The sequence below is a fragment of the Typha latifolia genome, chromosome 15 (assembly GCF_019914945.1).
Source record: "Typha latifolia isolate L0001 chromosome 15, TyphaL0001v2, whole genome shotgun sequence".
NCBI lineage: Eukaryota > Viridiplantae > Streptophyta > Magnoliopsida > Poales > Typhaceae > Typha > Typha latifolia.
The window spans coordinates 6,601,586-6,671,771 of record NC_133100.1 but is presented as its reverse complement, the minus strand read 5'-3'; the positions used below and the strand labels follow the sequence as shown (position 1 = coordinate 6,671,771).

Genomic DNA, 70,186 nt, shown 5'->3' with positions numbered 1-70,186 from the left:
AAAAAAGCTGAACATCGGGGGGGTAAACTGTAAACTTGTTAAACAAAAAAGACAGGGGTCAAATAGGTAAAAATTCCTTTCTTTTAGGTATCGTTCTGAGAAAGAAGGAAGGGCTGATTTCCAAATTCTGAAAATGTAGGGTTCAAAGTAGAAACATGGCATATAGTTATTAGATCTAAATATTTCCAAAATGAAGACCCCAAGAATCCCACCACCCAACCACCTCGGGCGAATAAAAATATAATTATCTATTACCACAAAAGGCATCCGATCCATCCATCTATTTATATAAAAACTAGTCAGATTCTTTATATCTCTCTCTCTCTCTCTCTCTCTCTCTCTCTTCTAAGTCATGAACCAGTCTCACCGGCCGGCCGCGGCCGGGGCCCTAGGGCGGAACGGGTCGGCGCCGGGATCCTTCCTCACGAGCCTCTCCGACTCCGTAATCGGCGCCGAGCTACACCCCGCCGCCGGGACGGAGTGGCTCGCGGGGCGGTTCTTCTCTTGCCAGTCTCCGCCGGTGACTGCGGAGTCGAGCTGCAAGGCCTCCGGCACCGCCGCGACCCTGGCGCACCAGAGATCGTACGGATCGGGCGAGATCTCGATCGGAGATCAGACGGCGGCGGAGAATTCCAAGGGCGGAGGAGGAAGCCCGCTGGTCCGGCATAGTAGCTTGCCCGCCGGATTCTTCTCCCACCCCATGGTCGATAACGGTGAGTTCCTCCTATTTACTCTCTCTCTCTCTCTCTCTCTTCTTTTTGTCTTTTTGCACTTTGCCCCCTCAGTTTTATCGAATTTTCGAATTCGGTAAAAAGAATTCCCTTATTGATGAAACCGCCAATGGGGCGAAAACTATGGCTGGCGGCGGTTTTCCTATTCGGGCAGAGGGACAGGGAGGCGCGCTTGGAAGCCACGCGACATCCAAAAGTTCGAGAGAATGGTTGACTGCAACTCGGTGCTTATCTAACTACTGGATCTGCACTTAATGACGAAAATGCCCTCGACCCAGTCGTCAAGGATTCTCTACAAGTATAGGCTGCAGGAATTTGCTGCATTTTGGTGAGCCTAAACTAAATATGATTAGGAGGGTCGGTCCATTTTTTGTCCAAACCCTAGCCTCATCTCATCTCGTAATAAGCTCTTAGGGTTTTTTTTATAAAATATATGCTATTGGACTATTTTATAATTGCCATCTGGTCAAAATATTTTGTAGAACATTTCTAAGATGCGGTTGTTAATAAATCTAGCAAATGTATTTATTTTATTCACTTTAATTTTTGTTAATAAACCCTGAAATCTGTTATGGGCTGGTAATAATCCTCCAAGATAATTTTGATATTTTAAATAATTTTATTATATAAAGACTTCGACGGCCATTATGCATGAGAGTCTCATATATTTAATAAATAGAAAAAAAAATAATCATTTTCCAATTAGCATTTTGTTTTTAAATATATTATAATTAGACATCTTCTTTTTCTGTAATTTTCACACAACACGGTATAGTTATTTTTTCTAATTACTATTATTCCCACCAAAGAGTAATTTAGGTATTTAAAAGAAATATAATATCTTGGCTGATATCCTTAAGGGGGGGAAATAATTATGAAGGGTTGGGTTACAAATATCTGAGATGCTAAAAATATAGGGTGTAATTTGAAAGTTTCCTTTTGATATATAATATATATATATATATATATATATATAGTTTTGGATGGGTCCCAGTGGAGGGATACGGGGCCCAGATGAGGTGTCTAATTAAAGGCTTAAGGTGACTAGGTGCATTCGAATGCACTTATTTTCTTTGCCGTCATTCAACCACTCTAAACATTTTAAAAGCGTTTTGGATTCTTTTGAGCGTCGCTTTGTGCGAGTGGCCAGCGATGCATGATATATTGGGATTGGTATTCGTATATATATAATATATATTATTGGCCTTCTAGTGCCATTAAACTTGTGGTATTGATCATATATTAGTGTTCAAATTTAGAGTTAAATATACATCTAATCCCTCTGTATAATTTTTATTTTTTTAACCAAATCAGTTCTTGTATTTATGACTAAAGTGAAATAGATAAAGAGCATCTCTAAATTACCAAAATGGCATTGTTATATTTTTGATAGACAAACTATTTAGAAGGAAGAGTAATTTTAATATTTTAATAATTTGTTAGATTTGTCGTATTTTATACGAAGGGGGGTATTTTTGTCAATTTGTTGTGATAAAAATTCTAAGTTGTAAGTATAAAAAATTGTATACGAGGTAAAATTATTTTAGATATAAATATAGAGAGGTAAAATTTATTTGACCCTAAAAATTTAATATACAGAGTACTTAATCCAACGGTTTTAACGTTCTAGAAAAGGTGGTGAGTTGGCGTGGTATTTAGCTCTCGTTAGCTCTATTTATCAATTCAAAAGAATATAATTGGACGTATTAAAGTAGCAAAGTAGGAGTCTTATCTAAGTTTTATCTGATATTAAGTGATTTAAGTTTGAAAAATAACTGGGTCTAAGAGTTTTGAGTACTTCTTTCCTACTATGGTTCTCTTGCTAGTGTTGAAAGAGAATGATATACATTGTTGAGTCATCTATTGAAGAATCTAAGCTTTTGAATCAACTAACTATGATTCTTGAGGTTATAGATTCAAATTTCGTTAACTTGCTTTTATTCCCTACTACTTTCTAGAGTCCTTATCTTGTCCCTACGTGAGAAGGCGAGCATAAATACTTTTGGGTCAACTAGTTATCTAAAATCAAAGACTTCTTTAATCATGCATGGCGTTGTAGCTTTGAGATGGAGTTATGAATGCTATCCTCGTCCAACAAGGAAGATAAATAAGGAGTGGTTTTGATGCACTGTGTGACAGGTTTTTCAGTTACAAGGGACGGCGGGAGCTATTCCCGGCAAGGACCTGATGGTGTTCATCCAATGGCAAACAACAGAAGGTTGAAATCCCAGCTGAGCTTCTCAAGGCAGAGCACACTCTCGCAAATCTCCGAGATCGGTATCCCGGACATGGGGGAGAGTGTTGGTGGCAACCACCACTCGGATATTTCAGGTGGATTTTCCATCGGATCATGGGACGATTCGAATTCGATAATCTTCTCCCCGCCGTCGAGTAAACGGGCGAAAGACAATGCAGACATCATAGCTAGTCTGAGCAACCTTGAGTCACAGGTAATCTAAATCTCTTTGCTTCATATTTCAGTTTGGAAAATTGAGCATACACTGTTGATAATTGCTGGCCTTCTAATGTTTTGCTTTTGGTTATCTTCAGTTTAGTCTGCCAAAGACGTCGTTGGAGATGGCATCAGTAGAGAATTTCCTTCAGATTCAGCAAGATCAGGTCCCGTTCAAAATCCGAGCAAAGCGTGGATGTGCCACACACCCCAGGAGCATCGCCGAGAGGGTATGCCTTATAACTGATCCACAGAGCATCAGTTTACATTTACATCTAAAACTCTAATGCTATTTCTTTTTCTTTTTTTCTTTGATAGGAGAGAAGAACAAGAATTAGCGAGAAGCTAAGAAAGCTTCAAGAACTAGTGCCAAACATGGACAAGGTAATGTGGTGGTAGCATATGTTTACTGAATTATTAAGTGGTATCAGTTTCAGATTTGGGTACATAATTCAAGATAGTGCTTAATATCCAAACTTATTCTTGCAGATATAAGGTTTTACAGCTAATTTGTTTTGTCTTCTAACAGCAAACAAACACGTCTGACATGTTGGATTTCGCCGTTCAGCATATCAAGGGGCTGCAGAGCCAGCTGCAGGTGGGTATCATCAGGCTCAGGCTTTCTGGTTAAAATTTATACCTTGAATCTTCTATGCTGCTAGACATATTAATTCGTCAAAATTTCTGAGTTTGTATTAATAATTGTCCTTTTTTTACTTAATTGTGTAAAAATATGCACATTTTAGTCTGGAGGTGTCTTAGAGGAACTGAATTCTGCAAAACATCCCTCTGAAATACTTCGTTGGCTATCCTTCGATCCAAAGAGGATACAATCTATTCTATCTCTAAATTGATACCGAAAAAAGTTTCACAATATTCTTATATTTCAGAATTTTACTTTCCTCTGCAGATTCTTAATCAAGAACAAGATAACTGCACCTGCAGCAGAAAGCGAGACAAGAACTGAGCAAACGAAAAATCTTGTTGTAGTGTATATCGTACCGACTCGATTGTTCACAATAGAAAACAGACGCAGGTATTGCCATATGTATAAGATGATAGCAGTTTGAGATACTTTTCATCTCCTTTGGTCTTTGGCAGCACAAGCAGGCAATAATCAAATAAGGCAGAGAGCAGGTTTTCTAATTTCTTGAAAATTCTGGTTTCTTATAATTATATGCAACTACTACTGAAAGGCTTTTCGAGAATGGAAATTATCTGCCATGCAAAAACAATTGAGTGGTTCCAGGGAGAGTTGCTTCTGATCTTTATAACTACATCAAAGTCTATGCTTTTCCTAGTTCTTTCTTCTTTTCCTTTCTATATCCACTCAAATGCTGAGAAAGATCAATGAATCTTTTTTGTTTTCTATAGAGATAAAGGATCTAATGCAGTAACCATTGACATTTTTGAGTCTGGCAAATTTAAACTCTATAGAGAAGATGCAAGATGAGAACAAGTAGTGAGTCTTAAAATAGTACTAGAAGCCAATCTAGCTGAACTATCACACTTCTAGGCAATATTTGCAAGTTTTTGACATTCCAGGGGGAGGAAAACATAATAGTGTTATGAATTCATGGGATTGTTTTCTTTTTAATATTATTTTATCATGGAATTATCTTGCACTTCATTCTTTATCTTTTAGATATAGCAGCAGGTAACTAATGAGCAGACTTAATTTATACTACCTTCTTGCCGTTTACAATGGTCGGTCCTACCGTCTCATAACAGAGGTCATGCATTCAATTTTCTACTCGCCTTCTCTTATAAACGTTGAGGTTAATATTTAGTAAAGTTTCTATTAAAGCCCTATATGTGCGTGATTTGAGCTTATTGTAATTAGTTTTTTTTTTAAAGATTAGTCTAATTGTTCAACTTATATATATTAAAAATGACTAACTTTTTTAATTATTTTATAGGCATATCAGCCATTTTTTCATATACTTATAAAAAAAAATTGGACCCCATATTTATATTTTTTTTATCCCAGCAAATGAAAAAAAAAATTATATCAACACATAATCAAGAGTTAAAAAAAGCCTTCTATAAGTACAGTTATGATCCTTTATCCTTCCACACAAGACATTCTAGCTATATACAACATTATATAAGACATGTTAGAACATTAATTAATATCCTAGATTTTCTTAGTTAACATTTTGATAGTCAAATGGTCATTTCCACTATCATCATAGCTTCTTCCATTTTGCTTAGATACAGTAAAAAACACAGTTTTGAAGACGTAAACGATGAAATTTGGCTAAAAATTATTAAGATTAGAACTCATTCAATTCCGAGTCACATAATACCCTCATTTACTAGTTAAACTTAGATTCAAACACCAATTTTACCATCTGACTCCTAATTATCCTCAATTGGGACCATTCTCGCTGTCAGCAATCTCCACCGTCGTCAAGGTCATAGCTTGAGTTTTATAGTTCGATTAGAATATATCCGAGATTCAAATTCATCTGCCATGGAGGTATAACAGTTGCTAGACAAATCAAACATGATATATATTTTTTATTATTAGTAAGGTTTGTGGAAAAAAAAAAAAAATCTTATGATTCAACTCTAATCTCTAGAGGACACAAGACATGAAAAAAGAATACTATTCATCACATAAACAACAACTCAGTAGTAGCTTCTCCTCAGCAGCTTATACCAGAGAAGACCAAATTGTGGCGTCAAAACCATGCTCCTTTTCCTGTACCATTCCCTCTTTTTTTATCTCCAAACCCAATTAACCAAGTGCTAGTTATAATTGGCGCATCAGAGCAATGTCAGTATCATTTCATGGGCCGACCTTATCGAGATTCTCGGAGACCGTCTTCATCCTCGGCCGTTGATCGGGATCGGCTTCGGTACACGATAGCGCTATGTGGAATGCGGCGATCACCTCCTTCTTTGCGTGCACCTCCCGGACGAGCACCGGATCGAGCATCTCTGATATCGGACGGGTGTCCTCGAATCCCTTCCTGACCCACCTTACGAGTTCCGGCACATAATCGATGGACGATGAGGATGCTATTGCCGACGACGAGGGCGATGCAAGCTCAGGTTGCTTCCCTGTGAGCAGCTCTAGAAGTACAATGCCAAAGGAGTAGACATCCCATTTTTGAATTGGGCGGGAACCAGGAATACGGGCCTCGGGGGCCCGGTAGTTGTTGGGCCGATCAATTGGGCCGGACTTTGTGGATGGAAGAGCGCTTCCGATGAAGCCGCCGCTGCCTCCTTCGAAGGACGAGGAGATGTCATCGGTGCCGGCAATGGCCATGAGGCGGTTGAGGCCGAAGTCGCAGATGTAAGGGTTGTAGTCGGCGTCGAGGAGGATGTTCGACGGCTTGACGTCCCCGTGGGCGAACTTACGCGGGCTGGACTCGTGGATATGGGTCAGCCCACGCGCCACCCCTTTGGCGATCCGGAGCCGGGTTGACCAGGACAGTCCTGGTTGACCCGATCTACCTGTCCAATGGATCAAAATATACGCTTAATATACGATACCCATGCCCATAGCAGCTCTCCAATACCAATTATATCAACAACAAAAAAAAACTATGAAAAAATTGGTGAATTTAAAATATAAAATTTAGAAGGATATAAATACAAAAAAAATTAATCCAATAGAATTAAAACAACATTTGACTGCCCTACGTGGGGGAAAAAGCTATCTATCCTACAAAACAAAGAAAAAGGGCACAAGTGGGAGACTGCCATCCATCGCTCTTTGTCCCCCCCGGCCAATGATTACGTACCATGGCATGCCAATTGTCCCTACTTAATAGTGTTCTTATTTGTCATTGCCCAGGACAAAAATAAAAAGAGAAAGCTAAAAAAGTATTATTTTGAGGCCCCTCGCTCTTTAATCTTTGCATGGCCTCAACTTTTCTACTTTCCAAAGCCACAAAAAGATGGAAGTTTGCCTCAACTATATCCAACCAAGCAACAGGCCTCAGATCATTAAATGCTTCTTTTGTTTCCAGAGGAAATTTCAAATAACCCCTAATATTTTCATCATTTTCTAATTAACACTATCGTCTATGATAACTTAAGTATGATTAATTGTGTACTGGTTAAGTTAACTGTAATGCCATTGAAATATTTCCAACCTTTACTCGTTTTAACCCTTATTCCACCTTAGCCATGGTACCAAATTAAATCAATTTTTCCTACATCTAATCATCCTAGCCTATCTCACCAGAGAGTAATTTGAATATTTTAGAAAATTACTTAGTTGATACCTTACAAGATCCTCAAAGACCTTGCTTCAAAAATAAAAAGATGAATATGTAGGGTGTTATTTGAAAATTTTCTAACAACTTTTAAAGGGACTTGGTTTCATAAAAGTTCATCATCCAGGACAATTCCATATGACCTACATAAGGAGTTGCTCTATGCTTCGATCACAAACAAGTGGCCCCTTCTTCTCCTGTTCAAGACTCGGAAAGATCTCTCTTTTGCTTTCTATCTTTTCTCTTCCATTTTGAACATTCTTTCAAAAAGTTGGAAGAAAGCTGCCTCTGAGTCCTACTTTGTAGACAAAATTTTAGCAGCTTTATTCCAAAATTGTTCCCAAATCTTGGCCCAATTAACTACCAGCCTAGGAAGATACCACACATACACAGACAGATAGTTATGTTGCATATTTATCCTTATAAAACCCCTTCTTTCCCAAATCTTCTGTGTCTATTTCTCAATTTTCACTTGATTTTGGGAAACTTTTGTATAAAAAGGATGGCTTTTATATGGGAATTTGGGACATTTGCATAATTGCAACTAATTTTTTTTTAAATATTATAATCACTATTATATTATTTATAAATATTTTAGACTCTAAACTTCGAGACAGAATATTATTTTAGTGATTTACATGTTTTTTTTTATGGAATATTTAGTTAAGAACTAACCATAAAGAATAAAAGATTTTAACAGAAATTATAAATAAAAATACACTATAATTATAATATGTTAAAGTTTTTAGTGGTAATAATGTTAAAAAAAAACCCTAATTTTTTATTATTTGGAATAATAAATTAAAATTTTGGAGGAGGGAAGGAAAAGAGAGTGACCTCGAAGCGCGGTGGCGAGGTTACCATTGGAGACGAAGTCGGTGATGAGCAACTTCTCGTCCGGCGCCCAGTAGTACGCCCTCGTCCTCACCACATTCGGATGTCTCAACTTCCCTATGGCCTCCACCTCCGCTTTAAACTCCTTATACCTCCCTCCTCCTCCTCCTCCTCTTCCTCCGCCGCCGATCCTCCTCACCGCCACCGCCGTCCCGTTCCCCACCACAACCTTGTAAACGATCCCCTTCCCCCCTTTCCCCAGCACGTAGGCCGAAGCCCTCAGCAATTCATCCAGCTCCATCTCAAACCCTTTCTCCAAACCCACCAATCTCCCCTCCTTCCCTTCTTCCTCTTCTCCGCCTTCGTCTTCTAACTCCTCATCCTCGTCGTCGTCGTCGTTCCCCTCCGATCCGCTGCAACACCACGCGCACCAACCTCGTCCGCCGCCGCCGCCGCCGCCGCCCAGCTTCTGGTTTCCCGTGCAGCTGCATCCGGTACTCTCTCGGTCCCTAACTTTCCAGTAGATGTAGATTACGATTACCCCGATCAGAGCGACGCCGGCGGCGTCCGCGATCGAGATGAGGATGATTAGATTCGTTTTTAGTCCTTTCTTCTCCGGCGAGGCTTCTGACGGAGAGAGGAGGGACGCGGGTGGTGGGGATCTTGTGGACGGGGAACGATCTTGGCAGGGGATCTGGAGCGGGAAGCCGCAGAGCCCCGGGTTGTTGAGGAAGGCGGTGGGGCCCTGGCTGGCTAGGGTTCCGACCTGCGGGATCTCGCCGGAGAGGGCGTTGTAGCGGAGGTCGAGGGTGACGGTGGAGGGCAGGGAGCCGAGGCTGGGTGGGATTTCGCCGGAGAAGCGGTTGCGGGAGAGGTTTAGGGTGCCGGCGAGGGAGGAGAGGGAGCCGAGGTCGGGCGGGAGGGATCCGTTGAATTGGTTGGAGGAGAGGTCGAGCTGCACGAGATCCACCATCTCCGGCCAGATCCCGGCGGGGATCTCGCCGGAGAGGCGGTTCTGGGAGAGCAACATGCGCTGGAGCTGGCGGCAGTTGCGGAGGTCGGCGGGGACGCGGCCGGAAAGGGAGTTCTTGGAGAGGTCGAGGTTTTGGAGGCGGGGGAGGTCGCAGAGCGCGGCGGGGAGGGGCCCAGTGAGGTTGTTGTCGTAAAGGAAGAGGGAGTGGAGAGAGGAGGCGTTGGATAACGCTACCGGGATCGTCCCCGCGAGGCGGTTGCCATGGAGGTTGAGGCGGCGGAGGAAGAGGAGCGTCCCGAGCTCCGAGGGGATGTACCCGGACAAATTCTTCCCGGCGACGGCAACCCCGACGACGCGGGGGAAGTCGAAGCCGGACACGTTGGCGCACGTCACGCCCGGCCAATGGCACGGGTCGGCGGCGCCTCCGTCCTCCGCCCACTCGGATAGATACGCCGAGGGGTCGTCAGAGACGGCCGACTTGAACGCGAGGAGGGCGAGGCCATCGGGCGAGAGCGCGAGAATGGCATGAGGTAGGAGGAGTTGGAGAAGGAGAAGCAAGCAACAACAACAACAATGGCGGAGGAGCCTCCTCATCTATAATTCTCCAACGCTTAGTAGCAGCAGTGAAGTGAGGATGGACTCTGCAGTCTGGAGGAGAGAGAGGTTAGCTAGTGAAGTATTTAAGATAGACATAGCATGGCTTTGTCATAAACTCATTATCATAGTTTTGAGCTGGACTTTTTGGTTGGTTGAGATTGCTAAGGTACAATTGAGAGGTGGCGACGTCTAATTTTACTTTTGTTAGGGCTTCTTTTGCAATTAATCTGCCAGCTGAGCTCCCATCAGTTCTTTGTTGTGTTGTTATAAATGCGTCATATTTATAACAATGTGACTCTTAGTATGAGTAAAAGTGCAATATATAAATATACAGGATGATGACAATTATTACTAAAAAAAATTAAATCAGTTACAAATCTACCGCATTGGTTGTAACTACACTATAAAAAATCGAAAGCATTTTTCATATTTTAAATATATATTCTCTATATTTCATTTATTAAGAATGCTCTTCTTCTCTCTCCCTAATAAAAATATCAACTTAAAAGTTACTTTTGTGAAAAGATAGAGTAGTTTCATAATAGTTATACGGCGATGGTTATTTGCAAATATATCAATAAAACGGAGGAATCAATTTGGGGGAGATTTTCTGTCATATGTCTAAAATGTAGGTGGTCGTTTGCAAAAAGCCCTAATCTTTTTTTACTAGTGGGGGAAGTGGGATTTGGTCATGAGGGGCCCAGTACCACCACCATGGATGTAAAAGGATTATAGGCGTGGGAAGTAAGAGAGTAGGAGGGAAGCAAAATGGTATTATTATTATAAGCGAAATCATGGGGGGATGTTGGATTGTTGAGCCAAAGAGCAATTATAACGTGGGGGTTGGTTGGTTGTGGTACTATAATTAAGAAAGAGGAAGAGAAGGAAAGTGTGTGTCATCGATCTCATTGGATTGGGGCCTGGATGTATTTATTAATTCATGGGATTGAGAACAATGTACATGTATACTGGGGAGGAGTACCAGCTAGCTTTGAAGTATATATCAAGGAAGAAGGGGAGATGATAGTGTAGTAGGGTATGTGTGGGAGTGGGCCGGAGAGCTTACACTCACTCATTTGACGTGATCTCGTACCAATCTCCTGGTGAGAGGCATGCATCCATGCCAGTGGATTTTATGAGCCTGGAAGGAAGGAGTAAGAGGGAGGGAGTCTTGGATTAGAAGGTGGTAAAAGGCAACACCTACAATGCCCATTCCAAGCCACCGTGATTATGAACATTTTATCAGCTAACGTAGAATCTCAAACTGGAGGCAAGCATAGAGTTTATGTTTTTGTTTCTATTTTTAAAATATTATTAGTTGTCTTTTTGAAGGAATACTCAGTTAGAATATTCCAAGATAATGTTAGATTGCTATTAAACTAGTTTATACAATTTATACAAGGGAATAATAATAATAATATTTTTTACTCCAAGTTCAATTGTAACCATTAGTATGTTGATTTAACTAAATGGAATGGTATGTTTAAAACATCTCAACGATTTTCATCTGTAGTCATGATACTTTAAAAAATGTAGTAAAATGTTTTGAGTGACAATTATATTAAAATGTCATACATAATATTTTATTAGAGTTTGCAACATAAGTGAGTGGTAAAAAGTACTATGTGGCTCGACTCTCCAAGATGCAAGACCTAAATGAGTTCTAGGATTCTTGGTATAAACTGTTTAGAAATCCTAGGCAACCGTTGTGATTGCCATTGTCGTACAACGTTGCTTGTCCTTAGCTAGGTTTCACATATTAGAGGAATAATATTGTGGATCCATGCTGATCTCTGGACGTTTTATTAATTGGTAAAGCTTAGTCATAGTACATGGTTGTTACATACTGCAGCAACTTTCTTCTTTTCGATCTGGATGTATCTGAGGAGGCTGCAGTATGCAGCATCTGAGAAGGACGGTTTACTCTCGTCCATCCTTGTCTGTGGTTAAATTCCTCTCTCCAATAATTTGTCTTGAAATGGACATTAAACTAGTATTGACTGCACAGTGACAGTAGATATGACTTCCTTCTATTCGCTTCGAAAGAGGACTTAAATGTGACGTATGGGATTTCTTACTATAATTCTTTGTTTATGTTATTTCATCTAGAAAATTTTACACATTAGTGGCATTTTTTGGAAAAAAAATATTTAAAGCTATTAGACAACAATAATTTTTATTATTTAATATAGGGTTGAAAATTTTTGATAGACTTAATTTAAATGAGTAGATATTTTTATATTAGATTATGAGTCCGTAGACTAATTATAGACTAAACAAATAGTACAGCTAGGTCAATTTATCACCTCCGAGGAATAGACTAGGAGGAGTTTAAATCATGCAAACATAACATTTCTACGAATTTTTTTATTAAATATTAGTTTCAACGTCCATGAGAAAATTAATACTATACTATGACCTCTGTTATTGGCCGGCAGAGCTTAAGTACTGAGCTGATCTTTATACTATGATGCTAGTTGTTCAAGTATTAATTATGGGCCGAATAAACTAGTAGCTAGTTGTTCCAGTAATCCTCCTTCCCATTAAGCTTCAGTTTAGCTCCGTGTTGGGGAAGTCGTTTCGCCGTACGGTTTATTTCTCTTGTTCTTCTTTCATGGTAAAAGTTGTTCGAGTACTCTTTTTCTTTTTTGCTCTATTTCTGCAGAAAGTTTCCCAGGTTGCAACGCACTGTTGCTATGCAAACCATATTATATATGATTGCTGCCTTTTGGAATTATTTGGAAACTTTTTGCTTTTTTTTTTATGAAATGCCTATAAAACCTGTTAATATAATAAGTGTTTTGTAAATAAATGACTGATTTTTTTTTATAGAATAATTACATCTAGACGCAACGAAATATTGCTCATTTTTTATGGAATTATTTGTTTTTCATAGCATTTGATCTCCTTATGTAAAACTTTCAAGCTTATTAAAAAGGCTTATGTTATATAAGAGTTTTTGAGTTCAACTCCCAATGACATTGGTATTTAATGGGGCACTATTAAATTTTTTTACCTCTGAAAAAATACTATATGAAACTTTCGGAATGTTCTTTCTGTTGGTTGTTATATTTAATTTTTTGCATCAAAAAACATATCATATGATGGTTATGTGATCAATTTAGACATTGCAAGGGCTATTTTACTTTTATTTTATAAGAAAAAGAGAGAAAAAGTGCAGGTAAACATATGCATTCCAAAGGCTTTTGTACCTTTATCTAATATTATGTGACGTTCATGTGATCATTTACTATTTTTCTTTAATATTGTTAGAAGGTGAAAGATATTAGATAATTGAGGAGGTCAAGAGTGTTATAATATATGAAAATGGGCAATAGGTCAATGAATCAAAGCGATAGTTGATTTGGAAACATATCCGTTGGCAATTGGGTGGGGTTAAAAATGGTGGAAAGGTAGACTTCTTGCTCCATTTCGCTTTAGATTAAGATAGTGTGGTTGGGTTTGACAATACACTTTAGTTAGCTCTTGATTTTGTCAATGGCATAATGCTCAGATGGATAAAGTGACTCATTGTGCTAGTTTCTTTCGGAATTTGAATTCTGGCGGTATTGATTTAATTAGGACATTATTTAATTTCTACTTCTTTAGCAAAATAAAATAGCTCTTAATTTTTATCCTGTCCATAAAAGACACAGAATCAATTGTTGAATAGAAGTGGAAGAGCTGAGTGGAATTGATCTCTTATCGAGCACTGAAAAAAGAAAATGCCTAGAAAGAATTGAGGCCAAAAGAGCTTGTCCAACTTTAAAATTAAAAAATAAAATAAAATAACGAGTGCCGGAAAAGAAAAGGGCTTGTGATTTTTCTGTATCATTTATTCAGCATCATTTATTGCTTGCACTTTTTGTCTGTCCCCTCTGCAAAGGTTTCCTATTTTATGTACTGCCATTTTATCCCAGTTAAATGTCACTATTTTCTCCTTTTCATTTATAATTTCTTTTATGGATAATAAATTTGTAGCCTGATTGTAGACTAGAGAATGAGCCACTTCTCCTAAGAAGTTGGTTGATGGACAATTGGTCCAAATCATCTGCATATAATATCAAAAAATAATAATATATATATATATATATATATATATATATATATATATATATAATATTTAACTCTAATATCTACAAGGGGAATTAAATCAATAACCTCTGTCACATGATGGTAGGGCAACCATTGAGCTAAGGTGATCACCTCCTTCTATTTATATTTAATCTAATTAGTCTTTTTTTATGAGAGAACTTTTATAAGTCAAACCATGTTCAAACCAAACACTAAAGACTATTTCAGTCAAGTGGAGTGGCACTATTTCCCTAAGCCTACCATCATTTTTTAGAGAGTTTCACAACTTGCACCCTACATTTTTTCTATTTTTTATTAACAACCTATCTTTGAGTATTTATAATTTGACTATTTTTTTTTCCTCTATAACTTTTATATAATACCCTAGGTTAATTTAACCTAGCTATATCCATATAGAAGAGTATCAATAAAGAAATATTCTATTAAAATTTACTATATAATTTATAAAATAATTAGATTGGGATTTTAATTTGGTGGATTAGGATTTAGGTTTTGGGGGGAGATGATTTAAATTTAGTAAAATGAGGTTTAGTTTTGAGGAAGAGAATTTAGATTTAGTGAGGTAGGATTTAATTGGGGAAGAAGATTAGATTAGTAGGGTAGGATTTAGTTTTAGACAATATGATTTTGTAAAGGTGGACCCAACTTCTAATTTAATGAGGGTTCACTTAGTATGTTAGCGTACTAAACCATTAATCTCATTTAGTTAAACCACCAACTAATTTTTTTATAATAATTACTTGTGCTTAGAGTCAACCCTATAATCTCTTTGATCACAGGAGAGAGACCTTCTAATTTTACTAAAGGTATGTATCTCTTTGAAACTCATAGGATCAGTTTCTCTCCGTGCCCTGCCGTAGGAATTTCTTGTACCCAAAATATTTGACAACCAATCTCGGAACTATATTTTTTACTCGACTTCTCGAGCCCAAAAGTGAGAGAAAATATATTAGAACATAAATACTAAACTATCATATTTTCTAACTGTTTAAGCTTTTAAACTAGCGGATGAGTAATCCCTTAAAAATTCAATCTATCAAATGGAGGAGGAGGATTTATCAAGTAAGAGAAAAGGAAACTTACGCAGAAAGGGAAGTGATCTGATGATGATGTTGATAGATGGCATTAGCACCAGTGCTGTAGTTATAGTTAATGCCTTAAATGGGATAGCCAAAGTTCGTTGTCGTTGGTGAGATCCTATAAGCTAAGCTATTGGAGCTATATCACTTCCGTATCTGCCAACAACTTCAAAGTGCCCTTTGACGTCTCTAATCCGTCACTCTTTAAAGACTTTCAACTCTCATGCGATTTAAAGAATAATTTTAAAAAAAGAAAAAGAAAAAGAAACGCCCACCGTGGGGCTCGAACCCACGACCACAAGGTTAAGAGCCTTGCGCTCTACCAACTGAGCTAGACGGGCTTATACTGGGAGATGAACACTATACGAGAGAACCCTGCATGTACATCTCTGCATTCATTAGGCAAAAGGCAAAATGCCAGTGGTCCTGATAGACTTTTAACACAAAAGCAAAGAAAAAGGAAGAGGTTACAGTTCCACAACAATTTACATTGCTAGTGTGAAAGTGGAATACATTCTAGCAGTGATTCCTAGAGCTATTCTTGTGCTTCCATATGGAACTCAGTGCCCTTCCGAGCTTCCTGGATCGAGATTTACTCAGTGACTTAATCTCTGGCAAACACACCCCTCCTTTGCTAGTCTCTACTTGATGGACTTCATGAAGCTGCACCTCTACTTGATGAGCTTCGTGGAGCTGAATTGGCGTCGACGATAAATCACGTTGGCGCTGCTCTCTAAACAGCTTTAGTAGCTTCTGTGCCTTTTCCTTGGCCCTCTGAGTTCCGTTGGCAGAGAGCAAGACCAGACCTGGTATTACCCCTTCCTGTAGGACCAATTGACTGCAATCGTCGTCATCGTTGCATAGGATCAAGAGGCATGACACGGACTGCTCTTGCTCAGTCGGCTCGCCAGTATCCAAGATCGCCGCGATTGAACCAACTAGGCCTGGGGTGGAAACCATCTTGTTCTTTCCTGATGGATTTGAGGCCAAACATATGAAGATTGCAAGGGCCTTATCGGCCCATGTAATGCCTGCTGTGAGTAGGGGATGAAGGCTGTCGACAATGCCGGAGGATACAAGGAATGGGATATTAGAGGCATGGGTGGAGAGGTTGTAGAGTGTATACAATGCATCGAGCTGGAAGGTTCTGCTTTGAGAGTCTTTGTTTTGAAGTGACCGGATAAGGAAAGGAACGGCCTGACTTGAGCCAATGATAGGCCTAGCCTCGTCAAGGCAGGATAGATTGAGGTAGAGAGCAGTGGCTGCCTCACATGTCTCACTGTTTACGATCATCTTCTCAAGCAACGGTATAACTCCAGCAGAGAGTAGCATTCCTTTGTTTCTGAAACCCAGAAAAGAGATCAAATACAGTTATTAGAACTAGATGAACTGAAAGGTAGTAATAGATCATACAAGTAGAGCTTACTAGTATAAGCAACAAGAGAAGGAAAATGCAGCTATGAGCCAATGACAACTAATTTGGTATTTCAGATAGAGCCCTTTCAACAGTAATCTTCATTAAGATATTATGATGATTAACCAGATAGAAAAGGTGACAAAAATGATCTATAGCAATAGGGCATGATATGTTGAGCAAACAAATTCATTAATGACCAAAAGTATTAAAGAAGTTGTGAGAAAGGACGGCCCAAGTACCTGTTATTGTTGACAGCGAGATTAAAGAGAGCCATTGCTCCCACCTCTTGAGCTTTCTCATCTCTTTCACAGACAGCTGTCCTTAAATATCGGACAATTGCCTCAGCAAAGCCATTGGCACCCATGTAGATCCTTGCCTCCTCATCATCCTTCAAGTGAAACCTTATCTGCTCCACGGCTTTATGGTGCTTATGCATACTCCCACTCTCATTCAGCACAGCCAGCCAGTGTTCATATTTAACAAACTCATCCACTTCATAGCCTTGACAGGAGCCATTTTCCAAAGTAGCTCTATTATCCAACTTGAGTTCCTCTATTATACCACTCTCCTCGAAAGAAACCACCTTCACACTCTCACTCTGGCAAGACTTGTTGCTTCCCATGGATCTGGAATCTGTGGCCTCACACTCCGAGAAAGCCAGCCTCCAGTAGTTGAGGTCTAAAGATTCTGGTGGGCCATCCGGAATGGGGATACCATTCCGTTCACACCAACTGGTGATCAAGCCTTTCACACAATAATTTGGGGTCAAAGAGAGATGGGAGAGCTGTTGCTGGGTTTTGGGGCAAGTTCTATGCCCATCACTAAACCACTTTTCGATGCAGACACGCTCGTATGTCTGCCCAGATGAGATTATGACAGGATCAAACATGAGATGCAAAGAGATTGGGCACCTAAACTCCTCAGGTGGTATTGAAATGTTTGCTGATAGCAACTCATTTTGCTTAAAACTGAAACAACTAAACTTAGATAACTGCCTCTCAAATCCATGGTTGTGTCCATTGACATCCTCAAAAGAACCAAGGACAGTAGGTGAACAAGGAGAAGATCCTTGGGAATCAGTATCTGATGCCTCACTTCTGAAAATTTTGGAATATTTTCTCATGAGATGCAACAAATAAGCAACAATGGACTCCTTCCTCTTGTCTTCCTCAGAACGAGCTCTTTCAATCAGCTTTTTAAGAGCCCTTCTCTCAGTGAGAGCTGCTCTGGATGATGTAATGCCCAGCTTTGAGGCAGCTTGGTGGAGAACTTCTAGTTCCACATTGTCATTTGAACTACTGTTAATTTTCCTCTCCTTTTGAAGCAGTTGAATCACTTCATCACCAACTTCCTTTTCTAACTGATCCAACCGAAACACAGTTTCCTCAAGCTCATTAACAATCTCCAAAATCTACAAGAATGAAGAAATCATAACAACAAAATGTATGAGCAAGAGAGATCTAAAAAGTCTTACATTGAAAAAGAACCCAAGCAGTTCAAACATGATAACAGATTTGTTAAGAATCCCATCTAATATTCAAAATATTCAGGTATTGAGCTACTGAAGCATATTCTCTTAGGAAATATGTCAAGTAACAGCTAAGAGACCACAGCAATCATGAGGAAAGGAGAAAAATATGTAAACTACGCGACCATCTCGGTTCAGCAAAGGAGCAGACAGAAAGGAGGAGAATCAATCAATTGAATGATTACTGCATTTCTTAGTATTAGAGGGTGAAAATTTTAACTAATATTTTATCCACTTTTTATGTTAACAGGATAAACACAAAAGGTTGGTTTCAATTATTGGTACATCAATGGAAGCAAAAGTCGTAAATTCTGCACAACCAAGAGGAACATTAACTTATGATCAATTAAAAGTTCTCTTCATGAGTCAGGGTTGGAATAGTTTGATGCCTAAAAGAGCAAAGAAAAAGAATTGTTTTTGTAGAAATGTAACAGAGGATTTGTCAAGCCCAATAGGAGATTCTGCAGCTTCAGTTAAACAACTTATACAGAGTTCCCATACAATAATCATCAGTTTACATCATTACTAAAGATATTCATCGCACAAATGTTTTTTATACTTTGACTTCATTGTTTGAACTAGACAATGAATGCAAGTCTAGATTAACTCAATGTATTAAGTTATCTACAGATTATAAACCTGTAGTAATGATCTACACATCAATCCCAACAAACATAATCCAGCTCTCCTACAACTAAATCATCACCTTCAACTGACATTATCCAACTTGACATAACTGTAAATAGTTGAGTACTAGATAATCTACTGATATATACAATCTTACTGAATCATCAATACTGCTCCTAAATTGTACAGTCTTCCTGAAGCCATTTATACCAACTATTTTGGGTTGGCTAGATGAATCCTATTCTTCTCTCTTTAGTGCTGAGCTGATAGAAATAAGTGATATTGCATTTCAAGAATAAGCTCCTGATGCTAAACAAAAATGTGAAAGTTCATCTATTTTCACCAAGAACTGGATAGCACACATCAGGAAGTCATGCTTTAACGTGAACTATCCAAAATAATGCAGTAATCATGTGACAGCTAAAGGAAATGGTCATAGTGCAAGTAAAGGAGGTAACAGCATCATTCTCATTGCACCAAGTTCTGAATGAAAAACTTACCTCCAAAAGATGGAGTTTCCTAAGGATAACCCTAGATGAACCACAGTTTTCTTCTATTAATGATGGTATATCATGTTGAAAATACAACAGTGCAAAAGGAAAAGTGTGTGATTGGACTGATGTGGATATTACTACACAAGCATAAGAGTACATCAGTAAATATGGAAAAATTGTCATACATTACAGCATTTTCCAAACTAACTTAATATTTATTAAGTACCTGATGACCAATAGTTGCCGGAACTATGTCTTCAACACGGCGAAGACTATTCAGAAGAGCAGATCTTGCCTTTTCAAATTTTGTAAGAACAGAATATCCAGTTATAGCCTGCGATATTATAAATCAATGAACACTCAGAGAATCAGAATCATCATGAGCCTCTGGAAGACTGGAATTCAGTAACATACAAACAAATGTAACTAAATCATGCTTTTTCCATGTTGTGCTTATTACATATATAAGAGTGCACAATTCATCCATTTCATGCAGAAATTTTTTCCAAGATAATATAGGTTGCCAAATAGAAAATTGTATAAGTTGAGAGCCTATCTTATCATCAAGCTTCATGCTAAAAAAAATTAATTCCTTTTGTTGCCAAAGAATGACAACTAACACTTAATAACTCCAGATTCCATAAAGTCCCAAAGAAGAAATTATCCAACACACAAATAATAATTACAAAACTAGTTCTGTACTATATGTTATTGAAAAAAGCCAGTTCAAAAAACTTTTTTGCAGTTCAAGTAACTCATTAAAATGGAATGCAAGAACTCCTAAGGGCTTGGAATCTCTTCTGAATGTCTTAAAAGATATGGTAAACTAAGACTGCCTGTATATCATAGGATTTGCCTATCTTTTGGTAGCACAGAAGTCATACATGTACGCAAATCTGGAATCCATATCTTAATTAAGTTAAATGACTGAACCGTCAATTGATTAAATCCATCAACGAAGTATTCTCACCAAGTAAAGCTTGCTACATTCAGAGCAATGCTGAAGCAGATTCTTTGACTTTTCAAGAGCTACGTGCAGTGAACACAATGCCTGAATGCCAGGCTTACTTCCAGGTCTTGCAGCTTCTAAAACAGGAAATACACCTAAAACCTTATAAACAATTGAAGATAATTGCTTACACATCCCTCTATGCAACTGCACCAGGAAAAAAAGAAAATTATTTCTCTCAGTCATTAAATAAACACAGACAAAAAAAATCATAGTTCAACTTAATTCTGCTGAATGTACCAATTCAACAAAACAGCAAGTAAAATCAAAAGACCTTTCTATCCTACCTTTTGGAGAATTACAATAATTAGCAGCATGAACAGAAATGGTGTAAAACTAGTTACTTAATCATTATAAATTATTGTGCCACACTAAAAATTAACGAGTTGCTTACCTCTTCATAAATTACATAGTAACATTAAAGTAAAAAAATAAACCAAATAAATACGATTAAGAATAAGAAAATCAATGCAGCATTTCATTGAATAAAGAACTGGATTGGCATGAAGACCTTCGCATCTCTAGCTGCAAACAGATTGTCCTCTACCTCCGCAGCATCCATGGCCTCCCTTATCTAAACCTCATCTGATAAGAATAAAATTATCAGTGTAAGATAAAAAAATAATTCCCAAATTAGATGTTCCAACAAAAGCAAAACTTTCCATGAGAAATGATAATAGATGATATAAGAAGGCCTTATACATCACCTAATTGCAATAAATTGCAATGAGGTTAACTAACATCAAGGATAACTAACCCTGTTTGTTTCTATAACTGAATCAAAAACCACTTTGCTTATTTAGTTAGAAGAAAACGTACCACAAATACCGATATATATTCCATTATTACTCTTGAGAAATCAAAACTTAACCAAATCCACGAAAAAAAATGATAACTAAATTATGAAAAAATAAAATAAAGAGTAAATACATACATATTTTATTTTGATGTCTAGAAATATAATTTTGATTTAAATAATCAATATTTTCGAACATTGTTTTGATCCAAAACACATAAAATGCAAATTAATGTGCAAAAAAAAAAACAATTAACATTTGAGTTTAAAATAAATCCACACTGGTTTCGATCCGAAACCTACCAAAAAAGCGGATATTCTTCCCACGGCGGTTTCATCCGCGGGAAAGGAACCGGATCGGGGGAGTTCGCTCTCTCCACAACCGTAACCATCGCGATCTCATCCCCTCCTCCACTGCTAAATTAGGGTTTTTGAATCCGAAAAATAGGAGGAGGCCGAGCTATTTCTCCGCAGCTTATGAGAGAGAGAGAGAGAGAGAGACGAGTGAGATCGAAGGGTACGAAACCAGGATTCTCGGGATATTATATAGCAGATAAATAAAATAACAATTTAGAATAATTCCTTTTTGGCAATTTACTTAAAACACCCCATACTGTAACTTTATTATAGTTCACACCCTACTATGTGAATACTCCTTATTTGATCTGAAAATTAGAATCCCCTTTCAATCTTTACTTCATTATTAAAAAATTATCCCATGATATTATGATCATTTTATATCTCCAGTTAATTTAATTGCATGATAATAAAACAAAATATATGTTGTTTCTAATAATTTTTTTATATTAAATTAGGAGGGTGGGTACAGTGTGAAGTCCTCTCCCTTCTGGCGGGAGATCTAGGCCGTCCATTTGCCTACGGTTTCCTCTATCCAACGGCGTTCACCGTCATAGAACCTTTGTCGGATTTCGGACCATCCAGTGGGCCGTACGTAAGGATTTCCTGACACGTGTACTTAAGGATGGGAGGAATGATCCTAATCCGCCTGATTTCTATCGGACGGTTGGCAACCTTCTTGCCGACCTCGTTGCGCCATTATGGGTTCCGACGAAGGGTAATATCCTAACTGACGTCAGTGACGTGACCGTCTAGCATAAATATATTAAATTGAGGATTTTACAAAAGAAACCCTATATTTTTCCAGGAAATTTTCTAGAAAGCTCCCTACATTATAAATTTTGTTTCGTTCAAACCCTTGACCTTTACAAAAAAATTCCAATTAACACCCTATCATCATTGAATAAGGTATCCTATGTTATTATTCTCAAAACTAATTATTTCTATATTCATATTATGTAATAAATATATGATAATTATATTTGATGTAATATAAAAGTAAAATATGATAAAAAAATCTTTTGTCTTTTATGAAATTGTGATAAATATTTTTTTATTTGATTCAAAGTAGATTTATGAGAGAAGTATCAAGAGTAAATTGATAATTAATTTAATATGTGTTATAAAATATAATTTTAATGAATAGTATTTATATTATATAATATAATTATTATGATGTTTAGTTATTATTCTGAAATAAAAAATTAATTTTAAAATAAAAAGAATCAAAATAAGGAATTATGTTTAGAATAAAAAGAATCAAAATAAAATTGCATAATTACCATCGAATTTTTTTTAAAATATTATAATGACCGCCACATTCTTCAAAAGACCATTTTAATTATCAAATCATTATGCTTTTTAAAAAAATTTGGTTAGTTATATGTAATTAATCATAGGTAAAAATTAACTTATATTAAGAAAATATTATACTATCATTATATAAAGTTTACAAAATTCAAATTTTATCTAATAAAAAATATTGAGTATTATGATAAAAAGTCTTATTTTTGTAAGGTTACATATCTTACCTCTAAATAACAAGAAAGAGGCAATTTTATGAGAGTCTATAGATTAAAGTAATAATTATGGTATTTTAAACAATATAGTGGCAATTATAATAATTTATAATTATATAAAAAATCCTAAGTTAATATCTATATGATTGGGTGCTAATGATAATAACTAAAATACTTTTTGCAATATATTGTCATACACTTTTTATTTGAGTCTTAACACAAAATATTAAACAAATTTTATCCATATTTTTTTATTATAAAATCTTAAGATAATATAAAATACAGAGATTAAGACAATTTTGATGGATTTAAAAATTTTGACTTAATTTAAACCAATAAATTTCTTCTTAATCTAATTAGAAAGATAGGCTTAATTTGATAGCATATTAACTCACTCGTTACTCTTAAAGCTTAAATTGATATAAAACGACAGCTACATTCAATATCATCATATTAATCCTAATGCAATTAACATCTAAATGTTATAATAATTCATACGCATATAGTTTTCCTCTCATTAATTAACAAGTAAGAATGGTAACCTTTATCCATAATTTATGATACTTATATGCAAGTCGGCAAGCTTAGTTGGCAATAATGTAAGATATTCCACGTCAGCTTTTGGATCGTATCATATGTATCTATGGTAAATTTTATACAACCGAGGATTGATTACATAATAATCCTAGGCTAGAGGTAATTAGCCCATTTTCCAAGAATCCAATAAAGATGGCATCTTTATAAATTTAAAATTGCCATTAATCTAGGCCTCATTTGGTTTGGCCTAATGATTAAGCAGGATTAAGATTTTTTTTATGATTATGTTACATGTCTTAATCTATGAATTGGTTGTCTACCATCTAATAATTTAAGTTTAATGTCAAATTATTAACTAACAATTATGAAATTTAAAAAAAAAACCTAAGAGAGAGAAAGAAAATGGCACCATAACAATAAAACATTAGTACTATTATGTCAAAAATAATAATAATATAATTATTTTAATATTATATATTTATATATATATATTATTGCAAACTTGATCAAGCTTGATCTACGAATTAAGCTTGGATCGCTTTGGGCTTCAAAATTAGCCGATCAGCTTGAATTAAAATTATTTTAATTTAAATATTTTTTTATAATTATGCTTAAAAATAATTTTAATTCAAACTCGATCAAGCTCGGCTTAATTACACAAAATGTTGACCTAGTTTGAATAATCAAGTTGACTAAATGAGGTAAATCTTGAATTAAGAAACCCAAATTTAGATCAACTCAAAAACCCTCTGATTAGGTTAATTCACTTCCAAATTGCCTAGGTTTAATTTACCAATGCTGAATATAAATCCAAACCTGATCCATAGGACTTGAATATTATTAATATGTTTGATATCCAAACTTAATACATAATTAGCCCATATCATGCTATGGAGCATCAGTTTCCAAAATACAATGAACATGGCATCTTTTTTCTCGTTTAAATAAAATTGGCATTATTCTATGCCTAATATAGTTCACAAGTAGTGATTAAATGCTAATTAACAACCAATTGCTTTAATTTGTTTGTATTCCTTGCTGCAAGTATTCTCAAGAGAGACAGTACCAACAAAGATAGGCTACAAAGGACATCAATGATTAACTATGTGGAGTATATTAATATTAGGAAAGCAGTTGGTTTACCATAGTGGTCAAGTGGGAAGACTTTAAGATTATGTTACATGTCATAGTATATTGAGAAATTCTTTTAATATGGGTCAATATCATGTGTCACTGATATTAGTATAATATACATTTTGATCTATTATTTAATAGTTTAGTCGATCGTTATCTAACAAAATATCAGAGCTAATATTTTTAGAGACCATAGTGTTCCCTATTTTCCGTCAACATGACGTTATTAGGCACAGCATAAAATGAGACATCTTAAAGAGTTACGATATTTATATTGTTCGTCTATTATCTATCACTTAATTAGCCTATGGGTTTTGATTAATATAAAAAGGGGAGAGAAAATTTTGGCTAATTAAGCAAGTTGTTTGAGTAGATGAAGTTAGGTTAATTCATCTCAAATCTGCCTAGGTTTCATCTTATCCACAGGAGTTGAATATGATTAATAAGTTTGATTTCCAAAGAGGAAATCTCACCAAGTTTGCTTAAATTATGGATCAAGCCAGGTTGTTTGTTGTAAACTTAGTAAACCTAGCACTCAATACAAGGATAGCAACCTTTTGAAATGAATTCTATTGGATGACACAACCATGTGAATTCTATTATCAAACAAATCCACTTGCTATGTGGATCTCCAATCATAAATACCATGCACATTAATTCATAATAGATGATCTCTTAATTGGAGAGTTCTTGACATTTATTGTCACACATGTTGTTCCACTATATCACTTTAGATGGAACTTTTAGTGTTCTTAATTAACTTATATATATATATATTCTGTTACAATATAGATGGAAGTTTTTGAGTAATAAATAAACCCAAATAATTTTTGTATAAATGACTTTAAATCTAGTATTACAATGATAAGTTACACATAATGTGCTGGTTTGCCCGAGTGGTTAAGGGGGAAGACTTAAGATCTTCTGCACATAAGTGCGCATGGGTTCGAACCCCATAGCCAGCACTAATTCCTAAATAGTTTATTTTTAATTTTAGCACCTTAGTTCTTACTATTCATAATTATGTTACTTAGCCCTTTTAGCAAGATTTATGAACATTATTTTTTAATTTCTAAACATTTTCTACAGCACTAATTCTAAATAGTTTACTTTTAATTTTAGCACCTTAGTTCTTATTATTCATAATTATGTTACTTAGTCCTTTTAGCAAGATTTATGAACATTATTTTTTTAATTTCTAAACAATTTCTACTGCATGGAGGAGTTCTTGATCTCTTTTCTAAATTATAATGTTGATTTCACCCTAATTAACTAGTATTATGGATGAATATAAATTTATCCCCATGATCTTGGTGTAAAATTGACTAATTTGCAATTGTTAAGTTTTCTCCCTGAAATTAATGGTGCTTATCCTTTTATGCTAAATTAATTTGGAGTTAAGGACATTTTCAACCCCTATATTTTGCAGGAAAATTAGTAACTAATTTATCCCTCTGAACTTTGTTTGAGATTATTCTTAGAAATTGATACCAATTTAATAAAATTTACCTTTTCACCTTGGACTTTTTTTTTATGACTGAGATGTTTTTGGTTCATGCATAAGAGTTACTTAATCATGAATAAAATTTCTCTTAAATATATTTTATAAACTAATATTTATTTTATAAATTATACGACAAATATCATAGGTAGAGAGTTGTGATTCTTCCTTGGAGGCTAGGTTAATGCATAATGATAATTGGTATATCTTAGAGGATTCTTATTTAATTTAGCTCGATTATGAGTAAAATTATTCACTAAAATTTAGTCTGAACAATATTTTGGAAGATATAAAACATTCTAAAGCTACTGTTAATAATTTTATTCTTAATCACATGTTTAGAGAAGCTAATTTTGCTGCAAGCCGTTAGCAAATAATACTAGATTAATCTCCTCTCTCTTTTCCTGAGATGGCTCTAAGTATGCTTGAATTTACATCCATGTTGTTGACAAAAATGAGTTTTTCAGCCACAAAATTATAAGTTTTAGGTGCTGTTTGATTCATGCATAAGGGATGCTTATTTATTTGTGACTCTCTTAAGTACATTTTATAACTAAACACTAATTTATGTATATTTTAGTCAAATAATTTATAAAGTAAGTCACGAAATAAATTATGCACAAAATCTTATAACAGGTAAAATGTATGATAAAGTTATGCACGTTTTCTAAGCACTATATTTAGTACAATTAACATACTTATTTATAATTAGTAATTAAACTCAAATTTTTGCATAAATTTATTTAAGATAATCATTACGTTTTATAACCAAATAAAACAATAAAAGGTGAGTAAAGTTATAAATATACATAATTTATATTCAAAAAGTGTGCATAAAATTATTCTTAAAAATCTTTATTTGATTGACGATCTTAGTTCGGTGAGTGAAGTGATCACTGACTTCTCGTAGAGTTAATGGCATGGCTTGAGAACTTGTGGTATTCGCCAATTGAACCTTTGCAACGAGAAGCCTCTCTAGTGGTGGATCATGGCAGAGGGACTTGTTCGATTCTCCGGGCCATCTTAATAAGCTCACCGTCCGAGAGAATGAAAAAGACATTTGATCCAAGAAGAGATAGATACGAAGATGCCCATCCAACTGTTCATTAATGCTAACTACTAGAGATGTGGATGAGATGTATTCTTTAATGCAGTCATAAATGAATACCCAATTCCATTCTATGTACTAAAGGCTACGAGAGGTTGCCAAGAATTCATCTACCTGCGGCAAAAGCACGTACTCTCAGTAGGCAACACGAGGACGTTCGAGTGAGGTTTAATACTACTTGTCAAGAGGTGACTTTCCTTGGGATGAGAACAATGCCGATTTAGTTTATCTCCCTGCTAGTATTGATAGTGTTGAAGAAGTGCCACAAAGGTGGTAATGACATTCTTTAATTCTGGCGAAAAGATATCGAAGAATATATTTGGCATGCATTCAAACCCTGGAGCTTTGATGCTAGCAGAAGTTGGTCATTAAGTAAGAGCCAAGAGATGGCCAGTCATGCATGCTCCTTCTGAGCATCCATCCTCTCTCTGAATCCAGTCAATCATCATCCTTCTTAGCAGTTGACTGAAATGTGCAAGATTTTCTTCCTCCAAAGAGGTTGGGATGAGGAGTGCTAACCTATGAATTTGGTGAGAGAGAGAGAGAGATAATATTTACTATTATTATACAAGAGTACGGAAGAATATTAATTAATCCAAACCAAACTATGTTGAGTGCTGAAAAAAATAAACTTAAATACTTAAATATGCTATAATACTTGTTGAAAAATATAAAATGCTCTATGAGATGGAATCTATCGCGCGATATAAATAACAATATGCAAAAAATAAAGCGTGAAAAAAGACAACCATAAACACAACTTTTTTACGTCGAAACACTCCAAATTGGGTAAATAACCACGGGATCCAAAAGTCTGATCGAAACTAATTACTAAAATCTGTAACAGTAAAAAATTTAAAGATCACTCATCAATTTTCCATGACTTAATCTATACCAACCTTGTTTGCTAGATCCCATTACACATTGTTTTCTATGATAGTTGTCTAAACTTTAATGACCCTCGAGGTTGATATTTCCATCTCAGTGACCCTTGAGACGTAGTTTTTCTATATCTGATATAGATGCATAGAGATATAAATGATTCAACACATTCTATCGAAAGATGAGAATTAATCTCTAATGGTCTCCAAAATATGATCTCAAAAGATAATGATGGATGGCTACTAAAAATATGATCTCTAGATAATTGTAGATGACCTCCTAATGATGACGCTCTAAAAAATATGATGGATGGCATTTTTCATTAAACTCCTTTATATACCTCTTAGAAATAAGATACATATCTCTTAGAGATAAGATAAATACCTCGTAAATATATCTTCTAAGCAATACCAACCTCCTCTAGGGTTAAGGTATCCCAACTCTTATATACCTTATAATGATAAGGTCAAATCACGGAGTTCTATCATTTGTAAGTTTCGCGAGCTTGTTTTAACAACCTCTAAGTGCTTTCGAATGATCAAAAAATGTTCTCTATATGTGTGAACGCATTGCGAATGACTGCAAGATGTGTTTGAGTGACTCTAAAGTGTGTTCGAACGTTCTGTTTAAAAGACAGACTAGACAGTTGAATGCATGGTAATTGTTCCTATGTCATTGAATATTTTTTCATACTACTTTAACCTTCATGACATCGTTTGTTTGATTTTAAAATTAATTTTTCACTCTAATATTTTTTATTAAATATCTCATAACTCGTGAATACGAAAATCTAAACATATTACAAAAATTATATTTTAAAATATAATTTATTAATTATATAACTATAATAAAAACCTAACAAGTCCCATATACAGCCATGGACACTGACACAGGTCAGGTCCACGTGGCCTTGTGGGCAGAATAATTGCATGTGATTCTTTTAATTAATTCAAAATTCCAAACCAACTTAGTTGGGAGGATTGATTGGATAAATTTTCGCAACCTACTTCTATCATCCATTCCATAAATGACAACAGCCAACAGGTTGCCGGCATCCAATCACTAACCGCCAAGTATCCGACTTAGCGTATGACGACACCTCCATAGGCGATTATCGAACTCGTACAGCATGTATAGTATCGGATCAGGCAACCTACGTATAATTAGACTCACCTGTGGTGACCGTACCTGTTCCAAGTCAAATAATCCAATCCCACTACTTAACTACAGCGACGCTGGCCTCCGGCGGCGTAATAGGCGCCGAGATCCGCTGCTTGGTGGTCGGAGAACGAGGTCGGAGGATGGCAGGTAAGAATTCGCTACCTGTCTGTGCTGGGGGAACTTGGTAGGGCGTCAATGGCGAAGAAGCTTCTTTACTATGGTTTGCGAAATTTTGAAAAATTCGATCGCAGGGTCAGTGAGGAGCACTCAATTGAAGGGGAAGAAGAGTAATGGCGTGTCGCAGAGTTTGTGGTTGGCTTCAAATCCGAGCAAGAGGTGGGGGGAGGGGTTCTTCTTGCTCTACACGCCGTTTTGGCTGACGCTCTGCCTCGGGATCGTCGTCCCTTATAAGCTCTACGAGGTTTGGTTGTTATAGAATATTAATGTTTGCTTTGTGCGAAAGTATTGGATGACTTCGGTATCTGAAACGTGAGAAGCCGCTTTTTTTTTTCTTCCAAGTTTGCAATTATATAACTTTCGATTTGTGTTAAACCGGGATGAATCCGGTTTCTGAGATGGAACGGACAGGTATTTTGTAAAGGAAAAGGAAATCTTTACGTTAGTGAATGACAATGTGCTTAGAATTACTTGGGTTCTTTTGGCATTATTATTAGATTTCAAGTTCTTAATTATATTTGCATAAGCAGTTGGCTACCATCTTGGTTTGTGATTTTCTCCCTACAATTTTGACATGATTTTCAAGTTTGTAAAATAAAATTTTAAAATTTGCTGGCTGTAGATGACACTTACAATTTGGGTTTGAGTCTCTTCACTTTTCTGTTAGGTCTTAAGATCAAAATAGATGAGTTGATGTTTTTACAGTTTTGAAGGTAAATGATAATGAAGCTTGATCCTGATTACAGAGTTTTACTGAGTTGGAGTATTTGCTTCTGGGATTGGTTTCAGCAGTTCCGACTATCTTGGTGCCACTATTTCTTGTTGGAAAGGTGAGATGTGGGTTTTTTTCTTTTCACTTTTCCCTTACCTAGTGAGGAAATAGTTCTTATTTAGTCCAATTAGTAAGCAATGCTGTACTGTAGGAGATATAAATTAAACCAACTGAGACCTTACTCGTATTTTTTGCTTATCAAAATTGGGAACTGAATTTGTTTATAGATTTCTATTTCAACAAATAATTGTCTGGCAAGGTTGATTGCTTTGGGCCAATGATCGTTGCCTTTTCATTTGACGTGAAGCTGACTAAATGAGGATGCTCATATTAATCAGAAGAAAATCTGATTACTTCAAGCATCACTAGTATTGACAGGCTTAAGGCTCTCTTAGTTCTAACTTCCTGTCAAGTATATGGGAGCCACCAATTTTAAGCTCAAGATTGTCAAGTATATGGGAGCCATCAATTTTCTAAGTATTTTAGAATGGATCCTGATAGTCTGATAGCTGTTATCTGAAGGAAGAAATGCTCAATTTTAGTTGTTATTACACTTTAGCATTCAACTTTATAATCTTCTAATATTAGCTAGCAATCCTGAAACCTTTTATGACTGAAATATCCATACATTGAAGACCTTATATTGTAAGTTTTTACTTAACAATGTTATCCATCTTTTGTGCAGGCAGACAGTGGCAAATGTTGGAAGGATCGTTACTGGGTAAAGGTAAAATTCTTCTATATGGTTCTCTCATAAACCATTACATGCATTTAACTAGTTCTATAAATGCTGCAGTTTGCAGATTTAGTGAAACCTATTTGATAGTAACATGAACATGAAATTATTCTAGAGTGCCTATGCTTGCATAAGTGTATGCTGAAGGGCCGAGATAGCAGTACAAATAAAAAAAGAAACAAACAAAAAGACCAAACAGATGATTGCAGCAGAAATTTTTTCTTGGATATTTCTAATAGAAATTGGTATAGAGATGCATCATATTCCTAAGTGAATAAGATAACTAGGAATTTTATTGGTTAGGCATCTTAAAACAGTGACCAAATATTTAAAAGTATCATGCCTATCAATATGACTTATATATAACTTCTTCATTTGTTTAAGATTTAAGATCTGTTTGACCTATTGGTTTATACATGAATATAGATATACAGATAGTCTGGTTATGCAAAAGTTTGGGCTCATGTATTCTTGAAATAGACTATACCAATGACAAGGAAAGCTACCAAGGGCACTTCCCTTAAATACTAAATAGGTAACGTATGGGTTTGACTTAAAACCTTTGTCCACGGACTACGTGTTAGGTAGCATAACTGCTCGACACACGCTATGCTAGAAGCTCTTTAAGTGCTATATGGCAAGGAATAGTGCATATTGCCTGGTTTGCAGGAACATAGTCTTTTTGGTGCGTCACTTGAAATGCTGCGGGACCAGCAGCTACATTGAATGTTGTTAGCACGGTGATCTGGAGCTCCTGCAGACTGACCTCATAAGAGTGGAAACTTAAATTCTTGCTCACATGAACACACCCACATATAGATAGATAATCAAGAAAGTTTGGCTACACAAACTTATTAAGGTGGTTTCCAGTTTTCACAAAATGTGGATTGCTAAGCCACATCCTTATTATTATTAAAGCTTTGTCTTTTCATCATTTTACATGAATTGCTGACACTAGCTTGTTGCAGGCAAATCTCTGGATTATTATTTTTAGTTATGTGGGAAACTACTTCTGGACTCATTACTTTTTCACGGTACTTGGAGCATCGTACACTTTTCCATCATGGAGGATGAATAATGTAAGGCACCAAATGTCTATAGTATACTGATACTCTGATTCTGATTAACGTTCCTTCTTTCTTGTTTAAATTTTAAAATTTAAGAATGATTGGTTTTCACAGTGTAATGCTTGTTCAAGGGAAAAAGGGAAAGAAAAGGGGTGTCTATTCATGTAATTCAGTAGTTGTAATTTGACTATTTTCTAAACAGAGAAAAATAAGGTACCTTGTGACTACGGACTAATATAACCATTACGAATTATTGTTACTTGATAAATTTGAGTTAATCTTATCCTTTACCACTTGTTTCCTGGAAAACTGTTTGCTTAGACTACTTAATTTGATGTTTATCTTCTAATCAGTTCTTGTAAGGTGATCTTAATAAGCCTTTGACACAAATCCTAGGATCTTAATAAGCCTCTAATCTTTGATAGTTCATCCATTTATCTTTGCCAGATCTATGGCTCTGAATTTACATTACCCTGAGCCTTATTCCTTCCATTATTGAGATTTGATTGAATTGTGATTGATTTGGAAACAGCATAAACACATCTTTATTTCATGATTGAGATTTGGCTGAACTGTGATTGATTTGGGAACAGCATAAACACAACTTGCCTAGAAATTTGTGAGCAAAATTATAGATCTGAATGTTGATGCATATAGAGTTGAAGATTCCTGTGAAGATATTAATATGAAAATGTGAATACTGCTTTTTGTGGATGCATATGATCCTTGATGGCTACTGCTACTCTGTCAGATGCAATTTTTTTAGCTTCATACATGTCTGTCGGTACGATGCAAACAGGTGCATTATAATTGGATCAACTTATTGAACTGATGGGTTTAAACTTAATAATCACTATTTCATGTGCTGAACTAAAAGAATGATCGTATGAATATTTTAGGCCTTAGTGCATATCTTGTTACTTTCAGGAACCTCCCTTTATTATGCATCTGGCTTTTTGCAACATGTAGGCTGACCTGGTAGTGAGGCTTATTGTTTAGTAAGGCAGTTGGTTACTAGCTTTATTTCGGCAAAAATAATGTCTTGTCTCTCTGATAGTCCCAAGCAGGCAAGCAGAATAAGCAGACTGCTAGTATTACCGTATTAGTATTAGCTCTATGGTAATTGGTAGATGAATATGTGGTGAGTTCTTAGCATGGGCCTGGAGTTATGCATCTCCTTATATTCATTTTACCTTCACCTAGGTGTATATGTAACATGGTTATGGTATTATTTTAAAATTTTAACTTTGCCAAGTACCAAAACTTTGCTGTGATTGTTGGTGATTTCTGATCAACAGTATCAGCTAGTCACTAATTGATATAAAACGGTATTCTATTATGTCTTCCACTCTTTCTTGGGTATATGCAATTGGTTTAATAGCATATTTTTGTATATACAATTTTCTTCAGCTATTTGAACGGTAGTTTTATCATTTTTCTAGCTGGTCCAATTATATCATACCTCGAATATGGTGGTAGATGCTAGTGAAATTAACAAAGAACAATTTTTTAGCACCATAATAAAAAATACTTTATAAATGCCGAGTTGTTTTTATCATGTGCACTATCAAATCTCATAGGAAATTGGAGTATTGAACAGTTCTTTATGGGCAAATATTGTCATTTGTTTTGGATCTCTCTATCACTAACAACTTTTGCTATGCAAATATCATTAATTCTAATATAATGTTAACTGTGTCATTGTCTCTTAATGTTATACACATTCTCATAATCATCCTTGCATTGTAGCTATTTTTTCCTTGTTTTAAAACAGCTATGTGATTGTTATATGCTCTAACATGGTGTAACCTTTTTTTTACTGTACTACAGGTACCTCATACCACATTCCTTATGACTCATGTTTGCTTCCAATTTTACCATGTTGGGTCAAATATGACACTACGTAGGTTGCGTCACTCCATTGCTCACTTACCACAATCTGTGCGATTGGTCACTGAAGCTGCTTGGATTCTGGCCCTTTCATATTTTATAGCATACTTGGAGACCTTAGCTATTGCAAATGTATGTGGCAGTTTATCCCCTTTCATTTAAATACTGGAACCCTTTTTTGAAAAGTAAACATGGTTTTAGTCAAAACTATTGGAGTAATTAGTAAGAGAAGACATTGACATATCATACAGTATGATAAATTGAACAGTAAGTTGGCCACACTTCATGGTAAATTTTACTAAGGAACATCCTTGAAATTCAAGTTTTAACCTAGTAGATAGAATATGACAACTTAATTTCATATGTAGTTATTGAATGTACATGTATTACATGAACTAATGTGAGTATGTTATATCAATGGAAAACATACCTTTGAAACTGTCAGCAACTAAAATTTTTATAGACTTTGTTAGCAATAGAATCTTTCCGATTAAGGTTTTTAGTTTTAGACAAGAACTTAAAATGTTCTAGTTGAACTGCAGTTCAGCTTACACCTAGACTGCTTAAAGTACATCAAATTTTAGTATGCTGATTAAACTTGCAGGCTTCTCTGTAACCAAAAGTGCTTCAAAACTTACGAAAATTGGATTAAGATTGTTAAAACTAGCAGATACTACTAACCTTTGATTTAATTGAGGTTACCCAATTTTCACTATATCTCTTTTACTCCGTCTTATATGGACGTATTATCTCTCACTAATTCCTAAACACAATTTGCTCAGATATTGCTGAACTTGTGCAGTTTAACTGTTATATAGAGGTATAGAGGAAAAGAAAAGGACTGGTTGAATCTTGTAAAGAATCTAAACCAAAGTGTAGATCTAGATATTGCTCACTTTATAATATTTTTGGGAGTTTGAGTTTCTTTCCAGTTAGTTGTTCAAATTGTTCTTGAACAGAACCATACATGTCTTTTAAGGTGGCCATCATGTACAACTCAGTTATCACATAGTATCTGCTAAGGGTGTCAAGCTTGACGAGCGGCTCAGGCTCGGCTCGGCTCGGTTGAAGCTTGAGTTCGGCTCGGCTCGGTCAGAACTGAGCCAAGCCCGAGCCGAGCCGCTGAAAGAGGCTCGAAATCAATATCAAGCCGAGCCTGAGCTGGAGCCGGCTCGCTCAGACTCGACTCGATAGACTCGGTATAAAACTCAAGTTATAAAACCCTAATCCCCAAATCTAATATCCCAGTCCCACATCCCCTCCCCGCCTCCTACTCCTTAGGTAGTGTCGACCCGTGCTCGTCCCCTCGAGCTGTCGCCGCCTCTTCCTCCTCCTCCTCCTTCGCCAAGACGTCAAACCGCCTCCTCCTCTTTCGGCAGTCGGTAGTTCGGAACTTCGACACCCATGCTAGAAGTCTTCTCGAGCTGCCGCGGTGCCGCCTTGTCAAGCTGTCACGGACCCACGGTGCCGCCTCGTCCTCTAAGCTTCGCCTCGCCTTCCTTCTCCAAGCCGCCGCCGCCGCCCCGTCGTCCTCCTCCATCGGCCGGCAAGAGGTATCCTCTATCGTCCTCCATCGGTCCATGGAGAAGAAAGCATGAATGAGGCTCGACTTGGGCTCGAATTGGTTCGGTCCAGCTCGAGCTAGCTCGGCTTGAATGAGGCTTGATAATAGGCTTATTTTAGGCTCGGCTCGGGCTAAGACGAGCCGAGCCTGAGCCCAATAAAGAGGCTCGAAATTAATTTCGAGCCGAGCCTGAGCAGCAGCTAGCTCGCTCAGGCTCAGCTCGTTTACACCCCTAGTATATGCTAAAGGAATTCTCTATATAAGTGAATATATAAAAGTCTGGTTTTTGTCTTATTCTTAAGTTAATGAATTCTGTATCTTTAATTTACTGGATGTACTTGCTACGTTCGATAAGCAACGTATACCAGCTGTATGCATTCCTTAATTTTATTGAATAGATGCGTCTTATATTCATGGAGTTCAACACCCTGCTAGGAGGTTAATCTATTTCCAATTTCATGACAATTTCCTTCTGCTTGATTTTGAAATAATTATAGCTACCCATTTTAGCATCTGATGGATATCATGGGTTCTTGCAGTTTCCATATTACGAGTTTGTTGATCGCACCTCAATGTACAAAGTAGGATCATTGTTCTATGCAATATATTTCCTTGTCAGCTTTCCCATGTTTTTAAGGTAAATTTCTGTTTGTACATACATTTTTGTTTATGAAATTACTTAAATTGATTCTGGTAATTATTCTCTATTCATGTGTTATTGATTCATTTCCCGTATTTCTTGTTGTCTTTATTTTGCTTTAGAAATGCTGCAGCATCTGTCCTAGTAGGCATTTGAGAATGGATATAAGATCTTTGTGTTAATCTAGGGATTCCTTGGTCGCCTAAATGCCGAATGCTTTATGTTATCGTTTTACCGACTGCTGATATAATTTCTTTCTGTCATTGAGGCAGTCTGGATTTCATCAAATGTAGGACCAGAAGGAATGGTCTGCTATGCAAGTTTTCTGGCTTTCTGCCTCATAGAATTGGATCATCTCGGCAAATGTACTGTTATGAGTAACATGAAAGTAATTTTAACCCATTATCTGATCTTAGAGTTCGTTGAATATGCTAGGTTTTATGTTGTTCTGAGGCTAGAAATAGTGTGGTGGGCCCATAAGTGTACCTTAGGTTGCTACAATGGCACTTTGCAGAGAATCAAAGGTGAACTGTGTGATTAAGTTTTGTACTCTTTCTCAGTGTTATTCTATAATTAATCCAGATAAAGCCAAGAAGGCCAGCAGACTTCTTGATAGCTTGCTTAAGACTTAGCTTCATCCAATCACAGCTCATATAAAGAGGGCCTGTTTGGCTGCTGCTTAGCTTGTCCGATTGTATAGGAGAACACAGGCATGAAAGTATATTAACAAAGAAGTTATCTGTCGAGGGGAGTCTAAATGTTGGGTGTCATGCTGATCTCTTTATCTGGGATCTGTAGGATGTCAAGTATCTACTATATTGTAATAAAGTCTTTCCTGAAAACTTGCTGAAAATAAGTAGCTAGAGGGGATTTTTGCATTATTTTTTTCCTTTACATGACAGAAAGGTGAACCAGATCCAAATGTTCTCTAAATATCTCCTAAATGGGGCAGTTCTTGCTGTCAGTGATTGCTTTTTAGGAGGACTGAGCCATATGGCCATTATTCCAGCTCATTCATTCGCCACTCCTTTCATTGACATCATTTGCAAAAGGAGTATTACTCAATGCTTATGGGAACTGTTCTCTTAGCTTATTCCATCAACTTCTACAGAAATCCCAAGTTATTTTCTTTCCTTTTTGTCAACGATGGACCATTTTTGAACATTTTTTATTGGTATATTTTTTCTGTTGTCCTAGTAGTCATATGGTTTTCATAAAGTCTTAACTATTTTTCTATCTTTGAAAAACATTCAGATTAGATGAAAAGGATGGGGATCCATGGGACCTTCCCAGAGTAGCTGTTGATGCGCTCGGTGCTGCAATGCTTGTTACCATTATTCTCGACCTATGGCGCATTTTTCTGGGACCTATAATTCCAATCCCTGAATCGAGGCAGTGCAGTCAGCCAGGGCTTGCATGGTTTCACATGCCCGGCACCGGCATGCAGAATGGCAGCTCTTGATTTGAAGAATAAAGTTCAAAGAGATTGTTGTAACCTATGCATCAGCAACTATATCAAGAACGGGCATTTTGGCCCTCTTGGATCAATTTATGCAGTAGTTTCCATCTTTTCGGTCGTCGATAGTAGCTTGTAGTGAGATTTGTGATCTTTGTGAAATTAATAAAAGAATGGTGGTCTTAATCTTATTTCCTCCTCTTATTGATGATTCAAGGGCCAAGTACCTTCAAAGCCATCTAAATTAGCAATGGTGGTATTAATGGCATGAATCTTTGTAGTTGAAGTTATAGAAGGTTGCTTGGTCTGCTGCTGGAAGTTTTAGACTGCTGTTGCATCATGCCTTTTCTGGTTAAATAATATATGTGGCAATGACATGGATTTTCTCTCTTTGGCAAGAACAGGGATACTGTCATTTCACTCCCCTTTATATGTTTATTGATGTTTGTACCCTATCTTTTTACTAATTTTGTTCCAACACATATTTTTCATTAAATCATGTCAAGCATCGACTCACTTTGGGTTTTTTTTTCAGTAATTAATTCACAAAATAAGGGTCGCCGTGAGTATTTTCGATGCGTTTTATTAAAAAATTAGTAATTTAAAATTATTTCTAAAATTATTGAATATTAATTTTATTTTAAAGATCTCGATGAGAGTTTTTTAACTATATGTTTTTTAATAAAAAATAATAATACTAAGATAATCTATTAAGCAATTTAAAATAGCTAATATAATAATATATATTATATTATTATTATAATATATATGAAGCCCGGTGCATTGGAGTGCACCGGTTTTTGCTCCATATTTGGAGCAAATATTTGGAGCAAGTATTACAGATGCTCTAAAACTTAGTTGATGAAATATAGAATATAAAATATTTATTACTTTCAAAAACTCCAATTTAGGAATCCCCCCGCCGTAAACGTCTCATAATATAGAATGACTATTTTACCCCCGATATCTTTCATTCTGCGCTCCACTATTGCAATTTTTAGGCATTCGAGTCTTTTGACCAAGGAAGGAGCGCGACCTTCACGTGTCGGCGGCGCTTGCGTTCCTGCCAAACGTGCACCTGACCTTAATGCCAACTATGCACAAAACCCTAAAAACCTCTGTATAAGAACTGTCGACATTCTAAGCTCCGAGGGGTTCGTGGTCGAAACCCTAAGATTAATATCGATCTCGAACAACCTCTCCGATACTTGTAATGGCAGTTTCGCCGTCTTCTTACTCTAAGTTATCCCTCTGTGGATCCAAGACAAATGGTAATCCGAAGCAAATGCTTCTTTTTTTTTTTTTTTTCCTTTCAATGGTTGGTTCCTGTTTCTGTGGATCTGGATTCTCTTTTTTTATTAAGAAAAATAGGGTCTTCCTCTTGATGGTCAATGTGCAAGGTCCTTGCTTTTCTTGAATTTATACACTAATTCTGTTACGATAGTGGGGTTTTTAAACTGCATACTTTGATAGAAAATTTGAAGCTATGCGATTATTTTGCTACTTGGTTTAAATCTATGAACTATTTTCGATGCCCCCGTGTGCATTGTTCTAAATGGCGCGGTTGAGTTATTCGTTTCTATTAACAGGATTGTATGCCATCTGGCACTTTACATAAAGATGTTTAGATTTATTTTAACAGGTCTCTCCTTTGGAAAGACGGCAACCAATAGTGATTGGTTCTAATAAACATAATTCCATGTCTAGTAGGACAGGTGGAATAACCCTCAGTTTACTATCCATAAGCCAACTGGATTTTAGTATTTGCAATGGGCATAAAATGTGTGTAAAAATGTAATGTTGGGGTTTGATACCAAAGATTAAAGGTCAATTGCCACATGTTTGACTTGATCCAATGAATCTAGAATGGAACTATTTAATCCACGTACTATGTACACATGAAGTTGTATAGTTATTGCTTAGGAAGTCTTACTTACCAAATTGTTCCGTTCTTGAAGGGCTTCTCCAAAACAGAACCAATGCGTCTTACCGAAAGAAATCTCTCTGCTGCCAGGAGGTACCAAAGCAATCAAATTTGTATTATATGTCTTACAGTCTGCATGCAGGTCTGATTGCCTTAATCTTATTAGGTGGGAGCAAGATCAAGTGAGTTCAGTGGCAGACTGATCATCAACTACAGTCTAAAACATACTAATGCGCCTAAGAGTCAAGGTATTGGAATTTGGAAGTAGTGAGATTTCCTTGTCTCTCAAGCATTATTGCCCTTATATTTACCGTTTTTCAACTAAATGCAAATAAAATATTTGGTGGTTCTTGGCTTAAGTTTTAATAGTGTGGCATGAATTTCTTGCAAAATATCCTTGAAACTCTACAAGAAAGTGCTAGATATATCTGGAATAGCTTGTTATAATCCATCTCTCTTTTTTCTCAAAAATTTGTTTTCGAGCATGATGATCAATTTGTCTAGTAAAGGAAACAGAAATCTCGAAGGGGATGGATGTGATTTGGAACGATATGTGGATTACAAAGTGCATTTTTGGCTAACATAATTTAATCATTAACATGGTAACTGTTATACAAGAGTGGCTGCTATGGAGGTTTCCTTCTCATTGGCATGCTTTTTGATACACAGAATTATTTTACTTTTATCTTTTGTGGCTTTTCTTTAATTCTTGTGTTTGATTGAACTTGATATGACATTTCATTAATTATATAAATGTCATTTAGTTTATACTTTATATAATATACAGGTAGTTTAGAGAAATTAATTTAGAAAAAAAATTCTTGAGACCTGCTTTGGGTTTATGGCAACTGCTATTCATCAAATGCCATGAAATAGCTAAGAAGTTTGTTGGTTTCTTATAGGCTAGTCTCTTCAGCTACTTTGTGTTAATGTTCTAAAGTACTGGGTTGTTAAGTGCAGCTATTCAGAGTATATTGGATGCTAAAAAGGAGAGTGATGTTTTTTCGGGAAAGACTGACACTCTTGGTAGTCACGATAAGACTGGTCTGCGTGGAAAGTTGAAAAAAGTCGTTTTAGCTTATAGTGGTGGCTTGGACACGTCAGTAATTGTCCCATGGCTTAGGTAAGTTGCTTCAGGAACCAAGGGTAAGTTATTCCCTTGCTTAATGTCGATAATCTTCTGAACTATAAGTAGGTCTTAGCTAATTTTCCTTTGGGAATCAGTAGAAAGGGATTGTTGCTTGCTTTTCTTCATATTTTCCAGTTTTAATTTACTTATAGAAAGTAAAATTGAAGTTTCATCGGTCTGAAATAAGTTTATCAAATAAGTTTATATAACTTCATATATCAAATGCCTATCTTATGTCATTCTTGGTTTGCAGGGAGAACTATGGATGTGAAGTTGTGTGCTTCACTGCTGATGTCGGTCAAGTATGTTATCAAATGTAAATTTTTATATACTGCAGTTAGTTGACTAGAAATGATACATGATTTTACATTGATATTGATAATAGTCGAGGCAAACCTATTTTCTAGATGTTGTTTTTTCATCTTGTAGTAATGTGTATCTATTGGTCTATTGACTATTGCATATTATATGGCTGTCAGAATGTATGGGAATGTTAAACAACAGTTGTCTACTAGCATGTGGCTTCACACATTGTTCCTATGATCCACCAATGTATGATATCCTTCAGCTTCTTAGTGATAAATCATTTGCTCATTGTTGGTTCTTATTTGCATTGCTATGGGTATGAATGTTGTTGACTGTCAAGGATATAGGTTTCAAATTTCTGCCTTGTCACCAGCTGCAACTTTGCGTGCATGTGTAGTTGAGAAATCATACTCTGTTGACCCTTGTTGTTAGATGGACATATTCAGACTTCTTCAATATGTTAAGCAGAAGAACTTATTTGCAGCTTTGCCACTTCAACTTTCTCTCTGTTTCATGATTCCTAGTACTTCACGGCTTCACATGATAAATCATTTGTTCATATTGGCTCTCCACTTCCTTTTAGGCATTTATGTATTTGGATTTTGAGGCATGGATTCTTTTTGTGAGCTTACCATTTACTTGCAGAGACTTTGCATGCACATAGACTAAAGTCACTAATCAAATCTTTCTGTTTGTATGCAGAATATTACCAATAATACTGCATAACCATATATCTCTTACCTTTTTCTTTCTGAACTGAAGTAATATGTCTATCATGGTATAATTGTTCTATACTTTTGGGACACCCATGCTAATTGTTTTATAAATGAAGAAACTTCCACTTGTTTTGTCTCTTCTTAAAGAGCATACATTCTCAAAATTATCTAGCTCAGTATAACTCTTTGAATTATGTGCTTTTGAGAAAAAGTTATGCTGCAACTGGTGATTGAATTGAAAGCTTGGTGGTCTTGCGAGGATCTATCCTGTTTCAGTCCCATTTGCAAGGAGTTTGAGAAAAATAATTGTAGGCTTATTTTGATAGGATAGGATAGTATATGTTAGTTTTAAGGGAATGCTGGCCCTCTTTGTCCAGCCCAACGGTACACAGGCTCGAAACTAAAAAGAGGAAGTCATCAGCTGTCCATTTTCTTTCAATTTCTGCTTAGGCTGTAAAAGATTCAGGAGATAGTTTCTATTGAATAATGTTGTTATGTCCATCTCTCATTTACTAAGCAGATCTCTATCCTATTTGTTTGAAGGGTTCCATAGAAATGAATGGCTTGGAAGGAAAAGCTAAAGCAAGTGGTGCAAGTCAACTTGTTGTAAAGGATTTGAAAGAGGAATTTGTCAAAGATTACATATTCCCTTGTTTGCGAGCTGGTGCAGTCTATGAAAGAAAGTATCTGCTTGGTACATCGATGGCTCGCCCTGTTATTGCTAAGGTGATGCTCATTGACATGTAGAATCTATTTACTCAAGGATGATGAGCTCTAAATTAATTAATAACTAACAAGTGTAATTTCATCATATCCTTTATGGGCATATTCCTCAGAATATCATATTTTGAGTTTTGACTGTTCCTGTATCCTCAACAGATAATACAAAAAAGTTAATTCACAAATAGAAAATTATGTAGAAGATGAATCAGAACACAGCTCTTAGCGATTGCTTCTGTTATTCTTACTTTTCAACTGGATATTATAACCTTCTAGGCTTATATGTTGTCCTCTATAGCAATATGCTAACATGAACTTTGATTACATTTAGGCACTTCTACTGAAAATTGTTATTTGAGTTTTAAATGTATAAAATTATCGATACTGAGTTGTACATAATACAGTGAATTAACTTCTGGCATTTGTTGTATTTTTGACTGAGATTGGCTTACGAATGCATTAAATTACAGAGTCCTGGTGTTGGAAAGTGTGATACTTTTTCACATAATGTTTTCAATGATTTTCTACATTTATACTCGGTAATGATGCATATTTTGGTGCTTGTGCGGAACTGACAGGCAATGGTTGATGTTGCCAAAGAAGTTGGTGCAGATGCAGTTGCTCATGGATGCACAGGAAAAGGCAATGATCAGGTAAATCGTTTCGCAACTAAAAATGCTGTAGACATGGATGTGTTGTAATCAGTGTCAATCTTCTTTGCAGGTCCGGTTTGAACTTACATTTTTTGCACTAAATCCTGAACTCAAAGTTGTGGCACCTTGGAGGGAATGGGACATCACAGGACGGGAAGATGCTATTGAGTATGCAAAGAAGCACAATATTCCAGTTCCTGTTTCAAAGAAATCTATTTACAGCAGAGACCGAAATCTATGGCACCTTAGCCATGAGGTACCTCCGCCATTGCTCCTTTTTAGTGACTTTGGTGGTCATTTTATAATCTTGAAGTTGATATAGTTTTCTTTGTTTCAAATGTTTGCTTTTATTTTCTGTTCCTTAATTTTCTAATTTTACTACTGTATCCTCTTTCCTTCTCTTAGGATACTTTTTCAGAGCTTAAATTTTAGGATACTATTCATGGTCTACATGTTTTAACAATTGCAAACTCCAACAGACTTTGTACAATAGTGATGGACAACACCATAGTTGTTGGCACCTGAACTTCTATATTGCTGTTAATTGTAGGATCAGTGAACTAGAAAATATGCAATAAATGTGGTTCAGAAATGTTATTGTGCATAATTACATATTGCAAGTTCAAGCATCAGTAAACCCGCATCTACCCCCTACAGATTGAAGTATATGTAGACATCTACTCAAATTTGTCTAGTTCCTCTCTTTATAATAGTGTTGACCTAATTGGATTCTCCTTTGTCTCTCTTTTATTCTTATTTGAAGCTATAGGATGAAACTGTCATACATAAAAATACAGATATATCATCATGGATGTAGGTTATAGTCTTATTTAATGTGAAATTTTTCTTTGATATTGAAAGGGAGACATTTTGGAGGACCCTGCAAATGAGCCAAAGAAGGATATGTATATGATGACTGTTGATCCGGAAGATGCACCTAGTCAAGCTAAGTAAGTGTGCTCATTTCATCTTCACCCAAGGAGAAGTCCTTTTTTAGTTGCCTTCTTCATAGTCAACTTCTGCAATGATCTTTCATAATGTCATAGAGTTTACTGGCATGGTACTATTGGAGCGTGTACAGCTTTAGTCTCTGTTTCATTTATTAATCTGTTTTATTGCTGAAAACTTCTCGATCCATGAATTCTTTATACAAAATGCAAAAATAACTTCATAGGAACTACAGAAAGGTATCATATTGCTTCTAACCTCCCTAAAACTGTATGTTGGTTAATTATTCAGTCAGGGCTTCCATGTGTAACTCATACAGTGCTACAGTGCTTAGCAGATTCTTTCATCTGTGAATGGGAGAAGCTTGGTGGTCTTGTCAATGTTGAATTTTGTTTGTGGGTCTCAAGATTGGTCCATATTTTGCTTTAAATTGCCTATGAAAGTTTCAGAATGTAGTTGGAAGTCAATCAAAAAGATGCTCTTGAACTTTGATGAAGCATAATTAGGATCTGGTACTTACAGATAGAGGTAATCATTGACTGGTCTTACCTGGACCAACTCCCGGACCGACATCAAGGAGGGGCTTCGGCCAGGCCTTACTGCCCTAATAGCAAGCTCCTTTCATACTGGGTCGAACTGGGGTCACATTGGATTTTGATTGCTTAAAGACTGGACTTGCCTGACCCTAACAAATTTACAGTCTTTGGGACAGGATCTGGGAAGATATATCCTGAAGCTGGAGAATTGGAACCTCAATTTTAATGGTTCTAAAGTGTGAGCCTTACCTGAAACAAGCACAAGAGGTTTCCCTCCTGTCCCTGGTAGGGAGCTCCTTATAAGTTATCTTTGCATTTACCTTTGCGCTCTAGGGAGAAGACTTTTGAATCTAGTGCCAAAGAGTTTGTGAGACGAAAAGATTAGTTCTTTTCTGGTTTATCTGGTAAAACTAAAAACTTGTCCTTCCGCACATCAGGCATGATCATGCAGTTAGTGCTGAATGGAAACACCATGGCTGATGTGTTACAGTCAGTATGAATCCTCTTATGTAGCTTAGGTATGAATATGCTCATTATATTCCTGTAATATATGCCTCACTTTTATCTGTGTAGTGCCTATAGCTCTAGTATCGTTTTATGGAAACTTGATAAATCAAACTTGATAAATCATAAGACATTGAATTTTGCTAGTTGTTGGTTGGACTCAAGGTCAAAGATGATGGCTTCGTGCAGCTTCCTATTGTTTTCATCTTTGATCAAATCAGTATTACTTGTTTCCTTGCAGATATGTAGAGATTGGTATCAATGCAGGAGCACCTGTCTCCATTGATGGAAGAGTGCTCTCCCCTGCATCCCTCCTTGCGGAGCTTAATGACATTGGTGGGAAGTATGGAATTGGCCGCATCGATATGGTGGAGAACCGACTTGTCGGAATGAAGTCTCGTGGCGTCTATGAGACTCCTGGTGGCACAATCCTCTGGACTGCTGTTCGTGAACTTGAGTCGTTAACGCTTGATAGGGAGACTATGCAGATGAAGGACATGTTAGCCCTTAAGTATGCCGAACTGGTGTATGCTGGGCGGTGGTTTGACCCTCTCCGCCAATCCATGGATGCATTCATGGAGAAGATCACCCAGAGCACAACTGGATCAGTGACTCTTAAGCTGTACAAGGGGTCGGTCACTGTCGCGTCACGGACGAGCCCCTATAGCTTGTACAGGGAAGACATCTCCTCATTTGAGAATGGTATGATTTACAACCAGGCTGATGCTGAAGGCTTCATCAGACTCTACGGGCTTCCTACTAAAGTGAGAGCAATGCTTGAGAGGGGTATCTGAGTCTTTTTCAAGTTCTCCTAGCTGTTGAATGGAGCTTTAAAACATAGTAGAGAACTAGAGATCATAGACTCCACTTTTAGGTTCTTTTATCGCTAATACTGTCAAGTTATTTACATCATTAACAGCGTAAACTGTTTTGGATCATGAAAGTCGTTGAGGGAAATGGATGCTACTATAAATCCATGTGATGAGAAGGTACTGAAGTAGCCTGTTGGTCTGTCTTTAGTGTGTCAGAATGGATGTGGTCCTAATGTTATTCAATTCCGGGTGTCTTTTGTCTTATACTCTTTGTCGGTACCAATTGGAAGTTTTGTTTGATGTTCTTGTCGGTAAAGTCACATAATTAATATACTATGTTTGTACCAATTGGCATTCAATGCTGTTATTCTAAGTAGTGGAGCAAATTTTACTGCTAAACTAGGAGTGAGGCTAGGTTATATATGTACAAGAATATTCACACTTCTCAATTCAAGATAGTGGATTCCCACATATATCTGCCATGAAGCTGGATCTATAAAATGAGGAAATTAAGAAAATAATTTGAGAGTAGCCTGGTACCAGATGAATAGCTGTATTTTATTCTCCTGCAATTAAGAACAACTTTCAAGAACTCCTCTAAACATATAATTAATCGATGAAAGAAGAAGCAAATTGATAACTTTGGTTGTAGAGAACGACATCGATTTTTTTAGGAATATATATGCTGAAAATCACCATATCTGGATGGCCACTCAAGGCTAGTCTACTCTGTACTGAAGAATCACTAATATCAGGAAAAGGGCAACATTGAAGCACAACATTGTTGGCTGACTCTGATGATCTTGCCAAACTTGTAGTAAAACAAGCCAGGAATTCTTTGCATCATTAAATCTCTGCTAAGATTGCAGTGTAAAAGGCCTTGTTCCTTATATATAAACAACATGCCCAGCATGTAGGCGAAAAATGATACAAATCCGCATTTACAGATGCTCAAGTCACTGGATGAAATTTATGTATTAAGGAATCAAAAAGAAAAGAGAAAGAATTGCCAAATATAACAATCAATCATCGCTTTGCCAAACCTCATGGAGAAGCTGATACCTGACAGCATGTGAAGAGTTTTTCTGCTTTGACTTGGCTGTGGGGGTTGAGGATATTTCAACTATTGAGGCTAAAGGTGAATCCATCAGCTCCTGAAGTTCATCATCACTGGTGTAGGACTTACGGATCAAAGACGATCCACTCCTCCTAAGACTTGGAGTTGCAACATCTCCTATGATGCTCAAAACTAAATCAACTGAAGGAGGAGAATAAACGACAGGAGAAGCATTGCATGGCACATTTCTTATTCCATCTTCGCTGTTCTCCAAATGACCCTAGTGATGGTGGTTATCAGGATTAGTAACTGAAAGACTGACAAATGAGTCATATTTTTTTTCTCTTAGATGTTTTCACCAAGAGATTCAGAAGAACAAAACATGGAAAATAAGAACATGAGAAATAAGCAGCTATAAAGAGAAGCATCATGCTTGGAGGTCAACGGTTTTAGGCTTTTTGCGTTTCATTCCTATTACGAACATTGAGCTGGTGTAGGCTTTTAAACCTTTAATAGTTAGCTGGGATAGAAGGTTGACTTATTTTCAGGTGTTTATATACAAGCATCAAAAGAATTGTCTATGTTTACAAATGTAATATTATCGTCAAAACTGGAATATCTAAAGTAAGGAAAGTTCCCACAAAGAAGCAAGCATTGCAGAGAGCATGTCTTCTCTATTTTGAAGACATAATAAAAAGAACTGGTTCTAAACTTTTTCTTTTCTTTGTTTTCCTTCACTTCAGATAATTCCATTGTGCTTAAGATGAACATACATAGTTGGGACTAACATTTTGTTGTAGGTAATTCCTCCATTTTCATCATTTTATCTGGTTTGGAATACTAAATCTTTTTCTCACTCTATTAATACATGATAGATCAACAAATGAAAGACAAACTTTGTGTATGTTAAAATCTCAATTGGAATTTTTTTCCTGATAGGGGTGTTTCTTTCCTGATAATCTTTATTACTTACTAATGACAAATGCTTGTGCTTCCAAAAGATAACTGACAAAAAGAAGATGAAAAGATTGATGATTAACTCAGGCTTAAAAAGATATACTTTCATGATCTACTCCAAAAAAATAAAGATTAATAGTCAATACACAAAATTTTAAGAACCTACCTCAGATTCCAGTGCTTCAAGCACATTTCCTGGTACGAGATCAGGACAAAATTCATCAGGCAGGAAGCTATCAAGGATCCGCTTGATAATTGATGGACTGAATGTTGGACAAACCTTTCCAAAATGATCGCATAGAATGAGAAAGAAATAAATGAGATTTTTTTATGAATATAACGGTTAGAGGAAAGTCACAAGTTTATGTAGTAAGACAGGAGTTCTATCTAATAGACATACCTCTTTCCTGATAGATCTCTCCAAAAGCATGTCCTTTGGGAGCATAAGAAGATCACTGAATGCACTTAGGAGATGGAAATATTTCAAGGATTCAGAGACATCAAGCCTGTCATCATCTTGCTCACTCTTGATTCGAGGTTGCTCATCCTCATCCAGACCCAATAGGTCAGTTAGCCATCTTGACCAGTTGCCAATCTAGCACCAAAATGAAAGAAAGATTTAGTACATGTATTTCTTTCTTTTTATTATATAATAAATGATCTGAACAATTAAACAACCTGATCCCCAATATTTTGTGCTTTGGCACTAACAGAAGATAAGTAGGTCACCAAATTTACATCTTAATGGAAAAAAATCTTGACCAAGTACACAAACTACAAATTAGAAATATTCAGCAAAGCCAGAGCTTACCTAGGCATGAGAATGTACAATATATATGTGGATAATTTAGTTAATACAATGTTATACTATCACTTACAGTATTTTTTAATTGAGCACCTGCACCGAAGCTTAATTTTCCAGATGAGACAGGGAGAACGGTGGGATCACTTATTGGGTCTGAAGTTGGGTCCGTTGGGATTTCATCATCAGATTCTCGTAAAATAGCATTGAACATAGCCACATCAAGTCTTGAAATGCATTGCTCCATGACCTGTAAACAAATCAGATGTTCTAAAATATCTCTACGTGAATATAGTACACAGCACATAGGTAATATGCTACTTATACTTGTGCCACCTGATTTTCAACAACAAAATGGCCAGAAATAAGTAACCAACTTTCTCAACATTAGGCAATCAATAGCAAGCCAACATGTTACATTATATTTGTTCCTCAGAAAGGAATAAGATTCAATCAAATAGACATTATGCGTGCTAAGATAAAATACATAGTCTAGAAAGATATTAGAAGCATTACTAGACAATAACTAAACACTGTGAAAGGGGCCATTCTAGTGCTCAACGTTCCCCCCAAATCTGTGGTAAAGGAGAACAAGATGTATGCATCTTTCCCAATTATAAGGAGGGGAACTTCATATAATCAGGGGAAACCTCACCGTCACCCTAAGTGATGTGTAAGTACTATATAGAAAGCCATAAGCAATCCAAAGGCCTAAGCTATCATGACTACTCTTTATTTAAAAATAATGGTTGTAGTATTCAAGTGAGCAATAGCACTTATTCTACACATTGACTCTATATAAGCCAGAGATCCGCACTCACTAATCTAGGCAGAATAGGCAAACAACCACATTGATGTCTTCCTGCCCTAAGGGGGCAAAGCCTTTCGGAGGCATCCTTAAAAGCTTTCTTCCAAATTTCCATTGAAAAGTTTGCATGTTCCTGATCAGGTGTGGTCAATGCCTTCCCATAACTTTTCTTCATGTGAGACCTTATCTTTGGTTCATTACTCTCAGTAGTGGACTGCATTTGTGGAGTAAAGGTCTGAAACAACAAAAACAATTGATGTCAATTGCTGATCAGGAAAGATGTACTATTAATCCAACTTGTGAAACATCATGAAACCAGAATAATAGTATAATCAGAGTTAGGCCGAACCTGCCACCAGATGGACTCGACAATTCGAGAGAATATCCAGTTTTCAATCTTTTCTAATGCAGATATGAATGTGTCAGGATCTTCCAAGTGATCAAACTCTTCAGTTAAAGTCAGATTTCCTTTCCTTCCTTTCTTTCGATAAATAGATTCCCATCGTAATGTTGCGGATTTCCTCTTGGACATTCTTCCAGGATCTCCTTCTGCAGAATAAGGGTCATTACTTCCACCAATTTCAGACAGCTTAGTTGCTTGGCTGACGATTGTTCTCAATACAACAGAATTTGACAACCAGAAGGTCAACCTGACTAAGAAAAGCATCTTAAGAAGTCAAAATATATTATTTCATACTCAAAACTGCTATTAAGAACAAGATTAAATCTATATAATGGTCTAGGAAACTATAGAACTTTAAGAGATGGTGAAAGCAGATTATTTGTTGACTACTTGCATTCCACCGTAAATAAAAAGAATTTTAACATGAGGATAATATTTTACATGCCTTGGAACATCATTTCCACATGCTCTTGCAACCAAAACTAGTCCAGAGGAAGCACTTCTGGCCACACTTGCCCTCCTTTCTTTTGACCAGTGTTTCAAACCATGAAGATAGAGCCTTGAAATCCGTCGAGCTGGAGTGTGGACCTTTTGCGATGAGCTACCATGCTCAGCAGTTATGGAGTAAAGGCCTATCTCAACAGAAGCAGCTTCTCTTAGTTCTCCTTCAAGTAACTCAATTTTAAGCTCCAGTTCCCGAACTCTGTTACTAGAAACACCATTACTGTTTATTGTAGAACTATCATCTGGACCGGAGCTTGTACTCTCCTGGTCATCCATTCCATCTTCTGTCCCACACATTCTGCGACTGCGTACATCTCCTTGAAAATCAATTTCCTTCACATCTTCCATGGACTGATCACTTGATTTACGTGTGATGCTTCTCTTGAAGTCTGATGGTGACCTCACAGAAAACTTAATGTTCTTTGCTCTATCACTACCTAAACTACTGTATGGTCTTACTCCAGGAAATCTCAGGGCGGAACTGGTCAAGTTAGATTGGAATGACATTTTACCGCTATTTTGTAGAAAAATTTTCTGCTCAAAGACTGTGTTTTGGTCTACATTTGTAACTGATACAACAGAAGGACTATCTGGATGATCAGTTATCTGTTGAACTTCAACTGAATGGTTTTCTCTTTTGACTTCTGATCCATTTATAGTCTGGTTTTCATCTTTCTCCAGATTCATGAAATCAGAAGCATGATTAATTTCTGCTGACCCATTTCCATTCTCTTGAGCTCTCACATCCTTTTCAATTGAATGGTTTTTGGTTTCCACTTCTAATTCATTTATCATCTGCTTCTCTTTTAAATCTTTCTCCAGATGTACGAAGTCAGACCCATGACTGCTTTCCATTTTGACTGCCGTATTTATGTTATCATGATGTCCCTCCTCCTTTTCAACATTACTTTCAGGTTCAGTATTGTTTAAAATCTTCTGCTTCTCAATCTGATCATTATCTAATGATTCGTTCATGTTCTTTGCTTCCATAGTATTTTCTTCTTCTACAGTGCTCTCTTCTGCATCTTCTTTGCTCCTGTCTTGAACCTTCTTCTCCTGGACTTCTTGGACCAAATAATCTGTCTCATGATCCTCCTTCATATTGCCAAGTACAATTTCTTTCTTCAAAATTTCCGAAATGACAGAGGATGAAGACAAATGCATGTCAAGGACTTCTGACTTCTCCAAGACAATAGCTGAGTTCCTTACCTGAGAGCTAGGCAAAGAAGTGTCATAATTCTCTGAGACCTCAGGATTGTTTGGTTGGCCTACCAACATCAGTTGGGGCTCATATCTATTTTGATCAATGGTAGCACCACTAAGGTGAGAGTCCAATCTTTCTGGTATGAACTCCTCTTTTGCAGGCTCGGATTCCAATTGTATGCTTGTTTCTTCATTACAGCCCCTTCTGCTCTCCTGCATTGGCTAGCAAATTAGCATTACCTTTCTATAGCAGCATTTGAAATTCGTAACTTTTAATGAGTTCCTTACCTGAGAGCTAGGCAAAGATGTGCCATAATTCTCTGAGACCTCAGGATTGTTTGGTTGGTCTACCAACATCAGTTGGGGCTCACACCTATTTTGATCAATGGTAGCACCACTAAGGTGTGAGTCCACTGTTTCTGGTATGATCTCCTCTTTTGCAGGCTCGGATTCCAATTGTATGCTTGTTTCTTCATTACAGCCCCTTCTGCTCCCCTGCATTGGCTAGCAAATTAGCACTACCTTTATGTAGCAGCATTTGAAATTCGTTACTTCAAAATGAAAATTGAATACTTTAGTTTTTATCATTAGCTTCTTTTAATTGCTCACAAGGCAATTACAATCTTAGGTTAAGTGAAATTGTACAACAAGACAAATGATCATACTTTTAATCTCCTTCTACTCATTGACAATATGCATAAAGAAACAAGAAGAAAAAAGAATTGTTAAAAATCTTGGCCTCCTTGGTTTCATAAGATCCCTAGAAATATGGATGGCAGTTTTGATGCATAATATTTCAAAACTTTCTTTAAGGAATGAATAAACTATTACGAATGCCAGTAGCAAACACAATACTGCAGAAACCATCAAATTTATAAGGATCATTAGTAGAATACCTCAATGTGCTCCTTTACTCCATTGCTACTTTGAACAGGCAGATTTGCATTCATATCTATAGTAGGCGATGAGTTAGAAAGTGAAGAATGTGAAGATTCATCTTCATCATCATCAGTAAAAGAAGCAATCTCTGCTTCTTCAGCATACTCCTCATTCATCAATACAGAAACCGATTCTTTTCCATCCTTATCCATTGACACCTCCTTATGTAGGCTTTCTCTTGATGATGTCGAGCCATCCCTATCAAATTGTTGAATCCTTAAATAAAGCACAGGTTGCGAGTTATTCCTAAAGCTCCTCTTGCAGCTGACTGGTGCACCGACAGTCACGGATTCCTTGAGGACCCCGAGCTCCGCCAAGTCCACTGCTGCACTGCCCAGATGCTGGCCTTTTGTCTTGTCCCTCCTAGGCTCGTATAAATTCAGCTCCAGCACATTCTTCTGAAACGTGCCTGAGTCATTGCCTTTTGTTGATCCTTCCTTCAAAAAACTGACTTTGAGTTTAAATGACTCATTGAATTCAATCTTCCCTTCCGCAGTAGTCGATCCAAGCGAAGGCACAACCGGGTTTGTCGATCCAGAGTTGCGATCTCCATTCTCCCAACTGAGGACCACGGAGCGGAGGGATTTCAGGGATTGAGACGGCGGCCATGGCTTGATTTCTTGTATGTGAATGATGTAATCAACATGAATTGTTGTGCCTTTCCTGTTCTTTGATCGGAGACCCAGCACCATGGTTGCAAGATTGGATTTTGATCCTCGATGTGTTACTTCTGGGTTCCAATCAGCATACTCTGTAAGCTCTTATTGGCAATTCACCTAATAGGTTGCGCGCATCATCTCTCCCCGGAGCTTTCAACAATGAAAAGAGATTGAAAGAGAGTTAAAGCTAACAGAATTCAAACCACGACAGTAATCCATTCACCTTTTAGCGAGCAATTAATCCATCAAAAAAACACATTTTGAACAACCCAGACATAGACTTCGAAGAAGAAGACATCATACCTACAATGGAGAGAAATGTCGGTCACTCGCAAACTCTCATTCCTTTTCAACTCTGAATGGGTAAAGAAAGCAACCCAAGAGATTAAATTGAATCGAATTCTCTCAATACTTATTACTAATATATTATATACAACTATACTACAAATAAAGCAGTGTGTGTGTGTATGTGAGAGAGAGAGAGAGAGAGAGAGAGAGAGAGAGGGGGGAGAGAATTTTAGTCAGAGAGCGTAAAGAGTTGTTCTCTAAAATGTCTGTTCATGGGTTGGAAGTATTAGCCAACGCCTAAAATATTCGCGCTTTCTGGAACACTGTTGGAAGAGAACTGCGATCCGTTCGATCGAGATCGGACGGCGATGGAGGTTCGGACGACAGGATTTGGCACACCACGTTGACGTCGTGGAAATCGAGCTAGATTCTGCTCTGCCGCCACGCGACTGGTGATGGAGCGATCTCGGCCGTCCAAAATGGTGGGCCAGGTTTTGTGTTCGAAGTTGGGAGTGGATCGCCTGCAAGCTTGGTTGTAGCTGGGTACTTAGTGGCTTAGTATTGGTTGTCAAACTATCATGACGTGTGATAAAAATGATACAACCTTTGTCACACTTTTGAGTTCTATAATAAGAAATAATTACACTTTGACCCCTGAACTATTACCTATATTTATAATTTTTCTCTCATTTACTATTGATGACACAATGACACATTAACCTCTCTAACATTAGAAAACCTCTAAAACAATTTTTTCATTAATTAAAAAAAATAATATGTGAGTGTCATAATCAATTGCCGGTCTTATATTTATTCGTAACCTTTAACAATCTTATAGTTTTGACGTATATACAATTGCCGGTCTTTATCCAAAATTTAATTAATATTTAACAAAAAGTGATGATATGATATCTTATTAACCCTTAATTTTTCTCTCGCCGCATAATAAAATTTTATTCTTTTCTATCAAAACTATTTTAAGTACTTAGAGTGAAAGAAATATAAACCTAATAAATTTTCACAAAAAGAAAACTATGGTTTTAACTGATTAATATAAATAAGAAGAACATTTTAATTTTTATATTAAAGCTAATATTAATTAGGTAATTAAAGATAAGTCAAAACTATAACTACAATGGATTTAAGTATTACAAATAAAAATTCAATGAAGGAAAGGAATGGTATTTACCCATCAGGTGTAATTTGTTCCAAATAATTATTACACCACCTCACAGCCTTTTATTTTCAATTTATTATCCCTTCCATAAAGATAAAATATGATGTCAACACAAACTGTACTAATACTTAAAAAATGCGGGGCTTTATATGCAAATCTCCTTGTTAAAACACCGCTCAGCCAATCAAAGGCTTCCAAGCACCTAATTGCAGGAAACGCCTACACCCAGAGCTGCAAGAGATCACCCGTAAAGGAGGTTGGTGAGTGGTGACACCGGAGGGGGGCCCATTAGAATGTGAGACGAACCAAAGCTGACAAAGGAAAAGTCCATAGTATTAAGCTGTAAGGTGGGCCCGCCATTATGGCGAAAGCCCACCATAATTGATTAATTCACTATTCCCCCCCCCATTTGGCCCCCCAAAAAACAAAAATTTATAAAGATATTTTACATATATACCCTTCTAAAATCTCTTATTCATCTCTCAAAACATTTGGTATATATAATATACCCCTTAAAACGTAACTAGCCGTTAGAAAATTTTCAGTGTAACTGTAAAAAAGATAGAAATATCTTTATTCTTATTTTCTACATATTCCTTTCCATTAAGAGGGGTATTTATGTCTTTTTATCTGCTAAATTACTAATTTTTTTAATTTATAGGCATAAAATTGGAAGTGTTCGATAATTAATTGCACGAGATCGGGTTTGGATAAGAGTATCCAACCTAGCCCGATAAAGCTATCCGAGTTGGATTCTGACCTTGCTTAGATCCGCTATGAAATGGATTTGTTCTAGTTTTCTAGATCTTGGAAGGATGTTATGGATTGCATAAATTAGTTAGACATATTTTTTTAAGGAAGTAGGTAAAATAGAGAAGGGCATCTCATGATGGTTACATTCTAATTTCCTTTTTGTTTCATTATAGAAGCCATTATTATTTTAGTCATGCATGAGAATAAATTAATGGAATGCATCAATTAAAGAAAAAAGTATTAGGATGAGGTTGGTGAGGGCAAGAGATGGCAGTTTAAGTGTCATGATCTTGATTTAGTCTCACCTCGTTATATCTTTGAGATTTTTATATAATTGATCGTCGTTATATTTTTAAGAATAGTATTATCGCCACCGAAATTATTGAGCTCTTTTAAAAATTTTATTTCGTCAGTTAATTCAAACTAAATGGAATTGAAAATTAAACTCAGATTAAGAATAGATTATTTTTTTCTCTTGTATAAGTTACTTCAAATATTTGGGAAGCTTTCTAATATTATCCGAAATCATAGTATAAGAAAATAATCATTACTAAGTATTTTGCACTCTAAATTTCAAGAAAGAAAGGTATTTGTAGCCTTTTGTATGCATCTGTAAATCTTTTAACAAACATCTAATCATATATTTTAATAGTTCTTGGCGGCAATTATGTAAAAATTCCTATATCTTTTCATAGTGAGGGTAAATGCCAGATAGATTTTTTATGTATAAATGAGCATCCATAGTATCAATCTCTTTTGTTGCTTTTGGATGCCAGCTAAGTTATAATCATAGGAGTTGGCAATAATTATTGCTGCTAACAAAAGCATTCTCTTGTTGTATTGATGATAAGAACTTTGTGTGATGTGGTTGGATCCTTTCCCTAAATTTCATCATTTGGTATGGATTCACATCATGGTATTATGGAAGATGTTTAGCTCAATTTCTACTTACATCCATGTATTTTAAACTAAGCACTTAATCCTATAGTCCACACTGAATTATATCGTTACTCAGCTGTAAACATGGATATAAAAATACTTAATTACCTGAATATAATCATTTGATTTAGGGATAATATGGGTAATTTGGTTATTTAATAGTTTGCTTGAAAAATATTAGCGTTGATGAACTTAATGTGATCCGAGTCTAATTGAGTCACCTCATAGGAGAGATTAGATTTGCTGGGTCGAACATATTTATCGTAATATTAGTTATTTAATATTTTCAAAAAATTTATGGCATCGGGCTCGATGGTCAAACCTTTGACCAATGGCGTTCCGATGCCAGAACATAAGAGCGGCCTTCATTGAAGCATTTGAACAACTGAGCAATAATGCTCGAATGTCACAATTTGAAAACAGCAGAACATCGAGATGTTCAAACTCCTAGCCAACTGCGTTCAAATGCCCTAATCCGAGAACAGTCTTCGCCGAAGTGTTGGAACGCCCAACCAATGAGGTTCAAGTGCCTTAATTTGAGAGCAGTCTTCGTCAAAGCATTTTAACGCTCATCAAACAATATGTGAACTCCCTAACCTGAGAGTAGTATTCATCGAAGGGTTTGAATGCCTATCCAATGGGATTTGAATGTCTCAACCCGAGAGCAATCTTCATTCAATGATGTTCCAATGTTTGACGCTGAGGTCATTTCGTGTTAGGGTAATTTGAACATTTTTGAATTTCTGGCTAGCCTCTAAATATGTGGAAGGCAACCACTTTGAGATTATTAAAGAATATCAATATTTTCTACTTTCTTCTACCTCTAACCTCCTTATTATCTCTCCTAGTCTTCTCCTTCGATCTAAGGCCGACGCTATCAAGATGACGTCATTCCCTTCCTTCTCAACTGTTGATCCTCCTAGTCCAGCAAAGTCGATTATCTTCTCCCCCTTCTTCAGACCCTAGCCGCCATTTAGCTCTTCCATTCTTACCTATTGATCCCCCTTCTTCCTTTCTAAATCACATATCTACTTAACACTATCACTGTCTTCATTATCCTTTCCACTTCCATCATGTAGATCTTATCATCTCACCGATTCCACTACCTAATCACCTACTATTATCTCCAACAAAACCAAACTTAGCCCGGTACATAACAATTGATATCAGATCTCACCTTAGTCCAGTTCCCAACAGATTCATGTTGATTCTAATGTTTGCAATGTTAGTTTTGAACGGAGAATCTAATTGTTGCAACTTAGTTTGGACCACAGAGGTTGTAATAGTTATAAGGTGTTTAGTTGTTAAGATATGAACAACGAGGGGGATGGGACCAAATATCAAAATGACATTGATACTTTTGGAAAAGTGCTAGTGTGGGTATCTTGATAATTATCTATGTTCCATAAACATGGTCAGATCCCCTTTTCTTTATGTTGAAAATATAACACCCTCACCCGACACAGGCACGTGCACGCCCATGTGACACACACGGTGCACACGATAGGACAGGCAGGGCTCGTCAAGCATAGATATACACCTATGCTTAACACAATCCATCTTAGAGATAAATTATACTATTAGTCAAATAAACTTGTTAATATGTGAATATCTAAGTCCACAATAATACACACTAAACATCTACATAATCTGGCAAGATCTATATAGGCCACGATAAATCATTAAGATATTACTATATAATATCGTCCAGCATGCATAACAATTTTTATTATAACACAGTCTAATATAATGGGATACAAAAATATACAACATCGGTACAACTCAATATCTATATAAACTATCTTCTATATTGTCTCGCATCTATAGCACACCTCATCTTTGCTCTAAAATATTTTCTCATGATATCTAAAGTCGCTATCACGTACCACATATCTAGAAGATTAGAAAAGAAATAAAGAGAGTCATGAGTTAAAGAGAATCGCTACCGACCATAATTATACTATGATATCATATGCAATCATATATGATACAAAATGACCACTTGATAATTAGGTATATTAAATGATAATAAAATCATATGCATTTCTCAATATTTCAGTTATCAATATCAACTATGAATAATATCATCATATGAGACTATTATGTACAGTCAACATCTGGTACTCGGTCTTAAATCAAGCCTAAAAGTTTTGAGTATACACTACTAACCGTTAACGGTATCTCAATCATATAACCATACCATGCCAACTATTAAGGCTATTATCATCATCTAGACTCGGGTACCCAACTAGCTGATAGAAATCACATGAGAATAACTCGCCACATATGCCTTGGCGAACGACATGTGTCTGAATATCTATTGTGCACACAGACTAAATTACGGATCATATGCATTTTATCTAGTACTATAACAAGTCATGCATATTAGAAATTTAGATGGTAAGAAAGTCAAAAGAAATATAATGTTACGTAATCTTCAATTATACATGCATCTATCATATGCATACTCATGCTAGAGATCATATCAACATAAATAAAGTCATAATAGTATAGTCCTCTCCAATCGTCTATATATATCAATAGTATATTTATATCTAAGATCTTCTAATCAAATGAATGATAAAATGTGCTTAAGTAAAATCATGCTAGAGATCAAAACATGCATATACATAAGTATAATATATTCTAATTTGAGAAACACTTCTAAGGGATAAGACTACTCACATCTGATCAGAAGATACAAACTACGTATTCTTCCCATCCGTCAATCAAACGTCAACTTAGCATTAACAGGGTATACATGGTCTTAAATAAGGAGCTTGAAATTTGAAAATATTTAAGTAGTATAAAGTTAGTCGTTTATCTGATTATAATCAGTTTGAGTAAAATATAATAGTTTATTAGTTTTAAAGTTAATTAGATTCATAAGATAAATTTAATTATGATAATATTAATATGCTATTACCATAATTATATTTATTTAATAAGAATCCCCTAGTTTACTAATTATAGAGTAAGTAATAAGTATATAGTAATTTATCTATTTTTGTATATAACTAATAACGACCATATATATAATTTATAAAAATATAATTATAAATATAATCTTATTAATAATTATTTTGTGATACTCTTATTTAATTAATCATAAATTATATGTAAAATAGTCATTATCCTATTATACAAAAATAATATGTAAGAAGCTAAAAATAATTTGTATTTCATTTTATAAAAGTAGTAGACAATAATAAGAAGCTAAAAATAATTATATAAAATATAAAATTATTATCAATAAGACTACATGTATTAATCTAATAAACAATGGCTAAACCAAAAAATAAATTTATATGCAAATATTTATAATTATAATTAATAAATTATTATACTAAAAATACTTAGGTAACAATTATACTAGTGAGTGTAAAATATCAAAATAATTAAGTATCTAATTAAACTAATTTACCTTAATTTTAGGAAGTAAATTATATAATTAATAGAAATTAACAAGAGGGAGCAACCCCTTGCTACAGTGCTGGGCTCGGTCCAGCATTGAAAGAAAGAAAGAAAGAAAGAAAGAGAAGAGAAGAGGAGAAGAAAAAAGAGAAGGGAAGGAGGAAAAGCCGGGCCGACAAGGGGGGGAGTCTCGACTGTTGCTGGCTAGCCAGCTGTCGGCCTCTCACCGGCAACTCGGTTCTGACAAACTCGAGAGAGAGAGGAAGAGGAGGGAGGAGGCTCACTGGTATTAGTAGCACGGCAGTGGAAGCGACGACGATGGTCTAAAGTGGTCGGCGTCGGCTTACCGAGAGGGATAGGGAGTTTGAGAGAGAAGAACTAGAGTGAGTGATAGAGTTTGAGAGGGGGAGAGAGAGAGGCGGCGGCGGTAAGGGGGCCTGGCCCAGTTGGCCGGGCCGGCACACGCGCCCTCAGCGCGCACCCACTAGCATGGCACGAGCTCGTGCAATGCAATAGCTATTATTATTATTATTATTATTATTATTATTATTATTATTATTATTATTTTGTCTTTCATTCTATCTCTCTTCTTTTATCTTTTTATATTTTATATTATTATTATTTTATTTTTAGATCTGGGTTATTACAAGAAATATTATATATTTCATGTGAATATTCTATTAACTTTTAAGCTCATATTTAAGTGGGGTTTACATATTATTAATAATATATTAATAGTGGAATTAAAAGACCTCACAGAGTACTTTTATGTCATAAATTCACTTATTCATTCATAGTGAAATAAAATGGGCTTTAAAGTGGGTATTATGGTAATAGAAAATAAAATTAAAAAAATGAGTTTAGTACTATATTTATATTTGAGAAATATTAGTATAGTATATAAGTGTCAAACTTCTCGTGGGCTTTAAGTCTTAAAATTATACTTATTTTGTGGGTAAAAAAATACTATACAAATTAACTCACATGCATACACACTGCCTGGCGTGTCCCTATCTGATACAGTTTGAAAATTATGCCTTTAGATTAAAACTGTTAATCGATTGAACTCCCGAAGTGGTGCATTTTTTCGTGATCAGTTGTATGTCCACTGTTCTAGAGGCAATTTGCGAAGGATGAATTGGTCTTAAGGAAATAGTGTCCAATGCTAGATTCGACTATACAAAATTTTACATTCTAAAACCTATAAATTTATTTAATTATATTTTATTATATTTTAGTGACTTTTAGAATTAGATTGTTACCGCTATCACTTTATTCAACTCCAAATTGGAATAGGAAAACATAGATTAGCGGTCACATAAGGAGATATTAATCATAGTATAAATTATATTATATTTAGGTAGTATTTGACAACAAACTATAAATACATGATCCCTAATTCATGGATATGAGTCTTGTATTCTTCAACCAAAGATTGCTTAAATTTGAAATACATAAATTGAAATTGAGCCAAACCAGAGTTAAACTGTAATTTCCTCTAGTTTTTCTTTGTGAGAATAAAATAATTTGCATTAGTTTCATTGAAGTTAAATTTAAAGTTTCTCTTTGAAGATGAGATAACAAGTGGTAGTAGGTCCAAGAACTTTCTTTTCCATCACATAATGCTCCTATATTTCATGAAGTTCTTAGCATCAGAAGTCGACACAAGATCCCGTCAAATAGATGTAAGATTTCATTGAATGCTCTACCACTTGAGAACTGTATCCTTTCAATCAGGAATCAAACATTGGCAATATTCTTAAATCAGTTTAGAGCAAGCTTTTTTATTGTCCTGACAAAGGACTTACTATTAGTTCAAACTAACTCATACAAGCCACAATTTATTTTTTTCTTCAGAAAAAGGCACACGATACATTTGAACAACAGTGTACATAAATCCGTTGAGAAGGCTTTGCCTCATTGCAAGCAATGACAACAACATTTATGTTACAAATTACATCAATGAGGTCGTGGGAAACACGTTGATAGACAATGAACCTGTTATAGTATCTCCCAATTGCTACACTTGATTGATGAACAATATCTCCAAGCTGTGGGAGTGTGGTACTTGATCGGCATCCTTGTCTGGATATCACGAAATTTGTGAAGCTGCAGGCTTCAACTTTTGTTTCTGCATCATGCTTGGGAAGCAACTTCTGATTTCTGATCACCATCAGCTGTTGCCTGGACTTGTGACGCGTATTGCAGGTTCCATAAGACCTCTTCAATGGAAGGGCGGGTAGAAGATTCAGAAGACAAGCATTTGGTGGTTATGGAGATCACGGTTGACAGAGACTCCTGTGAGGAAGTACCGATAACAATTGGATTAAGAACATGATTTCGCTCCTCCTGTCTGCATATTGACTTAGTCTGCACAAAAAAAATAGTAGTAAGATCATGTTTGCTCCGCGAAAAGAAGAGAGGTATAAGCATGAAGCATAAAAGAAGCCTTTTTGTACTCAATTCTTTATTATAATCTCAGAAGATGTTGTCAAATATAAACAATCATGAACCAGAGTAGTTTCTCAGCTTTTCTTTTGCCCTGACATGCTTTGTTTCTATCTTGTTCCCTACATTAAATATCACTCATTTTCCCCTCCACTATCCCAATGACATTGGCAGAGTCAAAGAAGGGAGAAATAGGAAAAGGAGGAGAGAGAGTAATAAAGGACTGGAAACAACATGAAATTATGTTTGAGAATATGGAGAATTTTAAAGAAAACAATATAACTATTAGACTATTAGCAATTATGCCACAGTAATCTGCCACAAGAAGGAAATCATAAGTTACTAGATCCTACTAGTTCGATGATTTCTCTATTCAACAAATTCCAAAGTCTTTGATTGTTCTCCACATGAATGAGAATCCCAACAGAAAAGATTGCATGCAATATCCACCACTATAGAATCTCAAAAAGCAAATTCCACGTCTACATTAAGATGCCTCACCACATGCAGCCCCTATACACGTGGATAGTTAGTTGTGATGATAAGATGTGCAACCCCACCACACGACACCAAAATAGTGAATAGGTGGACTAGCGAGGTTTAAACCCATGGTCTCTAAAAAGGACTTGCTCTGATACTATGTTAGATAATCAATCAACTTAAAAACTTATATTGTTAAGTAATGAACCAACAATGTTTATCATGCTTTTAACATAGTTACTCATGCATTTCTTCGTAGTGCTGACTAGGAAACTAATGTACTGCAGCATGTACCATGCAAATACTCAGTCTGCTAGGCTGTGCCAAAATAGGGGGGCTCGTCATTTGTGTATATATGGGGTCTCTAACACCTAAAAATGTAAATTATTCGGGATTGATGAGCCATCTAAACTTTGACATGGTATCAGAGTGGGTTTTTCTATCCAACATTCTTTTTTTTGGACCGGACGTATGCGGAAGTAACATGATGTCAAATTCAACTCCACAACTTGGCATGCAAATGTTTAACTGTTTTCTAAGGGGTGCTGTCTTGTCCCAGCACAGGTTTATGTGTAACAATTTTCTAGGGGGTGCTCAGTGGTAATGAGGAAAATTCACCATGTATTAATTGGTAGGTTCTGAATAGATTTATAGAAGATTAGAACATTCATGCAATTCAAGAAAACTCTGCTGTATTATGCTATTCTTTTATATACATAAAAGCATTATGAAGAAAGAAGGCATACCAAGTCAGTTAATAAGCAATCTTCTTTTCCAAGTAGTCCTGGTCCCGTGATCATTTCGAGTATGATATAACCAAAAGAATAAACATCATCCTCCAAATTGACCGTTTCTCTAGAGAGACAATAGCCATGTATCAAATTTATGTAACAAGAGCTTACTACTGAGAAAAATAACCAAGAAGCACTGTGACTGAAGTTACAACAGCATTTTGTGTAATAATGCAAGGAAGCTACTCTTGCAGAATCATACTATTACATTTTCCAGTGCTTGGTAAAGAAAAAGGTTATCTAATCTTAAAATTGGATAACTGAATGTACCATAGTACTGTAGTGTGTACAAATAATATCATGCAAAATTCGTGCATTTTCATGAGAGGAAGCAATGTTGGACAGATTTATGTTTGGAGTAGTTTATGTGGAGACCAAAATGGTAACTTTTTCATACAAAAATTATTCTGTAGAAACTCACGGTGTTGCATATTTGCTTTGAATTGTTTTCTGACCTTCTGCTCTTGCCTGGAAACCAATAGACAGTGAGTGTCAAAATACATGTGGAATTTTATACAGACAAAGCACATTCTGAAATACTGAAGCTACATTAAAGCTATAAGCTTAACAGAGGATCCTAAGTTTGTCGAAGTATACCAACCTCATGTTTGTAAATCTCATCAGTAATTATAGACAACCCATAGTCACTCAATTTTGCTATCAAGTGCTCATCAAGCAAAATGCTGTTGGTTTTTAGTCGATTATTAAAGGAACCAGGTATTATCCCTGTATGTAGAAAATGAACTGCCTTTGCAATGCCAATCAAGACTTGCAATCTATCTGACCAATTCAAAATCCTCTCCGGGCTGCAACCTGTACGAAATTGCAGGTAGAATCATCAAGACCAGAACACAAAGATAAAACCATGCACATTAGTTGAATAGTGAAGAAGCCTCCCTACCAGAAAGAAAAGAACGAAGACTTCCATTAGGTATATACTCATAAACAAGGAAAACTCTGTTCACACTTGAATCATCTAGTGTGCTGTCAACGCAGTGCCCCAAGAGACAAACCAAATTTGGGTGGCGAAGTTTTGCAAGCAGATCTAATCGAAGCTTGAGGTTCCTAATTGAATGTCTCTTGAACAATGCCAAACATCTTATTGCAACAAAAGTTCCATTCTCCAATCTCCCCTTGTAGAGCTGAAAAATATGATAAGGATATCAAATATATGAACCTAATCTAGAAAATTATGAGCATCAAAGAAACTAGAGGAATAATGCCAATATAGAGTACAATGGCTTTTGTTATCCTAATACTTAAGACTAAAATCAACCTATTAATTTCATGTCTATGAAGATAAATCCAATAGAACTTTGGTATGCCGCATTTGTATGACTGCTTCAAACTTGAAAGATGAAATTCACTGAATAAATTTATTTTGTGCTGTTCCATGAAACCATATTCTGCTTTCAGGTCTAAAAATTCACCAGGAACTAGAAGGCATAAGTTTGTTTCTTGTGCAACTACTTAAGCTTGTTATGCAAGTCCTGTAAATTGTCAATACTGGTCTCAAATTTTTATCGTTATTGTAGAAATATATTTTGTATGCTAGTAAACTTGACTTTTTTCGAGAATTAGTAAACCATGTCTATGTGATGGAAAAGGAAAGAAGAGTATTATTAAGCTGCATGGTTATTGAAAGCTAACAGTCTGCCTAGGCAGGAAAAAGGAAAGATAAGTTTATTGTTGTAGCTTGTTTCATATACTACCATTGCTCAAAACAGCACCGTTATCCTGATTGCATCACCATTTACCATCTGCATGAATGACCCATGTTACTCTTCCTCCTTCCTGTTTTAATAAATCTTTTCTCATTGTCTCTTTGCTTTTTTCCTCTTTTGCAGCTCTTATCTACCATTTTTTCTTTTGAACTATGACCTGTGTTTTGTTTTACTTTTCATTTTGTTCAATCATCCTTATTTTTTCCTCCTTCCTCGAAGCCATTCTGTAATAAATCGTTTCATTCCAAACCCCTTTTCCATTCTTTTATTTGCATAAAGAAGATCAATGAAACAAACAAATGATCAAGCATCTGCAGACCAAAGAGGTGAAGAGGGCATTCAAGTAAGTAGGCCACAGTAAAATAGCGAACATTTTTCACAAAAATGTAACAAGCCAAAATTATATAAAGTGATTAGGTATGTGAAGGAAGAGGTTATGACAATGCAGAATTTTCAAATTCTTGCAAATCTGGGATATCTCAGGTCGATCGCCAGACAATGAGAATTCTATCATTTATTAGTTCCAAAGCAAGGTAATCAAAAGTGAATTTCAACTTGCCTTGAAAGATACTTCAGAGTAACGCTAAGTGAGGTAAAGAAGTGGAGGTAAGGAATAAGCAAAAGGAGAAAGGTAGAAATATTCATAAGTAGGGAGGTTCTAAAGTATAATCAAATTTAAGATCTAAGTGAGGGCTGAAACTGTGAGTTGCCATGCAAAGAAGTCGCGCAGATGGTAAATAAGATGGCTGCTTCCCTATGATGGTCAGTTTAGTGGGTACCAATGGACTACAGTGATATTATTGGAAGCCTTTAAGAAATAAGAAGCATTACAAAAGCATCTAGCTTGAGAAAAAAAAAACAAGGTCGGGAGAATCAATTGTTTGATTAAATAAAGGCTGACAAAGATATCTGTACATAAATTGGTTGATTCAGTTTTAGTCATAGGTTGCAAAACATTAGATATGTCGGAAAACCTGAGTACCTATATGCACCAAGGTTTAAAGATAGCTGCAAATAACTTGACATCATCAAGGGGCTTTCCATCAATATCTCGTCACAACGATAGCATGGCATCATTTATCAATTTTACTAACCAAAATAAATTTAGTAACTATCAAACTGTGACTAGGGAAGGAAATTCCTTCTTCGATCAACCGGATACAAGCGAGGGTATGCAAAGTCACTTAGCTTGAAATTAAGAGAGTAAAGGGAGTCAACTTTTCTAAAACATACGGTTTTGGCTTTCACATTTATGTGGTTCCTTGATTCTTCATGCACTTTATAAAAAGATGTTGGTGCATATAAATGTCGATTCGCCTATAAAGACTCAAAAGCTCATTAGTAAGCACCTTTCCAAGTGATCCCTCGCCTATATATGCTGACCTTTCAAAATTTTTGGTCGCTTCCTTCAGCTCTTCCACAGAAAAAACCCGATGTATAGGCAGCATTTGTGTCCCTAGCTTCACAGCTTGAGAAATATACCCTGAATTTATAAAAAAAAAAAGCAAAATAGGAAAATAATAAATATTTAGGAAAAGAAACAAAATTGGGAAACATGCTACTGTTATAAATGTATCATAAATGCACCATTTTTCAGCGAAAATATCTCTCATATGGAAATACTAATGAAGCATGTCAACCCCTTGACAGACCTGTAGGTCCTAAAGTAATTGAACGCAAGCGCATCTAATCAAATCTCAGATCTCACTGATGAATAAAACTGTTTGAATGCATAAATGAAATTCTCCATCTGGTTGAAAACCCTATAAATCTTCATTCATCTTTTCTCCATTCAAATCACTTCCTATTCTACAAAGGGGGCAGGGTTTATAACCCCTTGGATTTTTATTCTACAAATTATATTGGTTTCTTGGCATAAACATCTTTAAGTAATGCTTAGTGGACAAGAATTATGTCATACCTATGCCAACTAAAGAGCAGGCTATAAACCAGAGTTGAGAATCTTGAGATAACAGGTTATGTTAAACTCATCGGCTCATCCTACTTGTAGCATACCTAATCCTTCCAAAATATAGATAAGTAGCTACTACACAGTGCAGCTACCTCCTTGTGGTTATGTTAAAATCCCCCTTGTGGTTATGTCTAAAATCAAACTATCTCTTGAACTTCCGTTTGTATCACTTTGTCCCATATAGTTCAGACTAGTGTGTAATCGTTAACTTTTCCATCTACATTTAAAAGAGAGAGAGTAATTTATTATAATACCCCTATGATATTAATAATCTCATTGTTTGAGTAAATATGAATCTTCTATCCATATTTTTAAGATGATTAAATATTTTCATTCTATGATCATATATTTAAAGGGAGGTATATTGTGATATTAGATAATAATTAATATCTAAGGCTTGTAAGTTGTAATCTTAGATAGGAGAGGAAAGAAGATGTTGAAAGTGCATTTTGTTTTAAATTTGAAGAATAGAATACAGTGAGTAAATTTAATGGAAGGAGAAAGGTAATTATGATATTTTAATATTCATTACGGTGGGAAAAAATTCCTCTAATAATTTTTCTTTAAAAAATTATACTTTCTCTATTAATTTGACGTCAATATGCAGAGGAATTGCAAAACATCAAGGTACATGGATGGGCGACAGCAAAATGCAATGATCCCGACTAGGAATAATAGAGAATCTTTCTGGAGCAGAATACTTACTTGCATTTGCAAGAAGCTCAGAGGAAAATCCTGTGGCTGAATTATCCTGCACGGACTTTGGCAATAAATGCTGTTCTGATATTGCTCTCCGACAGTTTTGTCTGCAGAAGACCAAGAAGACAAGCATAGCCATGAGCACAATGAAGGTAATTCCTCCAATTACTGCAACCAGCAATACTACTTCCTTGCTCTTGGAGCTTCTCTCTTTCATATGACTGTCCTGACAATATTTAGCTTCATGCTGCCTTTTAGGGTCAACAGTCAAGCAATTTTCATTGAACTTAACAATCCTCTTGTTCGAATTTTCTGTCAGGCAAGCAGGTATGTCACCAATTAGTCTATTAGTAGATAAATCAACAAAGCCTAGTTGGCTACTGCAAGTTATACTGCTGGGAAGAGACCCGCTGAGCATATTGGATGCCAGGTTCAAATAACTAATATTTGGAAGAGAAAAGAGGCCTTCAGGTGGAGTTCCCCGAAGAAGGTTAAATGATAGGTCAAGGTGTTGAAGCCGACTCAATTCTGCAAACTGCTGAGGAATCTCACCGGTCAGCGAGTTCTTGCTGAGTAAAATGGTCACCATGCCTTTAGGCATCACTGGTAGTTCCAAGTCTAACTCATTACCTCTCAAATCCAACATCTCAAGGCTCGTTAAGCTGCTCAAATCTGGAATCTTACCCGAAATATGATTGCCCGGCAAAGCAAGTTCAGTGAGAGTTGCAACTTTGCTAATGGATGCCGGTATGGACCCTTTCAACCGATTGTTCTGCAAGCTCACAACAGTGAGGTTCGAGAATGAGTCGAACCAATCAGGAACTGTATCGTTAAAGTAGTTCCCATCTAACGTCAGTGTTTGAATTTTTGTCATGGCAGATATCTTCGGAGGGATTGAACCATACAAGAAATTGGAACTCAAATCAAGCACTTCAAGAGAATACAGACGGTGAATTTTGTCCGGGAGAGGGCCCCAAATTCCCAGAGAAACGAGAATAACTACTCTCAGTGTAGTCAACCTTGTCAAGGTTGTAACAAAGGAATCAACAACAAAGGCATCTGAGAGAGTTAGATTGGGTATTGAGTGACCATTAAATTTATCAAGCTTGCTAAGCTTGTCGCCCACAATTTTGAGCTCCGTCACAAAGCTTCCTTCGCAGGTGACGCTAAGAACTGATGAAGGCTGTGTCCAGCAAAGGTCGTCGGTGTTATTCCAAGCGTCCAAGTGTCTGGGGTACTCCAGCTGTTTCCTCATCTGCAGCAACAACTGGGTATGTGTAGATTGTATTTGCTCACTTCTCGGGATTAAAAACAAACAGGTTAAGGTCACCACGAGGAACTGAAGAGGGCACGCCATTGAAGTCTCTGTATGTGTGATGATGGCAAAAGAACAGAAGAACAGTGCCCAGGGTAATTATATCTGCCTCTTAAAAACTAAACTGTGACAATGTGGGTCAGAATTGCTCAGTTTATCCCTCAACACAAAAAAACAAACTTTTCGCCAAACTCCACAAACCCGAGAAGGAAGAAGCACTGTAGTTGCAAATAAATACAGAATACTGCACGAACTCCTCGGCAACTCACGAGTTAAGACCTCAAAATCTGAACTTCGAAGCCAAGTTGGAGAAAAACCCACCGACAGAAACACAAAAAATTGGCCAAAGAACGCGAATAACTCCACAAAACCCAGATATCTGATATATCCTCCTCTAGATCTCCTCGCCCAGAAGCTTGTAGAAGAAGAAAGGGGCCGCAACTCCTCAAAAGCCAAAGAGATGTCCTCCTTTGGAATCTCTGGATTCCGCAAAGTGGGTTCTGGAACAGGGGAGGTAAAGAGGTAGGTAATGGACGCAAAAGAGCATTTAAGAAGACCACATGGCCTCACCCTGCGAAGACCGGCATCCGTCTCTCGCCATTATTGGACCTCTCTCTCTCTCCCCCCCCTCACCAAGTGACGATAGAGCAAGAGACGGATATACTAATGGAAACGGCCAAAAAAGGACAATAATTTTATAATTCATCCCCTCTATTATTACAAATTTACAAATTCCTCCTTATCATTTCCCTCTCGATATTGTTGACCGTTTGCCGATGAGATAGATATACGAGGGTGGAATTCAAAAAACCTAACCGTTATTTAACTAAAGAGAGTTCAGCAGACATTGGGAAGACAAGGGAAGGTGGTACTTTTGATTAGATTTGATTAGCAAATGCTTTTGAGGGAAAAGTGCTTGGATTTCAACTTTGGAGATTGTGTTCCTTGGAATGTTTTCTCCAAGACAGTGTTTTTTATGAGTTCCAAATGTGAGATTACTGTTGGATTGATCTTTATTTGCCTAATATCACCAGAACTACACTAGATTTCAACTTTTGTGAAAATTAAAATCACCAAATATCAGTGTATATGCACTAATACTTTTTGAATTTATTTGTCTTTTAGCATTTCTTTTTTGAAGGTTTAAATTTAGTTTTCAGAATGTTTTAAGGAGATTGACTTAGTTTTTTGGTTAATAAGTGTGGCTTGACTTTTTTTTCAGTAATTAGATGACTCTGTT

General features: G+C 36.2%; 7 protein-coding genes and 2 non-coding genes across 11 annotated transcripts; 4 read left to right on the top strand and 5 right to left on the bottom strand.

The window, feature by feature from the left end:
* The first annotated feature begins 198 nt into the window (after window positions 1-198).
* LOC140802433 (transcription factor bHLH128-like) lies at window positions 199-4,418 on the top strand. Its single transcript, XM_073157964.1, has 6 exons — window positions 199-713; window positions 2,871-3,181; window positions 3,282-3,413; window positions 3,502-3,567; window positions 3,713-3,781; window positions 4,094-4,418. The coding sequence occupies exons 1-6, from the start codon at window positions 353-355 to the stop codon at window positions 4,148-4,150; spliced, it is 996 nt and encodes a 331-aa protein (XP_073014065.1). The 5' UTR covers window positions 199-352; the 3' UTR covers window positions 4,151-4,418.
* Window positions 4,419-5,674: 1,256 nt separating this feature from the next.
* Window positions 5,675-9,913, bottom strand: LOC140802413 (receptor protein kinase-like protein ZAR1). The gene is made up of 2 exons (XM_073157933.1): window positions 8,253-9,913; window positions 5,675-6,648 (listed from the first exon to the last, which is right to left on the bottom strand). The coding sequence occupies exons 1-2, from the start codon at window positions 9,814-9,816 to the stop codon at window positions 5,978-5,980; spliced, it is 2,235 nt and encodes a 744-aa protein (XP_073014034.1). The 5' UTR covers window positions 9,817-9,913; the 3' UTR covers window positions 5,675-5,977.
* A 5,348-nt stretch (window positions 9,914-15,261) lies between these two features.
* TRNAK-CUU (transfer RNA lysine (anticodon CUU)) lies at window positions 15,262-15,334 on the bottom strand. The gene has a single exon. It is a non-coding gene; the product is annotated as a tRNA-Lys (tRNA).
* Window positions 15,335-15,356: 22 nt separating this feature from the next.
* Window positions 15,357-21,383, bottom strand: LOC140802220 (U-box domain-containing protein 7-like). Its single transcript, XM_073157663.1, has 6 exons — window positions 21,168-21,383; window positions 20,580-20,653; window positions 20,030-20,215; window positions 19,286-19,393; window positions 16,650-17,821; window positions 15,357-16,335 (listed from the first exon to the last, which is right to left on the bottom strand). The coding sequence occupies exons 2-6, from the start codon at window positions 20,628-20,630 to the stop codon at window positions 15,510-15,512; spliced, it is 2,343 nt and encodes a 780-aa protein (XP_073013764.1). The 5' UTR covers window positions 20,631-20,653; window positions 21,168-21,383; the 3' UTR covers window positions 15,357-15,509.
* A 3,911-nt stretch (window positions 21,384-25,294) lies between these two features.
* TRNAL-UAA (transfer RNA leucine (anticodon UAA)) lies at window positions 25,295-25,377 on the top strand. Its single transcript has one exon. It is a non-coding gene; the product is annotated as a tRNA-Leu (tRNA).
* A 3,689-nt stretch (window positions 25,378-29,066) lies between these two features.
* LOC140802339 (cycloeucalenol cycloisomerase) lies at window positions 29,067-37,557 on the top strand. The gene is made up of 8 exons (XM_073157835.1): window positions 29,067-29,211; window positions 29,316-29,485; window positions 29,988-30,071; window positions 30,699-30,740; window positions 31,718-31,828; window positions 33,647-33,838; window positions 35,810-35,907; window positions 37,165-37,557. Exons 1-8 carry the CDS (start codon window positions 29,205-29,207, stop codon window positions 37,370-37,372), a joined length of 912 nt encoding a protein of 303 aa, XP_073013936.1. The 5' UTR covers window positions 29,067-29,204; the 3' UTR covers window positions 37,373-37,557.
* Window positions 37,558-38,365: 808 nt separating this feature from the next.
* LOC140801717 (argininosuccinate synthase, chloroplastic-like) lies at window positions 38,366-45,878 on the top strand. The gene is made up of 10 exons (XM_073156964.1): window positions 38,366-38,637; window positions 39,325-39,383; window positions 39,457-39,538; window positions 40,251-40,413; window positions 40,673-40,721; window positions 41,985-42,167; window positions 42,740-42,814; window positions 42,885-43,070; window positions 43,676-43,764; window positions 45,044-45,878. The coding sequence occupies exons 1-10, from the start codon at window positions 38,580-38,582 to the stop codon at window positions 45,594-45,596; spliced, it is 1,497 nt and encodes a 498-aa protein (XP_073013065.1). The 5' UTR covers window positions 38,366-38,579; the 3' UTR covers window positions 45,597-45,878.
* A 539-nt stretch (window positions 45,879-46,417) lies between these two features.
* Window positions 46,418-53,508, bottom strand: LOC140801833 (uncharacterized). 3 transcript variants are annotated; one of them, XR_012111530.1, is made up of 10 exons: window positions 53,250-53,384; window positions 52,245-53,096; window positions 51,637-51,852; window positions 50,087-51,561; window positions 49,588-49,888; window positions 49,252-49,473; window positions 48,527-48,680; window positions 48,029-48,223; window positions 47,795-47,908; window positions 46,418-46,951 (listed from the first exon to the last, which is right to left on the bottom strand). XR_012111530.1 is itself a non-coding variant. In XM_073157152.1 (10 exons), exons 2-10 carry the CDS (start codon window positions 52,977-52,979, stop codon window positions 46,637-46,639), a joined length of 3,738 nt encoding a protein of 1,245 aa, XP_073013253.1. In that variant the 5' UTR covers window positions 52,980-53,096; window positions 53,250-53,508; the 3' UTR covers window positions 46,418-46,636. The 3 variants fall into 3 exon arrangements, 2 of the variants coding, with proteins under 2 accessions (XP_073013253.1, XP_073013252.1); XM_073157152.1 differs by having other exon boundaries at window positions 48,507-48,680; window positions 51,637-51,843; window positions 53,250-53,508; XM_073157151.1 differs by having other exon boundaries at window positions 48,507-48,680.
* Window positions 53,509-61,273: 7,765 nt separating this feature from the next.
* Window positions 61,274-69,580, bottom strand: LOC140801995 (probable inactive leucine-rich repeat receptor-like protein kinase At3g03770). Its single transcript, XM_073157398.1, has 7 exons — window positions 67,638-69,580; window positions 66,310-66,443; window positions 64,138-64,378; window positions 63,838-64,049; window positions 63,658-63,704; window positions 63,192-63,300; window positions 61,274-61,887 (listed from the first exon to the last, which is right to left on the bottom strand). Exons 1-7 carry the CDS (start codon window positions 68,986-68,988, stop codon window positions 61,654-61,656), a joined length of 2,328 nt encoding a protein of 775 aa, XP_073013499.1. The 5' UTR covers window positions 68,989-69,580; the 3' UTR covers window positions 61,274-61,653.
* Window positions 69,581-70,186: the final 606 nt, after the last annotated feature.

Coding starts and splice junctions, on each gene's coding strand:
- LOC140801833 (XM_073157151.1), bottom strand. CDS start 52,979: ATGGTGCTGGGTCTCCGATCAAAGAACAGGAAAGGCACAACAATTCAT. Junction 49,889..50,086: donor TGTGGAAATGATGTTCCAAG/GCATGTAAAATA, acceptor TTTCTTAGTCAG/GTTGACCTTCTGGTTGTCAA. Junction 48,681..49,251: donor TGCCTATTCTGCCTAGATTA/GTGAGTGCGGAT, acceptor ATTTGTTTACAG/GTCATGGAGCAATGCATTTC.
- LOC140802433 (XM_073157964.1), top strand. CDS start 353: ATGAACCAGTCTCACCGGCCGGCCGCGGCCGGGGCCCTAGGGCGGAAC. Junction 3,414..3,501: donor CCAGGAGCATCGCCGAGAGG/GTATGCCTTATA, acceptor TTTCTTTGATAG/GAGAGAAGAACAAGAATTAG. Junction 3,782..4,093: donor GGCTGCAGAGCCAGCTGCAG/GTGGGTATCATC, acceptor TTTCCTCTGCAG/ATTCTTAATCAAGAACAAGA.
- LOC140801995 (XM_073157398.1), bottom strand. CDS start 68,988: ATGGCGTGCCCTCTTCAGTTCCTCGTGGTGACCTTAACCTGTTTGTTT. Junction 64,379..66,309: donor GCGAGGGATCACTTGGAAAG/GTGCTTACTAAT, acceptor CATATTTTTCAG/CTCTACAAGGGGAGATTGGA. Junction 63,705..63,837: donor ATGAGATTTACAAACATGAG/GTTGGTATACTT, acceptor ATTGGTTTCCAG/GCAAGAGCAGAAGGTCAGAA.
- LOC140801717 (XM_073156964.1), top strand. CDS start 38,580: ATGGCAGTTTCGCCGTCTTCTTACTCTAAGTTATCCCTCTGTGGATCC. Junction 40,414..40,672: donor GTAATTGTCCCATGGCTTAG/GTAAGTTGCTTC, acceptor CTTGGTTTGCAG/GGAGAACTATGGATGTGAAG. Junction 43,071..43,675: donor TATGGCACCTTAGCCATGAG/GTACCTCCGCCA, acceptor TGATATTGAAAG/GGAGACATTTTGGAGGACCC.
- LOC140802220 (XM_073157663.1), bottom strand. CDS start 20,630: ATGGATGCTGCGGAGGTAGAGGACAATCTGTTTGCAGCTAGAGATGCG. Junction 20,216..20,579: donor TTGCAGCTAGAGATGCGAAG/GTCTTCATGCCA, acceptor TTCCTGGTGCAG/TTGCATAGAGGGATGTGTAA. Junction 19,394..20,029: donor AATGTAGCAAGCTTTACTTG/GTGAGAATACTT, acceptor ATAATATCGCAG/GCTATAACTGGATATTCTGT.
- LOC140802339 (XM_073157835.1), top strand. Junction 29,486..29,987: donor TCCCTTATAAGCTCTACGAG/GTTTGGTTGTTA, acceptor TCCTGATTACAG/AGTTTTACTGAGTTGGAGTA. Junction 33,839..35,809: donor AGACCTTAGCTATTGCAAAT/GTATGTGGCAGT, acceptor GGGTTCTTGCAG/TTTCCATATTACGAGTTTGT.
- LOC140802413 (XM_073157933.1), bottom strand. CDS start 9,816: ATGAGGAGGCTCCTCCGCCATTGTTGTTGTTGTTGCTTGCTTCTCCTT. Junction 6,649..8,252: donor CCTCGCCACCGCGCTTCGAG/GTCACTCTCTTT, acceptor TCCATTGGACAG/GTAGATCGGGTCAACCAGGA.